This window comes from Nannobrachium achirus, assembly GCF_963921795.1.
Source record: "Nannobrachium achirus genome assembly, chromosome: 19".
Classification (NCBI taxonomy): domain Eukaryota; kingdom Metazoa; phylum Chordata; class Actinopteri; order Myctophiformes; family Myctophidae; genus Nannobrachium; species Nannobrachium achirus.
This window is the reverse complement of record NC_137826.1, coordinates 36,186,887-36,258,975: the sequence shown is the minus strand read 5'-3', so window position 1 is coordinate 36,258,975 and position 72,089 is coordinate 36,186,887. Positions and strand designations below refer to the sequence as shown.

At 41.5% G+C, this 72,089-nt stretch overlaps 5 protein-coding genes across 5 annotated transcripts; 2 read left to right on the top strand and 3 right to left on the bottom strand.

The window, feature by feature from the left end:
- Positions 1–1,879: 1,879 nt before the first annotated feature.
- On the bottom strand, positions 1,880–14,453 carry skp1 (S-phase kinase-associated protein 1). Its single transcript, XM_080748814.1, has 6 exons — positions 14,347–14,453; positions 12,638–12,737; positions 11,623–11,696; positions 8,648–8,791; positions 5,962–6,102; positions 1,880–2,676 (listed from the first exon to the last, which is right to left on the bottom strand). The coding sequence occupies exons 2-6, from the start codon at positions 12,732–12,734 to the stop codon at positions 2,641–2,643; spliced, it is 492 nt and encodes a 163-aa protein (XP_080604940.1). The 5' UTR covers positions 12,735–12,737; positions 14,347–14,453; the 3' UTR covers positions 1,880–2,640.
- A 2,181-nt stretch (positions 14,454–16,634) lies between these two features.
- Positions 16,635–33,505, bottom strand: ppp2cab (protein phosphatase 2 catalytic subunit alpha b). Its single transcript, XM_080748932.1, has 7 exons — positions 33,187–33,505; positions 21,026–21,235; positions 20,540–20,713; positions 19,382–19,471; positions 18,325–18,486; positions 17,238–17,356; positions 16,635–16,851 (listed from the first exon to the last, which is right to left on the bottom strand). Exons 1-7 carry the CDS (start codon positions 33,286–33,288, stop codon positions 16,779–16,781), a joined length of 930 nt encoding a protein of 309 aa, XP_080605058.1. The 5' UTR covers positions 33,289–33,505; the 3' UTR covers positions 16,635–16,778.
- Positions 33,506–42,618: 9,113 nt separating this feature from the next.
- Positions 42,619–42,939, top strand: LOC308304799 (E3 ubiquitin-protein ligase RBX1-like; the record flags this gene model as incomplete). The annotated part of the gene is made up of 1 exon (XM_080749429.1): positions 42,619–42,939. The coding sequence occupies one exon, from the start codon at positions 42,619–42,621 to the stop codon at positions 42,937–42,939; it is 321 nt and encodes a 106-aa protein (XP_080605555.1).
- A 3,412-nt stretch (positions 42,940–46,351) lies between these two features.
- Positions 46,352–60,331, top strand: ube2b (ubiquitin-conjugating enzyme E2B (RAD6 homolog)). The gene is made up of 6 exons (XM_080748409.1): positions 46,352–46,501; positions 54,928–55,008; positions 56,013–56,038; positions 57,132–57,221; positions 57,916–58,004; positions 58,558–60,331. Exons 1-6 carry the CDS (start codon positions 46,458–46,460, stop codon positions 58,684–58,686), a joined length of 459 nt encoding a protein of 152 aa, XP_080604535.1. The 5' UTR covers positions 46,352–46,457; the 3' UTR covers positions 58,687–60,331.
- A 1,155-nt stretch (positions 60,332–61,486) lies between these two features.
- cdkn2aipnl (CDKN2A interacting protein N-terminal like) lies at positions 61,487–63,212 on the bottom strand. Its single transcript, XM_080749672.1, has 3 exons — positions 62,957–63,212; positions 61,840–61,945; positions 61,487–61,723 (listed from the first exon to the last, which is right to left on the bottom strand). Exons 1-3 carry the CDS (start codon positions 63,166–63,168, stop codon positions 61,715–61,717), a joined length of 327 nt encoding a protein of 108 aa, XP_080605798.1. The 5' UTR covers positions 63,169–63,212; the 3' UTR covers positions 61,487–61,714.
- Positions 63,213–72,089: the final 8,877 nt, after the last annotated feature.

The window sequence follows — 72,089 nt, the reverse complement described above, 5'->3', positions numbered from 1 at the left end:
ATCACGTACGCCACGAGTCAATGGGCATAAATGGACACAGGCAAACAGATGGTCAAAACGGGTCCTATGACAACAGGTATAATGGGGTTTGCATTAAAGGGGAACCGGCACTGTGTCTGCAACACAGTCGGAGGCACAGGCAGATACAGACATCTCCATAATGGGCACAAAGGGACACAGACAGACAGATACAGATATCTCCATATATGAGCATAAATGGACACAGGCAAACAGATGGTCAATACGGGTCCTACAGAGATCTCCATATATGGGCATAAAATAGACGCAGACAGACAGATAACTCCATATGGGCATAAACGGACAGGCAAATGGTCAAAACGGGTCCTACAGAGATCTCCATATATGGGCATAAAATGGACGTAGACAGACAGATATCTCCATGTATGGGCATAAATGGACACACGCAAACAGATGGGCAAAACAGATCCTATGACAACAGGTATAATGGGGTTTGCATTAAAGGGCGGGGCATTCATTCCCTATTTACATTGTTCCCGAGTTGGCCAGGGCGCCGACTAGACGCTCGGCCGCCCGAAGGATATCTCCATATATGAGCATAAATGGACACAGGCAAACAGATGGTCAATACGGGTCCTACAGATATCTCCATATATGGGCATAAATGGACACACGCAAACAGATGGTCAAAACAGATCCTATGACAACAGGTATAATGGGGTTTGCATTAAAGGGTGGGGCATTCATTCCCTATTTACATTGTTCCCGAGTTGGCCAGGGCGCCGACTAGACGCTCGGCTGCCCGAAGGGCGGCCGAGCTTCTAGTTTCTGTTATAAAGGTAGAAATCATAGATATAAATGATATATAGCCTATGTAAATGCTAGGCTATCTATCTTTATTCTACATATATTATACCATAACTGTTAAGTAGCTTATGGGTCTTGACTTTCAACCAGCGATTCCTGACATCACAGTACTGACGTCATCAACTGGCCTTTAGGTAATTCATGTCTATTTCACCCACACAACTCTGAGTACCCTACTAGTCTCTCCATCTGTCTATCTATTGCACAGGAAATCCATAAGATAGGCCTAGATCTTATAGATTTCCATATGAAATCTGGGGGCACATGTTAATAGCAATCTCGTCATTCTCGTGCATGTTTGCTGATATCAGGTTGCCAGGCTTATACCCAATATTTCTTATCAGTACCGGAGTATGAGAGGAAATCGGAGGCCTGGTCTCTATCAAAGCACAATCTCTGTTTATTTTTCCTTCGCGTATCTCGAGGACCGTCCCACCGGTTGACTTTGCTGAGGACCAGAGGTAGTGTGATGCCAGTTGTGTTGTAATGGGCATCGCACTAGTCTCTCTATTATAAAAGGTCCCAACACGGGTATCGCAGGCACCGTTAGTATATCAAAAGAAGGCGCAAAACAAATTAAGCAATTACATAGCAAGTACATAGTAAAATAAAACGAGAAGACGCCATACTACCTTCATATAGAGGGCCCGTTTCAGAGTTATAGCACAATCATGCAGGTTTTAGAAATAGATAATGAATACTTTTTAGAAATAGATAATGAATACTTTTTGGTTACCACCACGCTCTGACTTGACTAGTGCGGTGTCCTTTTAGATCAACATGTATTCATAGGAGGATGGATCGCACAGTGGCAAGAGTTGCTTTTTCTTTTTTTTATAGATTTTTTGAGATACACTGAAGGCGGCTGATAGCCGAAACGTTTGTTTCTCATCTTGACATGTAATAAAAGAAAAAGTAACTCTTGCCACTGTGTGCGATCCATCCTCCTAGAAATAGATAACAGAAATGTTTAATGGGATTAATCATCTTCCTGGTCAACACACAGAACAGAACACAAAACATGACATGAAGGCACATTTTCATATCCTTTAATTACCTCTGTAACATAACATGGTTGGTCATTCTAAATGCCATCAGCGTTGATCTGAGAACAGTTTCCAATTCAATACAACATGAACAGAAAGCAGAATCACCCCAGTTTTCGTGACAGCAACTTAATTTTTACTTCCTCTGACAAGTACTTCCAGTCCACAGGACATAATGTACACACACACACACATTGTATTTTCCACCTCAAACTTCAGATTTCCTACAAACCGCCTGTCCTCTTTTAACATGACTTCAAGGATAGCACAGAACAAAATGCATATAGCGCAAAACAAAATAAAAACTCAACAATATTAAATCTTTCAGTTCAGTTCAGTTCTGGGGGGGAAAAAAAGCTTTTACTGCGTTTGTTCAAAAAGAAAGCAAACGACCAGTAAAAAACAGAACTGTAGGGCTTAAAAACTGGGAGTGTTGTATCATCTACTCTGGAGAGGGAGGGATAAAACCTGGACTATACACTTCCTGTCATATAAAGCCAGGAGAAAATGTGTGGAAACAGAAGAGCTTTTTTTCCAACTTTTTATTTAAATTATTTGCACCACACAAGCGGGCTAAAATGGACCATGCTGTCAGTACACAGAAAAGGGGGTTGAGTGGTGGTCGTTCTAAATATACTAAATGTGAATATTAACAAGTATGAACAGCGTGCCAGTGCAACCAGTTAATTGGGACGAGTCCTCTTCAGTGTGGTGTAGTGTTGGCAGGATCCTCCACCGACCCCCCCTCTTACTTCTCTTCACACCACTGGTTCTCTTTGCGTACCTGAAGGGGAAGCAAGCGCAGGTTGAAACACATTGTCAAGGAAGGTGTAAAAATAAATAATGCCAAAATGTTTGCTTTACCTTTGTACATGTACATAGTAGTTTTGACTACCATTATTTTATAGATTGAACAGAACACTTTAATCATTAATTGATCAAAGTAGTTGCCAGTCTCTATAATAAAGCTATGTGCGCCATGCTCGTGTTACTGTTGATTTCCACTTCTGTGGATCCTTGTGTTCAGTTGTACCTCCTAGGCCGGCTACAGACCTAAAGGCACAAAAACGAGTGCGTGTCGTGTGGGGGAGGCGGGGGGCAGGCACAGCGCAATGCATTCCGGATGGGAGTCGAGTGGTTTGAAGTCGAGTGCGAGTCGTGTGGTGTTGTGTGGTTGCGTCCAACTTGCTCACGACTCGCACTAGACTTCAAACCACTCGACTTCCATCCGCAATGCATTGTGCTGTCTCTGCCCCCCGCCTCCCCCACACAACTCTCACTCAACTTGTGCGTTCCAGTCTGATTGCAGCCCTAGAGCTAAGCACCACTGCCCAAATCAGTGGCAGCAATCAGAGGAAGCGCACCTGTTCTCGTCTCCTTATCTAGATTTCCAGTCAATGTTTTAACCATTTATTTACAATTTGCCCCCCGATGCTGTCACAGGGCGCAGAAAAGGGGGGGAAAGCAGTGTTGTATCATCTGTTCAAGTAAGCAAGGAAGTCTCCCAAATAAAACAAACCTCCCAAGCCTTCTTTGGTGGTTGGGAAACAAATACATTGTGCAGTACCAGTGCCACCACTGTGGGTCACCACACCGCCATCAACCAATAGACCAATTATTTGTTTACAAACATTGAGACTGAATGCACAGCTGACTGTATCATGTAATCAATTCCCAACAGATCCCCAAACCTGTTGTTTTGGGGAGCACTGGTTATTCAACCTCCTCTCGTGTGCTAGTGAGGTGCTCCCATGGGTGCGCCCTTATCGAGACATATATACTTCATTGCGCAACGGTGTTCCACGTCAACCGAGTAGCTGATATACAAACTCACATCGCGTCACCAATACAACCCTTCTGAGCTTGGAGGTCTGCGGCTCTGCGCGCGACACCGTCGCAGGACGGAGCATAATTAGGCTTCATGGATTGCAGCTGGGCGAGCAGTAGACGCTCTGGTGATCCAGTGGATCGGGTGGGTGATCAAGAGGAGCGCTCCCTCTGTTCTGATGACGGTGAATAGAGGTGGGGTTTGAAGGACAACTGTTTTGAATCGCTATTATTGTTTCCAATCAACAGAAACTAAGGATTATATATTTCAAGAGTGAGAATTTACAGTAAAAATCCTAAGCATTCTTCCTCCACACTGGGAGAAAAATGGCATCTGAAAGTTTGATGGAATGCATTTTTAAACACGAGTGCCATCCATTGCATCCTATGAACGGTGGGGTTCATTTGGTGCCGACCGGCGTGCGCATACTGGTTTATATCAATGTGACGTGGACCATTAAGGCATCTATGTCCTTATAGTTACTTCTAGTTTATTTATGATCACACCCATTTCTATGATGGATAGCTTCTAGTTCCATCTTTGCATTTATCCGGTTAAAAAGGCGAATACTGTAGCCTTGCATAGCCAGGCGACTGGAGAGCTCTGCCTACCAAAACGTCTGGAGAATTTATAAAAACATTTAGGGGCTGTGACGCCCGCTGGCCTACTGGTCCAGGCGCATACCACATAGGCTTTGTGTGGCCTGTAGCGGGTCGCTGCTTCGATTCCGAAGCCCGACCAGATTTGCTGTGTGTCCCCCCCCCCCATCTCTCTCCCCGTTTCCTGTCAGTCTACTGTCCTGTCAATAAAGGCATAAAAGCCCAAAAACATATCTTAACATTTAGGGGCTAAAGAGCCTAGACCTACAGTCCAATTCTTCAACAACCAATCCCGATATACCCTAAAGCAGGGGTGTCGAACTCATCTTGGGGTGAGGGCCGCATTGGATGAAAGGCGACTTGATGAGGGCCGAACCAGTCGCGGATCGGATGGCATGCACACTCGCGCACATGTTCGCTCTGTTATTCTTCCTGTCGTCTCAGCCACTGCTGTAGCTAGCAGTATAGCAGTATTTCATTTTTCAAATTGTGTTCATTATTAAGTAAAATAGCTACTTTCATTATTGGTATTACAGTTGCAGTTAGGTACGAGAGATGCTATTTTTTTTAAAGGAGTAGTTCATCCCCAAAATTACTTTTTTTTTCTTTGATTACTCACGCCATGGAGACTTGAGTTCAATAATATATTTTTATTTTATTTGTCGCAGTACTAAGACAAAAATGTGATAATAGTACACTTCCCCCCATTGATTCCGGATCCGGAATCAATAGGCATACATTTATTGTAATCAAATTTCTGTTTTAGGAATGAGTCTCCATTGGCTCCATTGCATTTTGGGGGTGAACTACTCCTTTAAGAAGTGCCAATAAGAATAAACCATTTGATAATAGAATAATTCAATTCCTGATAGTCTCTGCTATAATTTGTAAATGGCCAAATAAAATATTATTGATGCAGGACAATAATTATTTTTATTGTATTTTATAATAAAAAAAATAAAAGTAATGAACAATAATGGCATATTCAGAAAATATTGGAATAATAAAACTTTTACATTTTTATTATTATTATATTTTTTAAATAAGTTATTTTTTTTAACAACATTAATTTCCATGTCTAATATGTGTAATCTTTGAGTATAGTTCGAATATTGTAGGTATGTTCAGGTATTATTCATAGACTCCCCACCCTATTCCTAGCAATTCTGTCATCTTCAAAGAGAGAGAGAGCTGGTCACTTAACATTCCAATCAATCAACTCAATCACTGCCAGGTGGGAGAAACCTAGCCTGCAGTGAGCAGGCTTTAGTTAGGTTAATTCTTAAAACAATCATAACTTTTGACAGGAATGGGCTAGAGACTTACTTTTTTTTCCTAAGCCTGTGCCGGATTGAATCGGCCGTATGTTTGACATCCCTGCCCTAAAGCCTTTTAATTGATTCTGCAATTACGTTACTTTTTTTTGTTAACCTTTCCCCCGGTGGCCATCTAGGCAAAGAACCTGCAGCATAAGCCTGGAACATAAGATTCTAGATGACAGCCAGCCACTCCCTCCTGCTGACTCCTACCAACTCCTCACGAGGATTGCAACAGTTCTGAGCTCTTTTTGGCAAGCAACACTGTCACACTACAGAGCGTGTTAAACATTATAAGTCAGTATTAACAAGGATGGGTGGTGTACCTGGGCTTCCTCCTCCTCTGTGAAATCATTTTTTATATTAAACGTCTTCCTGATCTCCTCTGGGGTTTTGCCTTTGATCATGTTGGCCACCGTCTTGCAGGTGACATCTAACAAGCCTTTGATGTCCAAATAGTTGGCAGCCTAAAGAGCGAGAGAGAAGACACATTAGACTTTAGACAGCACACTGTAAACATCATCACGAGTGCATACTTTAGAAAAGGGGGCCCCAGTATAAATCAACCCCTGCACACTGACAATCAGTAGCAAGGCTACTAACCCATGTGGACACACAAATGATGACACCGGAATGTCCTGGTTCTCGTAGCTGGTACAAGTAAACATTTCAAGGAGACAGGGGCCCGGAGGGGGGGGGGTTCAATCTACTCAGATGACTGCAGCTCTGAGCTTTGGTGTCGTTTCACGAGGCCTCACAGATGCATGTCAATCTATTGCCTAATGTTGCAATTGGGACAGGCACAGCCAGTGCACAAGTACCTTAAAGAGGTGGTGCCATGATTTCCCCCCCCTCTAAAACATGATTATCAGGTATTATGATTATACTAAGAGGAAGATCTTTTACAAAAAAGTATACAGACAGAGTTAAAATTGGGTTTTTATGTGGCCACACCCCCAGTTCATTAAGTATGCATGGATGTCATGGTGGGTGGTGACCCAGCTGAAGTTAGCCACACCCCACAGTGTTGGGTGAATGGTAATTAGGGGAGGAGTTGATACTGTGACATACTTAGTATCTGTGTTTTTTAACTGACACTTTTGACCACAAGGTGGCAGCCTCCAAGAGAAAACAAACAAATACCGAGAATAAATAATTGCTCATAAAAAACACACCAGGGGGTCTAATGAAGTACTTTCAACCTCCTAGACACATGAAAAACAGAAAAAATACAAAACTATGGCACCACCTCTTTAAAGTAAAGCGGATGGCAGTGTTCACACAGTCAGACTATAATATAAAAAAAATACAATGGTATTCAACCCTCCCAACCCTGCTTCCCTCCCAGAATACAGCCAATTATACAACAGGTAGTTTCAATGAAGCAATCTTATTAGTTCAAATAGCTTTCTACCTGTGCGAATAATGAGCATTACCACACAGGTCTCATCAAAAAAAGAAATCAGTTGAGCTGGTCGCGAAAGAGCTGAGAGGTTCCCTCTCCCAAGACTATGCTAGCGGCTATTCTAGCAGTTTTCATGTGAAGTTCAGGCACATAGTAGCTAAATGTGGCCTAAAGAAAATACACGTTTCTATTGAATATCTTAATACAATGAAATTAAGTTGAAGTGTTTTTTTAGGGTAACTGTTATGTATAATGTATAATTGCAATATTACACTTGAGGATGTGTGTCATTCCACACCCTCTCATGTAATATTGCTTACTTGTGCATGCACCGTGTCCCTAGACTATATGGTGGTGGACAGGTTACTTTACCCCTCTGATTTACCATTTAATAACTCTTGTTGGCAAGATTTCACATGAAGCTAAATTTAGTGCTGTTGTGTTGCACCTTGGCCAGGCAGTTGTTGGCTGCCGTTGTCTCCAAGGACTTCCTTCTCTTCATGTAGGGCAGCTGCCCAAACCACAACTTTTCTCACGCAGTCACTAAGCAACTTATGTTTTGTCTGGCTCTGAACTGAGCTGTAAATGCTTGTTGCTTAGCCAGGGCACATACAAACCAATGGCGGCAAAACTGATCTGTGTGTGTGTGTGTGTGTGTGTGTGTGTGTGTGTGTGTGTGTGTCTGTCTCTAGGTCATGTGAGTGTGATTAGGTTAGATTAACATTGGAACATATAAATACATTTTGCTTTTCTGTATGGTTGTGTAAACAGAAATTGCACAGGGCAAATACAGTGTGACAATAAATAAAGAATGTTCTGTTAATGACCGTTATCAATGATAAAAAATAATGTACTATACAAATCATACTGAAAAACATTTTAACACTTCCGATGCCAAATGCTTCCAGGAACGTGATCAGAATTACAGCCCCGTTATCACGTCCAGGGACGTGTTACCTGGTTATCATGGTTAGCAGGTGCTGGTGAGCGAAAAAACTTCATATCCCATGATGCAACTCGGCCGCCATCATCAGGAAGCATGTAATCTCCATATATGCTCCTATTCATTGCTGCTAAGAAACAGCTTTATCTCGGAGTCTTTCTCCAAAAATGCTTCAATCGCCGAGAAACACTTTCACAGCGACACTGGGCTGCGACGGTCGGCCGCGGTTATAATTTTTCATTTCCGTGTGTAAGTAAACATCCCGGTCTAGAATCATTCTGTCTGATCCACATTTTTCTCCTTAGTGGGTTTATATATTGATCTGAACTTGCACATGGGCATTGACGATTGACATATGAAGACTGTGACAAAGCCAGTTTTTCCACTATTCCCAATTTTACGCTGCTTATTTACGTTTTTGTGAACGTTCCTCACTAGCAATGAGATCTGTAGTCATGGTTACAGTCCCATACCTCGGATGGACGGTGGGTGGAAATGGCAGGTAAAGACTTGGATAGTTGTATACCAATAACCATCTACAAGCGGCAGTACAGATGAATGGAAACAATTCTGACGATTATGATAAAATAATTGCAATTATCTAAAATAATTGCAATTATTTAATATTTGTGACAGGCCTAGGTGTGTGTGTGAGTGTGCCCACCAGAATGAGTTCAAACAAGGTGCCTTGGTCCACTTTGAGGAACTCCTGGTCCCACACAGGAATGTCATCTGTCCTCTTCTCCTTGTTCTCGTCATCCTCGGGGGGAGGGGGGTCGTCTTTGTGATGGGTGCACCACTGGATCACCTGAACGAACACACATGTCAATTTTAACAAGAAATTAGGCTTTTCTTTCCACTGGGCACGATAACTATCTTTCACCATACTATTTATTTTATAGTTGGTGTCAACACTGCCATCCACTTTTTTTATCCCCCATATCCACGGCTTTCCAACGCCCCATAGTACATTGCACAGACGTTGTACCGAGCTTCCGGCGCCGCAGCCGAGTGTGATTTACAAGCTCACAACGGGCTGCATCTGCAATGCGACGTGAGCTTGTATGTCTGCTGTTAAACCGGAAGTGTGGTCCAAATAATCTCCAGTAAACTCCCGCGGCAAGAGGTGGATATATATTTTTTTATAGTTATCAATCTAGTGCTCGGTGTGAATGGCCCTTTACCCTTTTTAAGTCGAACAAAACCCCAGCTAAAATGATAATCTAGGAGTGTAGTGTGGCCCAAGGGAGGGCGCATAGAGGGTGCAATGTGGGGTGAGTGAGGAGGAAAGAGGGGGGTAGTCTACAAGTTTAGTAGGCCTAGGGTCTATGAGAGGTGGCAGTAGACCCGAGGTCTGGTCTAGGAGTGTAGTGGTCTAAAGCCCCTTTTCCAATGGCCCAACACCACACCACTCCACACCACACCACGCACTTGTGCCAGGTTTTCCACTACAAGGACCTGGGTAGAGTGGTGTGAAAGTGGTACTTAATGTGGTACTAAAAGTATCCACTCCAGAGTAGGTCTGAGCTAGGCCAAACAGGGCCAAACACTTCATGATGACTGATCACTCACTGACTTTTCATTTAGACCACCAGGATATAGTTGTAATACATGATAATATATTCTATTGTGTTATAACTAGAGCCCGACCGATATATCGGTCAATTCGATATATCGGTCGTTTTGGAGGTATCGGTATCGGTGAATTATTCCACCGATACCGATATTTTTTTGATTTTTTTTTTTTGACCCCATTAAATCTTAGCCTGGCGGGGCCCGACGCTATATCTGTGTTCACTCCTTCCACAGTATAACGTCTGGACTTCCGTTGATTGGCAGCGAGTATACCGATTATTCTGTGATTTGGGCCAATCAGTGACTGCTTCCGCACTATGCTTCCGCACAACAAACGTAGTCTTCCTGACAACAAGTGAAAAGATTTCCCTGATTGGTCCATGTGTAGACAGTGACGTAGATGCATGCTGCAGGCTGCAGCATTTTCAAAACAACAATGGCTGCCCTCGCAATGCAAAAAGTGTAACAGTTAACGCTCTAACCATAAAACAAGCAATAAGTGCAGTTATTTCAGAGTTGGAATCAATTACAACAATTAAAAAGCAACACGGAGGATGCGCTAGTGGAGTTTATCGGCCGAAAAGACGTGTTTGTTTGCCGTTCTTCCGACTGGCTGAGAGATGGTGATTGGTTAGAGGAGTCTGTCTGTCAAGGCAAGTACTCCCGCCCACTTTTCAAGCTGCCAATAGGCAAAGGCCAGACGTTATACTGTGGAAGGAATGAGTGAATGAACGCAGTATGACGTCGGGCCCCGCCAGGCTAATTAAATCTAGTAGGTAAACATGATTTCAATCGCGATTTTGCATGTTCCACCCCCCATACAACCCCATCTTTCATACAGGGCAGCCATCTTTGCTTACATAACATGAAACGTAAAACATAATGGCTATTTTCTCAAGAATGCCTGAACGGATTTCCAATCTGATTTTTTTGTTTGAAAGCTGTGAACAGCCTGCACAAACATGGTGCATGCTCTGTGCATGGGCGTGCATGATCTGTGCACTATAAATTACATGGAAGTCTATGGAGATTTATGGCAGGGAGAACCCAAAGAAGGCATATTTAATTGGCAGTAACTGAGTTAATTGTCTGTAACGTGTCTGCGGATAGAGCATGAAACCCTGAGTTATATAGGCCTATGTGTGGGCAATACCAGAATTATCCAGCAGAGTGCAGTATAATAGTCCAAGATGCAAGCCAACACTACTGGAGCTGCTGCCTCTCGTGTGTCGTTCACTCACCACATGCACTGTCTAACTCTGATTTTTCATGTTGCGGTGGAGGAAGGTGTGTAGGCCTATGTGAAAATCCACAGAGAAATATAGATGTCTGACTATAGACTATAGAACTTGTGTTGTTTAATTGCTTGGCAATGCATTTACGTTTGGATAAAAGACACATATTAATTCATAAACGAGACAAAACACAGCAGAACCCCCAAATTAAAAGAGTATTATTATCCAACAAGCAATAGAAATTGATAACTGCGACCAAACTTAAAGTTTGACATGAAAAGCACAAAAAAAACAATAATCTGACCATTTATCCGAGGGGTGAGCTGTCAATTAAATGATCTTAAATGAATAATTTTTTTTTTTTACAAAACATCGGTATCGTATCGGTATCGGTGCTCTAGCACTCTCCAACATCGGATATCGGTATCGGTCGGAAAAAATGGTATCGGTCGGGCTCTAGTTATAACCACTATTATAATATATTATGAGTATTATAATTATCAAAGTAATACAATAATACCTTATATTGTGTTATAATCACAGTTATAATCCATTATAGTGTATTATAATTTAGGATAGTTGTAATACAAATTTATATTGTATTATAATCACAGTTAAAAGGGTCAATTTGTTTCTTACCAATAGGGGTACTTTTGTGTAATGGAAAATGTAGATATTTTTATGTAGTGCGGTGTGGTGTGGTGTGGTGCTATAGCTGCAGTAGAAAAGGGGCTTAAGGTGCTACTTATGGAGGTAGGTCAGTGGTAACCTACACTACTCAGTAGAGGTGACTATATAGTTCATGTGTTGTCTGTGTGTGTTCCTTTACCTTCTTGAGGATGGCAGCGTTTACATTAGGGAGCGGGACTGGATCATCATCTCCTTCATCATCCATTCCCAAATCTAGACAATATGCAAATACAAAGACAATTGTTATTGTACTCCAGGACCATCACCCTGTATTCACTTTCCTTGCAAATTTGTAGATTGACATTGATGCTCACGTGCATGCAACGGAAATTCCAAGAATAGACAACTTTAAGGGGCACAAAACCCCTTTTGTTTTCATGTAGAGGTTAAAAGCTACTAAAACATGTCATGGTAACCTTGACCTTATAGTACACTATTATGATGTAAACGAAGAAAATGCAGCTAATAAAATAATGGGTATGTTAAAGACTTTGGTGTGTCTGCAACTTTTAACAATCCGTACATAAAGTTGATAACTGTTCTTTACGGTTTGGCTCAACACCAAGACGGGGGGGAATGTGCTTTAAATTGATCAAACCACATTTGATTTAGGTGTACCAATGTGCAAGCATTGACAAAACTGTTGACTACTGCCAGTGATTTGCACACTGGCACACCTAAAACCAACAGCCCTTATTAAAGCTGCAGTCCACAACATTTATGCCCTACCCATGATCTAAACACGGGTCTCCCACCCTGCATGAGACCAAAGTTCTACAACTCTAAAGCAGCTTCAATTTTATGAATTGCAAATACATATTTATTACACATAGCATATCCATACTGCAAGGATGGATTGCTATGTGTAAATATGTAGATATGACTTTTTTCTCTCTCTCTCTTTCTGGAAACGATGGAGCTTGCACAAAAACGAATTCCACCCACTGTTTTACACCTGTCCTGGCTGTAAACCTGTGAGCTGATTCCATCCCAGTGCACTATAAGATCAGCAAGCCATTTTTCATCTGCCTGTTTTGTAACCGGACAGGACAACAAACTACAAAATTAGCCTAGGGTTTAACTGTAAGCGAGTAGCCAACACTGTATGTTGCTACTAGCCACATAAACAATGATCAATGAGAACAACACTGTACCTTCTAACATAGTCTTGATGGTGACAGATTGTTTGGCTATTTCAACATCCACCTCGAAGATCTCTCCATCCGAACTTTGTAACTTTATTGTGGGCATAATCTGGAACAAAAGAACACTTTAGTTATCATCCAGTTATGAGCAAAACAACTGATGTGTCAAGCTTTTTCAGTCACTTCCATTAAACAGTAGACATAAGGTATCCAGTGATGTTACTAGGTTTTCAATGTAATGGGTCCCGGGACCCACAGGTGGTCATTCAAATGGGTCCCAGTAAAGTTTTATGAGTCCTCAATATAAAGTTTACACGCGCAAAATGGTGTCGGACGTCGGTGGAATCAAAACATTGATGTTTCTATCGCCTGTTTAAGACTTTCTACGTGGATTTTATTTGTGTTAACGTAGGGTAAAGTAGGATGCTTTCACCCATGTACAATGGTGGTGTCTGTGGAATTTCATTTTTTTTCCTTTTACCGCGACGCAGTAAATTATTTTAACATGGACTCCAATGGAGGCGCATCCCCGGGACCCCAGGACCATGACATGAATGAGTCCCTGGGTGACTTGAATGAGTTTTAGATGCGGGATGCGCACGTAATGACATCACTGGGTATCTAATCTCAACTCGAGTTATTGTTGGTTGACATGCAAGCAACTGACAATTTGTAATGACTATACACTATAGTAAACTAAAACTCATACAAAAAGGAACCAAATGGACCTGACTAAAACATTTGTAAATCCTAAATTCAACCAAAATGGACCCTAACCCATTTGTAACCAAGAATTGTGCTACTTTGTGAAGTAACAATGACACAAAGGGAACAAACATATTCGGCTACAGTACTGTGCTGCCTTTAGCCAAATAAGTCTAATTCCATAATATAATCACAACAGGTCTTTAATATTGTCATTTCCTAATTATAAATCAGACCCAGGCCTTCAGTTAGCTACTGGGCTAAACAACAGTGATGTACAATTTTGAGGTATTTGTACATTACTTGAGTATTTCCAATACTTTTACTTCTACACCAAAATAGCCGATCTACAAGCTCACAATGCACTGTGAGCTTGTAGATCTGCTATTTTCAAAAGATCTTTATACATTTGAAAACGTGTGAAACAGGACAGTCTGCATGATGAATACTTTCTACTTTTGGTACTTTTAAGTACATTTTGATACCAATACCTTTGTACTTTTACTCAAAGTAATGTTTTGATTCCGGACTTTTACTTCAGAGCATTCCTACATTCCAGTATTACTATTGATACTTTTACTCAAGTAAAACATGTAAGTCCAACACTGCTAAACGAGTTAAAGCTGCCTCGAGTGCTTAGCGACCGGGAAACAGCCAGGGAAGCTAGCTCGTTAGCTTTAGCTAGCCGTCACTGACTTTGTCGTTAAGTTTAAGCTTCACGACACGTAATGTGTATTTAATGGGCTTCTTGTTTATATAAACCAATGTCCAGTGTGCCAATTAATGTGCTAATAATTAGCGAGCTAACCCAGCTAACGCCAACTAAGTAGGCATGACACTACTAGCTAGCATCTGAGCTAATGTTAGCACTCTGCGTTGTCAGCGAGGCCTGGTAGCATCCACCTCCAGGCTCAGTATTAGGAGGTAAATACAGGTAAGAAATGTGCTCTAACTTCTACATTGAACCGTTTTATAAAATGAATATTGCGTAAACAGTGCGAGCTGTTACTTACTGTGAATGTTTAACGTCAACGCGGCGCTCAAAAGTCAATAATAGCAGGAGAAACAAGACGGCCAGCCAGCAAGCAATAAACAACAACTACTGAACTCACTGCTGGAGTCTACATACCATGGGCCGGGGGGACGGGCTGTCGCGTTTCTGATTGGATGGTTTGTTGTCAGGGCAACACGGCTATTTTCGTTTTGCTTCCCCATGCAGTGGTGGAAAAAGTACTCATTTTCACTTGTTTTACTTGATATATTTTCCTCTGAGATTAAGTAGAAAATGGAAATACTCAAGTAAAGCACACACCCCTCAAAAGCAAAACTGTAATTAGGTACAGTACTCAAGTAAATGTACTCAGTTACTTTACACCACTAGCCAATAACAGTGTATGTAGTGCCTCCCGGCCATGGGATCTTTTAACCTACCTTTCGCTTTGTCACATTGATGAGAGGAAAATATAAGGTGGCGGCTGGAGCAACACTGCTGCTGCCTTATCTAATAAAATTTAATTTGACTATGTAATGATTTGTACACGGACTTCTATCCTATTGTATAATTTATTTTCATGCATTTATGACATATGTATGTGTGTGTGTGTGTGTGTGTGTGTGTGTGTGTGTGTGTGTGCGCGTGTGTGCGCGCGCGCACGCAGACGCAGTGTGTATTTTGTTTGTGAAAACATTCAACTGAATTAAAATACAAGCCCTAAAGACAAAACATGAATGCCTTATTTACTATTTAGTTGTCATTATATTTAGTAATAATGTGTTGCATAGCATTATCCAAACTAATGTGTTAATTCTACCACAAGATGGCGATGTCTACTCATTTTGGAGTTTGACCTAAAGAGGAATATTCCATCAGATTCCAGATAAACCACCTACAGTATTAAGTAGTAAGCCTTTCAAAGAAAAATCAAGAAATCTTGCAAATTAGGGAATGTTTCATGTAAACAGATATTACTGACTGATGGTAACAATCTTACGCAAAAATACATACAAATTAAACATGCCTGCAAGCTAGATCAACTATTGAGCCGTCTCATCCACACTTCTTATCTTCATCATACTGAGATAAAGGAAACCAGGATCAAGGACAAACTTTCAACTTTATTATTCAAATGGTTGGTTAATACAGCCTCTAGTTCAGGAGGAGCCAGTGAAGGTTACATGTGTGAACATCCATCATCTCTCTGATATTACACATAGCTGGCTGGCTTGTCTCGCGTAGCCCGACGATCCACCATCTCCACCAATTTATAAGAAATAAACAAACAAGAGCCCTGAAATGTATTACAAGGGGTTCTGGATGTGTGTCCATACGCTACCCCTATGGCTCAGATATGGTTGTCAGAACCTAAGTTGAGCTCTGTTTAGGGAACCTCAGAAGCTATACTGATGTATTCCCCCACTTCAGGGGTGGTTTTGGTAAAAAAAAAAAAGAACTAAAAATGTTTCAGATAATGGAAGGCTCTGGGTTTACCCTTCAGAGTCAAAAAGACACAATAAAAACTGCTTTGAAAATAAATAGATTCTGCAATGCAGTTTGCTTTTCTTTTTCTGAATGGTTTCCACCCAGTTCTTAGAACATTGAATTTATAGATGTCACCCGACAGGGAGGCGGAGATCTCTGATCATCTGGCCTGAAATGTACTAGAGAAAAAATAACCACACATAAAAACAACTTGAACCTTGAACTTAAAAAGGTTATATATCTTGGGAAATGAAAAAGAAAATAATTCAAATCAAGATCAATAAAATGATAGAAAAAACATTCCGTAGTGTGAAACATCTTCATCAACCTCTTTGAACCATGAATCTTGAACAATTGAGGTGATTTTATACATTTCTTTAGATTTACAAAAGTGCAAACAAGTCATGTTTCAATATCTTACAAAAAGAATGAAGGGATCCACATAATAAAACCATGGCATGTGGGATTCACACAGCTGGGATTTGAAGGAGCAAAGTACGGTATCAATACTGCTTTCATCTTGTGTTGCAGTCAGCCAAGCTAGAAAAGGTACAGGATTGAATAATCATCACATTGCCAGTGTTGCAAAAATAGTTGCGTTGATGAAATGGGGTCGTCAGCAATGAATATTGTAATGAATATGGCAAACACCTTTTCTTTTTTTTTTGGTCCATCCATAGACCCAGATACATATTTGTTTTTGAATGCGTAAATAGATCTTTGTGTTGAATATACAATGTGCACTGCTGTGGTATGCTTAATTTATATACCGTCGTATAATTCAGGCTTTACCCCCCCCCCCCCCCCCATTCATTTCCCTGTCATTTTATCTGTTGAAGGTACTGTAGTTTCATATTATGTTATTTATCTGTTGAAGATACTGTAGAAGTTTCATATCAAGGCAATACTGGACCGAACTGAACTTGACTGGACTGAACTGAACTTGAACTGTACAGGGGTCAGGGTTTACAGGAAGTAGTCTGGGGTGCGGCGAGTGACATGGGGCTCCCCTCTGCGTGGCGCGGGGTCAAACTGCAGGCTAGGAAGAAAAAAAAGAAGAAATGTTTGTTTAACAAAATGTTTTCCTACCACTGGAATAATCTCTGCCGAGGTACACAGAAATAAAAGCAGAATACACCATCAAATCCGGAGTGTTAATTTAATTCTGGACACAGGCTTTATTCTGGCATTGTCTTTCAGTGAGTGTAGCAACCCTAATGTCGTTGTGGTCGGGGATATTTCAATTCATTATTAATACATATTTTTTCGTAAATGGATGCGCTACTTTATCGTACAAGAGTGTCGTGAAAACTAGTGAAAATAGCCGATCTACAACGTCTTGGATGTAACATTCTTTTACAAACTGTAAACTATTTGACCATTTTAAAGGAGACAGTGGCCCAGATTTTCTTTGGTCATACTTACAAGGAGTATTTAAGGGTGTCGTCTAGTTCCATGATAGCTGCCTGGTTCCCACAACGGTAGCAGTAGTTTGGAGCACTGAATATCGTCACCACGTTTCTCTCATGACACCAGTTGTAACCCTGAGGGAAACGGAAGCATTATTAATCATGAAAAAAAGCTACTAATATAGTGCAAATCTAGTAGTACTAAAATATTCAAACGTGGTCTTGAAATTAGAAATAAGCCAAAGGCAACTGTGTAACCAACTGTGTAATTCCTAACAAGGACCATACCAGTGGTCTGGAATGGTATACATGTTACTGCAGACCATTTGATTTATAAGGAAGCCATTTGATTCCAATCATTTTAGTAAAGTACAAAAATAAACCTGCAAATAAACCTTCTTGATAGATATTAGATAATCCAACCCAAATGGACCCAAGGCTTTCTTGGGTTTAAAATCCTCTTGGCAAATTACAGTACTTTCCTGTAATGTCTGCTGCAAACTGCTAATAAAGTATTCAATCAATCAACATGGAAATGTTCACTATGAGAAATAATTCAAACAATATTTTTAAATGATGTTTAGGCAACATTGACTCAATTATTCAGGTAGATTTGTTGCCAAATTTTGGATAAAATGTACAATGTAATCTCTGAAAATAAAGGCGATATAGACCTTTAACCCATTAAGACATGAAAAATACCAAAAAAATGATTCTAAATCCTAATGGTCTGAAAAACGTTTTTAATTTCAAGAACCCCTATAATTGTATGTATTTGATCGTGAACCAAAAACCCCCATCTCAAAGTATTTTGTTCCAGGGACCCCCCAGAAGCAAAGATTTGAAAAACGTTCACTTTAAAAAAATATATATTCAAAGATTTGCACAAATGTCCCCTTTTTTCAAAAATAGCTGATCTACAAGTTTATAGCTATGAGCTTGAATATCTGCTATTCTTGAATAGACAAAGTATAAAAAATAATGGTTAAGCATACATTTTAGAATCCCAAAATGTTTTAATAATAATTTCCAATCTCGTACACAATCACAGTCCTTGGTATCTTAGACTGAGACACACACAAACATCCTTGGAACTGTGTTACCTCCATGACCAGCTGGTGGGCGCGGGACACCAGCGTGAGGCGGTTGGCGTGGTTGAAGGTCTCAGAGATGTCCTGGCCAAATGTGTAGCCGGCACCGCGAGGAGAGATGCCCCAACCTCCACGGTCATCTGGATCTGACCACAGCAAGTCGCACATAGGACCCTATTGGCAGAGAGCCAAGGAGACAACATTTCAGGTGAACAGACTGGTACACATACGTATTATCGGAGTGCTAGGCTTTCTATTATGATGGGACAATTACAAGGACTCATTTGATCAATGATGACTTCTACTCGGCAACACATTTGTTCTGGTATTATTATTTTGCATTAGTTGCCATTCATTTGTAGTCATTATTTGTAAAATTAATTCTTTCTGACTAGCCTACTCAAAACATGATGCAAAGCTCGGGCCGGTCAGTCAAGCAGACGGGGTTGTGTTCTCTAAGGGGGCAGACCTCCATTCAGAAACACCCCCACTTAGAAACATCCCCATTCAGAAATACCCCCACTGAGGTTAGGGTTAGGGTTTAGATTAGGTTTAGTTGACACCTCCATTTAGAATAATGGAAGTCAATCTTCTGAATGGCAATGTTTCTAAATGGAGATGTGTAATAATGGAGATGTGTAATGGAGAAGCCAGTGCCCACACTCCTCTAAACAAACACTAGGGTTTCGGTGTGCCCTCCGCAGACTCACGGACACAGATATTCAGTTTTTCAGTTCTCGGAAACCATTGGTCCAATTGAACTACCACTCAGCATTACACACCCCAGGGTCATATGGGACAGACACGCCAAGTTTGAGGCTGCTCGCCCGAGTCATAGATTAATTAATTCATGTTGACGATTTTTATTTTTTGATTTTCTTCAAACATGGTCTCTGGAATAGGCAAACATTCTGCGAAAATAACAGGTTTACAAGCTCGCAATGCAACACACTACAGTGAGCTTACAGATCGGCTATTTTCGGCAGGAAGAAAGGAAGGGACCAAGTATAGACCCTGGCTGGGACATCCTCCTCGTAAAACCAAGTATGGGGTTTAAGTGGTGAATTACCTCATGTGGAACTTCTTGAAGACGGTCCAGTGCCCTGATGTGATCCAACGTGTCTATGGATGGCGACAGGCCTCCGTGAAGACAGAAGATCTAGCATGAGGAGGCAGAAGATTAGAGTTTAGTTAGTAACAGCAATAGGTCATCAAAATCAGTTGAACCACTTTGACCTTAATTATACTTTGGATATTGAATAATGGCTGACCTACAAGCTCACAACACGTGTGATGAGTTGTGAACTTATAGTTCGGCTATATCCCACTCAGGAGAGAGAACTCCATAAAGGCAATTTATCAGCTTCAATTTTATAGTGTTCCAGTTCCAATTCCGTTAACACTCATTTGGACAGAAAATATCACTCACGGCCCACTTAAGCCATGTGCAAGAAAGACTGAAATCCAATTAAACAAAATCCCTGCTCCATGTCGAACCAACCCTGAAATAAATTCCTCTCTCCCTTCCTCCCACATCTCAATCTAATATTCATCTCCGCTCTGCTCTCATGAAACCCTCCTAAACCACCTCAAAGACAAAGGCCCTCAATACCTGCTTTACTACAACTGAAGAGGGCTGGGTGATATGATTTTCGTAGCACTTGCCCCAGCCTCGACGTCCTTGCAGGCCTACCCAAAGGCAAAAATGTCATTTAGATAGTATGTTATGTAGCTAGATGCCAGATCATTGTTGACCTGGCACCCTATAGTGGGTATATAGTTTAAATGTACAGATTATTATTATTCTTTTTTGGATATTCTACTGTTAGACTGATGATAGGCTCTTGGTTTACTTCCTAGATTAGTAGATAGGTTTGATCCTAGATTACTCTTGCGATGCATTTCATGTTGTAACTTGTGTTGTCCTTGCTTACTGTCAATCGCTCTGGATTAAGAGCATCTGCTAAATGCCTAAATTATAATTCTAATTACAAACTTTTGCCTCGATTACGAACATTTTGTTTTTTATATTGTTAAATGTAAAAAAGGTTCAAAGAAAAGAAAACAAGGGGATTTGAATTGGGCCTGTAAATTATGCTAAATATCAGTTTAGATACATTTTCTGTTAACTTCCCAGCCCTATTGTAGACTAAAGACCTGCTTGAACTGAACACAGTGCATGCGTGTGAAACTGGTTCTCATGGAGGTGAAAAGCGCGCCATCTCACCTGTGAGTCTACCAAGGCAGTGAGGGGGAGATAGTCGAACAGGTCTGTGAAGTATTTCCATACGGTGGCATTGCCGTATTTCCTTAGGCACTCGTCATAGAAGCCGTACACTTGTGTGATCTGTCTACTTTCATGGTTCCCTCGAAGGATTGTGATGCGCTCTCTGTACCGTACCTGAAAAGGAGGCATCCAGGGAAAGCAAAGAATTATTAAACACCTTAATTTATTTTATTTGCATGAGTCAGCCATACACAAGGAACAAAGGAACATAATTATTCACAACCTATCTGGAGGAATTGGTCACACACGCTCTTACAAAAGAAATATACTAACAGAATTGTCCTTTAATGTAATGTACCGTAAGTACATAAATGCACTTGAGCAATTCTGTTTCAAATGTTGTCTTCTGTGTAATGTCTAATCTAGCGGCAGTGAAGTCAGACTTCGGCCTATACTCTATAATACAGAGATAGAGCATGTACATACCTTAAGTGCTACTAGTAACGAGACTGTTTCCACAGAGTAGTAGCCTCTGTCCACATAGTCGCCCATGAACAGATAGTTTGTGTCTGGTGACTTGCCGCCGATCTTGAACAGCTCCATGAGGTCATGGAACTGACCGTGAACGTCCCCGCACACCGTCACCGGACATCTCACCTCCTGGACGTTCGATTCTTTGGTCAGAATCTCCTTAGCCTGAAAAGAAAAGAAAACAAGAAGGGAAAATGTAAGCTCAATGCATCATTTATCCTGCACAATATTACATGGTATGTAATCTGGATTATAACGTGTATCTTGACCTGTAGGACCGTCATTACAAACTACACAAATTCCTTTGCAATAATGAGCCCCCCCATCCCTAGTCTAGCAGACTCTACAGTGGTCATGACTCCCCAGGCCTCCATCGCCAACAGTCAACTCTCTCCCAGGAAATAAGCCTCCACTGTGAGTGTAGTGTACAGTACATAACTAAATGCCATTTGCTGTAGGCTCCTCGCAATAGCTGGCAAGCTGGCACAAGACGCAGTGTTCCTCGAAGCAAGTGTGTTCCTTCCCCATTAACATGGTACCGAGAATAGCACAGCTTCCACTATAGTTGGAGGGAACAGTCAAGCCGCTGTCTGTTTGTTCATACAATGAACACAGAGAGCACAGAGCAACTTGTTCTGACGGGGAGGAAAAAAGATGCAGTCGAAAATAGAAGCAGTTGAGTCTTTTTTTTTCTTCTCCCTCTTCCCTCCTCCGGTGCAAAAAGCTCTTTGTTTTGCATCATAGCGTTTTGGTATACACGGCCCAACGGTGCTAGTTTCTCCTGTCTCTCTGCTTTTTTTCTCTCAACTAAGACATTATGCCAATTTCCAATTTCCCAACCCCCACACGGGTAGTGTAGTGCCTGTCACTGCTGACCCCTACAGTTGGGTCATGTTGGAGGTTGTAGATGAGCACCTTTCTATAACCCTAACCCTTCCATAGTAGGGCTGGGATATACTGTATAATCCATATGGCAATATATGGTGATATCTTATTTCCTAATACTGTATCGATACTTCACGCCGTACTATCGCGATCCTTTTGGAGGGGGGAAAACCCTCTGTTCCCATGCATAGAAACCAATTGTAGAAGTCCAGTCCTGACACTCCGCTGCTGTTCAATAAATGAAAATGGAATGTTTTAATGACATCGAAATGGATTTGACTCAATTAGTCTATTGAGTCATCAATATAATGTGATGTACTGTCATGCATATTATTAGACAGCAAACAGAACACGCCATTCCTCCCAGTTCAGTTCCTCTCCCCCTGCTTAACAGGCGCCCAGCCAACCTGTGGTCAAGAGACTCGAGACACAGGTCGTTCTCGCCACCTGGCCCGCAGTAATGATTACTTGGTAAGAACATTTTCAGAGCCCAGACATCTTCCGGTTTCTTTGATGAGGCAGCATGTTTTCTCAGCTGTGCCCGTTTTCGATTACCAAGTCTTCCTTATTCCCATCAGCATTCTCTAAATAAGTGGAACACCCCAAGTATGCAATACACTTAAATTACAGCTGTACAGCACAGCATGTTCATTGGATAGACAGCAGGTCAATGACTAGACAGAAGTAGAAATGGAACGGGTTATTTTATAAACTGTGTTGACATCAAGATGAGCTCTTTTTTGCGATTTATTTTTACACACTCACAATGAGTCTGTGAATCGACTTTTTATAAATATAGTATAAAATAGGGCTTAAGTGGTTTACTCTGTGCGTAAATATGAACATGTGAGTATTTTTGCAGTGTATGGCACAACAGCCTGTGGCACACACATAGTAAAATCCTCGGTGTTCATTTAAGCCATGGAACCAAATGGACCCTTAACACTGAGGCGTTGCTGTACAGTAAGAGGTCTGGGTGACTGGGTTTAGCGGCTTTAAGGAGCTTTAGACGGTATAAATCCTAAGAGATCTGCACTGAGACTCAATGACCAAAGAACTATCTGTCTGACGACTGTCTGGCTGCAGAGGGTCAAAGATAGTGCTGACCTGTAAGATGAAGTGACAACTGAAGACAAAAAAGTGTGTGTGTGTCTCTAAGGCCTACATTAGTTTGTACTTGGACTGTGTTGCTCTACTCATCATAAGCGTTAGTATACTGTAGGCCAGATTCTCAACCTTTTCCATTTCAAGGAGCCCCAATATGATATGCATTAGGCCACAGAACACATTTCATACATATTCCTCTGGTGGCCCCACCAAGTGACCCACCCACCTGACCACTTAACTAATTTCCTGCGATCCCCGTCGAAACCGGAGATTTCCCGCTGTACCACTCTGCGATGCCCGAGGAGCCCGAAGATTTAATTAGCTTTAATCATTATGAAACGATTAAAAGTATGATCGCTGTATATAGCCGCTTCGGAGACTTTAGGCCCGCCTCCTAACTGTATCGGGTCGTATTTCCGGTTTAGACCGGATCTAGGTTTCCATATCCGGTCTGAGAGCCAATCATAGCTCCGGGCCCATAGGTTTCCATGTAAACAAGGAAGCATCCTGCTCGGTCATATCATCGTCTTTTTTCACGCGTTTTTTATTTTTATTTGATAGCTGTTTGATTCTTGTGCCCGACTGGCATTTGATCCGTGCACATATCGTTACAATTCTGTCCATATCGTGACATAACTCGGTTACGATTTACAATTCTGTCCATATCGTGACATAACTAGGTTACGGCGCCGAGTCGGCTCATGCGACCGTCACAACGCTCGACATGGCGACCCGCTCGCTACTGCTTGCTCGGCGCGGTCTCACGTGGCTCATGGTTGCCTGAGACGGCGCGCCTCCGTCGTCATCACCGAAAACAAGCACTCCTTTCCCTTGCAGCCCCCCGCGCCCCCACCGTCGTACTTAGGTTTGTTGGCAAAAATGCGCACGCGCCTGGGCTACGGCACCAACCCTTTTCCAGAATGTCAAGTGGGCCGGCCCCTGATCCAGAAAAAAAGGTTGAGAACACTTATGTAGGCTAACTTGGGGAGAGAGAGAGAGACACAAGAAGTCAGCCTGTCAACCTGACAGCGGCAGATGGGACGCAGAGGGACAGTGACACAGTCAGAGTGTGTGACACAGAATGTCAGTGTTGCACACTCACAGCACTGCTGCTGACCTATATATCGCACACATTCCACGTGCCTCTACAGCCATGTGACATCAGGCCTTTCAATGACTAGGCTGGCTGTCTGACTCCAAAGCCATTTGGTCGCTATAAGCAAAAGTAAAAGAGAACATTCTAGGTGCGCGTGATCAAAATGGATCTGGGTGGGATTTATTTAGATCCCCCGTGAATTCAAAATGGAAATTCAGACACTCAGATGAGGAAAACAATTGCGCATGCATGCAAGCAAAGCGTTGTAAATGGGGCAGGTCAGTCAATTTGACTTTGACTGTAGCCAGTGGAAAAGTAAACCATTTACTAACAGCATGCTTAAATACAAGGATGCGTCCATTGAATAAATATTGAACTACTCCGCCAACGCATTAACCTTGCGATGTGGGAAATGTGTGACTGTAATACTAAATTACTAGACACGAAAATATTTACAGTTGCAACAATACTGCTGCTGCTGCAGAGACTCCGTCAGTCCGTCTAATCTGCTGCACAACTGATGATATTTCTAATGTGATTCATCCGTACGGCTAGGTGTGCTGTCATGCTCATTACAGCGCGACTGGAGAGCCTATTTCAACCAATTGCTTGGTCAGACGAACTACCTGTAGTATAATATATTTCACTCGACTCTTTTTTTCTTCTTTTTTGGGAGACTCCTCTCCACAGGTTGAGAACCACTGAGGTGGAGGTAGTAAATTATATTTTGCATGACAAATCGCAAATAATTGTCAATAGAATAATCGCTAAGAAGACAATCGATAGTTAAGATAGCAGCCCTAAAAGAAAGTGGGCACACATAACCCCAAGTTAAGGCAAAGGTGTGAACCTTGCTGATGATGCAATATTTGTAAAGCAGGCTAATGAGTAACCCCCCCCCCCACACACACACACACACACACACACACACACACACACACACACACACACACACACACACACACACACACACACACACACACACACACACACACACACACACACACACACACACACACACACGTTTTATTTGAATGAGACAGAGGTCAAACAGAGCCCTTTAAAATGGGACAGGGCCCTTTAAAGTGGGACAGGGCAGTAGGTCTTACTTTATTTCGTAGCCAACTCTGACTCCTCAGGAGGTCATGAATGATCCAGGCCAACAGTTACAAAACCATTTTTGTTTGGGGACACAAATTCACTGAGGGCTGCTCGTCGTTCTAACACTTGCAGCCTCGGACTGATTTTGTGGGGTACTGTGTGTAGACTAAACAAACACAACAATGAGGGCTTGGACTGCTAACGTAGCCTACTAGCCTACTTTGACCAAAGTCAAGGTGATTTCCGCTGTTTCCTTTTTTTGAGCGGTGGTCACAACGCTCCTATACGTGGCCGTGTGTGTGGGTCTGTCTGTCTGTCTGTCTGTCTGTCTGTCTGTCTGTATGCGTGTCTGTCTGTATGTAGCCTGTATGTAGTACCTTTTGTGACCACACATGTTAAGGGAGGGGCGCTGTTGTTCAGGCCAGGCCAGGCCAGACACCCACCCACCCACCCCCACACACACACACACACACACACACAATATATATATATTTGTTTTGCTGTTGCGCAGCCTCCACGACCACCGCTCAGTTCACACGGGTGTGATTTTTAAAGGTAGTGTAAGTGATATTGTTTTGGTTAAAGCTCTATTTTGTTGATTGCAATAGACAGTATGAGTGTTTGTTCAGTAAGAGGAGTTTCATGTCAATTCCGCAGGAAGAAAAACTGAAAAAACATTTCAGGTGGGTTGCCAATGTCATCCAATAAGAAGAAAATACCCATTTTGATTTATCAGCTTCAATTTTATAGTGTTCCTGTCACCTGATTATCCATTGTATGGGTTCTCTCCCCTGATAGGATAAAAGTGGTATCCTGACCCTATGCTCACTGTCCTTTTTTTGAGCGGTGGTCACAACGCTCCTATACGTGGCCGTGTGTGTGGGTCTGTCTGTCTGTCTGTCTGTCTGTCTGTCTGTCTGTATGCGTGTCTGTCTGTATGTAGCCTGTATGTAGTACCTTTTGTGACCACACATGTTAAGGGAGGGGCGCTGTTGTTCAGGCCAGGCCAGGCCAGACACCCACCCACCCACCCCCACACACACACACACACACACACACACACACACAATATATATATATTTGTTTTGCTGTTGCGCAGCCTCCACGACCACCGCTCAGTTCACACGGGTGTGATTTTTAAAGGTAGTGTAAGTGATATTGTTTTGGTTAAAGCTCTATTTTGTTGATTGCAATAGACAGTATGAGTGTTTGTTCAGTAAGAGGAGTTTCATGTCAATTCCGCAGGAAGAAAAACTGAAAAAACATTTCAGGTGGGTTGCCAATGTCATCCAATAAGAAGAAAATACCCATTTTGATTTATCAGCTTCAATTTTATAGTGTTCCTGTCACCTGATTATCCATTGTATGGGTTCTCTCCCCTGATAGGATAAAAGTGGTATCCTGACCCTATGCTCACTGACCGAATTCACGTTACGCACTTCCTGGTGCTGACGTCACGGTTGAAGGAGAAAACCCTACTAAAAGCCCTTAGACTCAATAGGCTTTCTGTGTTAACTCTATAGTATAGAGTTAACACAGAAATCGCAAATGTAATTCAATTTCCGAATAGTGAAGTATAAAATACAGCTAGCATGATCAAGAAGTTAAGATAGTAAAAGGCACAAAGCGCTATAATTTACTTTACCGTTCGAAATAATGATTTGTTGGCTTTAAGTCCAGCAATTTCTGTATTAATTTACCCTTCAAAGCTGACGTCAGCACCAGGAAGTTGCTGAGAAATTTGCTGAGTGCGCGTGCAGGCCGTGAATAGGGTCTATAGCTGGAGAGATGAGGAGACCGTTACTGAACAGCAACGCAATACCGATTAATATCAGAATATAAGAGCTATTTAACACTTATTTCAACAAAAGTAAATTACTTACTCCATCTTTAAGTCTACCTTATGTCGCAGGCAACACAACACAGAAGCAAAGCTAACGGTGAAATAGAGTAAAACCTCCAGTCGAAACCTCCAGCCAAGGCCGTGGCAGAGTGTGTGTGTTTGTCCTGATTCATACAGTACAGTATGTGACCCGAGGTGTCTCTCTTCTTCTCCATGTTTAGTGATCTGTGTCCATGTCTTGGATCTGTGCAACCTTACCCTGGCTGCATTGTATGAGCAAACACAGTGAATGACATCGGGTTGCACTTGTCTTTGTGTAACCACACCTGAATGCTTAACTATTAATATCATAACTTGTTGGAATATGGCCCTCAGCGTTGACCTTAGTCTCACCTATGTCTCTGGTAAATGACATCATCTGTTAAATTACATCAAGGTTTCCAACCTTTTGTCCTTGGAGCCCCCCCACACCTTCTTACATCTGACAAAAGCTGAGACACCACACACATGCACACGCATGCCCACACAGTGTTTTTCAGACATGTTAACTACTTAGAGAAGTATAAATAGCCTTATATATTTATCGTGAGGTATAGCGAAGTGATCTATAAGCTCACAACGTGTTGGATCGCGACGAGCTTGTAGATCACTATTTTAATCATTTCTGAAACTTTTTGGAGAAACGTTTTCTGTATGACAAGCTTGACTGAGATCACATTGAGACAAGCATACAGGCAGACAGCGGATCAAAGCAAGATGTTGGGTAACACAATATATTTATAATCTTGACTACCTCCAAACATGCATGGCCCCCTGTGATCTTTAAGGGGACCCCCGGACCACAGAATGGGAAACACTGATAGATCATACAGTAGCAATGCTGTTGAAACAGTGAGTTACTAAACTCTTCGATGTGAATGAATTCTAATGGAGCCAGATCATTAATAGGGCTGTTAAGCAGCATCTTCTAGAATGGGACAGAGATCACGGGGGCTTACATTTAGGCGAGGTGTCTACCCTTAATAATAATGAATTACTTATCCTTTTCCTAGGCTCTTATCTCTTTGACTACAGAAACTGGGCAGAACCACCAATGCAAGCTGCCAATTTTAGCATCAGAAGAAAGATTACTTTTTTTCCGATAAATGGTGCCTTAATCTTGGATTTGGTTATAATCTCATATTTGGCTCCTCTTTCGTATGGCGAGGTCCCAAATCTCTTGTTGCAGCACAGACAGATCCCAGTCCCAGCTGTGAATAGAAGGCTGACGCCACAGGTTTACGCAAGTGCCTCCTGCCTTGCCCACCACCTACCAGCCACACCTTCCCCAGGCATGCATCAGCCTCTGCTGGGAAAAGCTTAGAGTCACGGTCGGGACGCCAGACACCACCACCACGCAATCAACAAACTGCTTAGTCAGGGGCAGGGCATCGAGAAGTCAAGTCAGCAGTTTCACCGGCTCCCACAACAACATAATCCTATTGAAATGTGTTTTAAGCGGTCAAATGTCCGCTCGCAAACTAGGCAAAACCGAGCGTGATTACCTAGCTCCAAACAATTGCCGTCATGACAAAATGAGGCCACTCTTGAAAAGAGGGTAGTTAACGTGTCAGTGGTTTTTCCAAAACATCAACATTATAGGTCCATTAAATTCCATTTAAGATGACCAAAGGTCATCTTCTTTCTGGGAGATAACTGTGGTCAAGTGGTGTTCATGGATAAACTATGATGACGCACCACTTGAGTTTACTATGGTCAATATTATGTCAGCATCTTCTAAACCGCTGAGCCGTTATCACGCTGAAAAACCTTGAAAAGTGAGCAGTCAGAGATGTGAGTTAATGCTTAGCTGTGCATGGTCAGGTAGTTTACTTTAATGGTTCTGTTGTTTTGTAATGTACCACTGTTTTAACCCTAGCACTGTACTTACAGAAGTTGATCGGGGTGCTACAGGGGTCTTAATCCCCACCTTTTTTTCCCCTCTACACCAAAAATAGGCCATCTACAAGCCCTAAATGTGACCCTTTGAGAGCTTGTAGATCTGCAACATTTGCCAAGGTTTTCCTCAAAATAGAGAGACACTAGGGTGTGTGCGGTCAATGGATCATGTACAGTATTGACCCTATTATGCATTAAGTTGCCCATAAGTTCAGTTAGAGGGTCTGCTCTGAGTCTGCAAGTGTCAAATTATTTTTTCTCGTCCTGATTACCAAGTTTTGTCTTCTCAACTCAGGCAACATAACTTAAACTACAACAACCTCTTCCAATAATGATATTCTGATCATCTTTTGACAATGTCATAGACATTTCATTATTTTGAGAAAAAGGCTTATGTAACAGGTTTTTCTTTCCTCTAGCAAGCAGGATGATCTCAATTTCAACACAGGGTCAGGTTGTTACTGAGATCCAGTAGAAACAAATATACGCACTATCAAAGACGTGTGCATCCTTGGACATGATTCAGCAACTGCTTGCTTGCTTACAGTGGGAAGAGGCATGTGATAAGCATCAAACCAAGTTAAATTTGCCTTAAGTTACACAGTCAGATGATGGTTTTGTTTCACAGTTTCTGATCACCTACAGTAAAGTAAAAGTGACCAGGGACTGCAAATGAGCTGGTAGCTATATCTGCCTCTGGTACTACAAACAAAGTGTCTTTTCTAAGTTTTGTACATGTCGGCTGATACACAAAATAATCTAATACAGTAACACTATCTCATCGAAGGATGTCGCTTCAAGTAAAAAGCGTGTCATCATCTGCTCCAACAAGTTCGTACCGCTGGGCATGAGTTGGCTGCGAGGCAGCCGTCAATTCAATACATTATTCAACCTCCTCTGAAGAAAATGCTGGAATGTGGAAATGAAAAGGCCGGGTCGGGGATTACACAGCACTACCCCTCCACACCCCTGTGCATTCCAAAATGGGATCGCTCTCCATCCCTCCATTATGAGTCAGTCTGAGCAACGCTAACCTCAGATCCTGCCTTCAAAACAAACAATGGGCTTGTTGGTGATCTGTGATGCAATTTTAAATCAAAGACACATGTCCTTGGCTATTTTTAATCAGGAGCTGCTGGCTGGTGGCGGAGGTGTATTGCATTCCACTGAATACATTAGCACAAACGCACAAGGGTGGCTGGGGGGCTACGAGCAGTACAGTATTTTTGGGTGTGCTCTGATGGGAGGTCTGCCACCAATAAACGATACAGTATGTGAACGATTATTACACGACATTCTCTGCTCTACTCGACAGCACACAGCGGTGGTTGCAAGTGAGAGAACGCAGGATAGTCTGGGGGAGAGGGACAGAGAGAGGAGAGAGACAGGGACAGAGTGAGAATCAATAGAGTATGTGTGACAGCAGTTGTCAACTGGATAGGCTAACAACAGGAGCACATGGCACGATCGCCATGACACCGAAAATAGGTATCTGACAGCATCCACACAGACAAAATGTCTATGTTCAGACTGGCAGCCCAAATCTCTTTTTTTGGCCTATCCAGATTGGAATCAGTTTGGTTTGGTCAGAAAAACAGATTTTTGCTTATCAGATTTGAACAACATTCCTAGGTGGTTTGAAATGTGATTCAAATCTGATTTCTAAAGATGTCTCAAAGTCTCTGTCTGGACACTCGTACAGCTAATTAAAAGCTGATTTATACTTTATCGTTATTATGACCCCTTCGTAAGACAGAGTAAATAAGTTAAACATTACTCACGCTTATGTGATTATCGTTACCACAGCAAACAATGCAGATAGGTTGACGACGTCTGAAGTTAATACACAAATCCGATCTGATCACAATAGTGTGGACAGTCAGTCAGTCCGAAGGATCGCATTTTAGAAGCCAGTTACTTACTGAAGTGCACAAATAAAAGTGCACTTTGAAAATAGCAAGGGCTGATTGTATAGATAATTTCATTCACATTTGACTTCATACACCAGTATCCTACAAAAGCCGTTCAAATGCAACAGACTTTTTTCTTGTTCACAGATTGAAGCCATTCTTCCTGTACCGTCGTTATGACGCTAGTGTCATATGTGTATTATACAGTGTGGTTTTGTCCTGTGTATTGCGTTTCTTCCCTCATTGTGTGTGTGATTGAGTAGTGCCGAGAGGCTGATTGACTAACAGAGGGTATGAGTGGTGACTGAGCGATTTCATCACTTGACCACCGACCGCTCTGGTGCTTTATCCAATTTTTAGGCTGTCAAGTGCTAGGAGATCAAAAACACACAAATAGATTAATGAGACCACAATATTAAGACCTGCATTATTCCATACATGGATACTTGGATAGTCAATGACAAGGTTGCCTCATATACCAACAGCTCCCAACACAAATTTAAAGATTACTTTCCATCAAGAACCGATAATCAAGAGGGGTTTATTTGTCACTCACTCATACAGGTAGACAGTGAAATGTTGGCTGTCTTTGCACGTTCTGCAAAGACTGTGCAAACACACCGATACAATAACAACAAGGTGACAAACTATAAAGTATAATACAGTATGCACCATGCAACCGTTTGTAGATCGGTTCTCAGAATGTTAGCCTATATAGCCTACATGCCCAGTAATAGGGACGACGGACGTAGTTCTAAATGTTTCAGCCAGTGGCCCCCCGAATGAGAAAGTCTTGGGAAAACAGGCTAGGGTGCAATACTGCAACCAGGGTTGGGGATGTCAATCCATGGTTGAAGAAATCTGGGAGGAGGAGAATGGACTTAAAACCTTGGGGTCGGACTGTCTATCAGTCTAGGAAAGAACATGTATGCTGGCCTGGGATAAACAAACCACTGGAGAGAATAGGCCTGCAGTCCCATAACCTTGAGCTAGCTGCACTCCAAAGATGGTAGTCACATCTGCTATTTTTATGATCCTTTCGGTGCTGGGAGGGAAAGGCTGTGTGAAAATCAAATGATTAGCATGCTGTAATGACCAAATATACTAGACTTTTCAAATCAAGTCAGACTGTCTGCACTTTAAAATGCATTAAAACGCAATGATGATGTTACCTTGACCAAGATTGTAAGCAGGAAAATGTGTCATATTTTAGAAATCAATACAACATCATCAGAGGAGTTAGCTACTGTAATCGAAGTGCCTGATGATCCAATATTGGTGCACCACACTCAAATAGACTTGGCTATTGGCTTTTGCTTGTCGCCATGATATAAAACATGACACTAAAGATGCAGCATCACCGCTGATATTTAAGCCTACACATGCATTCATTCAGAGCTCAAGTTCAGTAGCCTGTGTAAGGGAAAAGGGTCTTTAGGAGAGGCCGGGTTTCCAGTAAGTTCTTGATGTTATTTATGTCTAACGCTTTCCATTTGCAAACAGAATGTATTTTGCAACAAACAAATATATAACCTTTTATCATATTGACTGATTGAAGTTTGTTAAGCACCCACATTTATGTACAACTCTCAGAATCACTCATACCCCCAATTGTGTATGCGTTAGATCCCCATTTCATCATATTTTATTCATTTTAGACAACTGTGGTTTTGTAGTCCCAGTTTAACTCTGATCAAAACAGTCATTGTTGTACTTTCTTTCTATACAGTTGCATTTACTTGAACAGATATAAATCATTTAGCTGAGGAGTGGGGGACCCCACGCTGAGAATCCCCTGACTTACAATGTTGTCTTTTAATGTCAACCATGAATGAGACGTTACAGCAGGTCATAAAAGGTGGAATGTGGGTGGCAGGGATTATTATTAGTACGTATAGCCTAGAGCTCTAGTGGACTGTAGCTGTAACTGTCTTGCCATATAACAAGCAAGTCGCATCATTTGAATATTGCCAGTAAGCATTACTTCAACTATTTCCAGGAAATCCTCCTTATTACAAAACATGTTGCTTCAAGAAGACGAATATGGTCAGAGAGACTATGAAATGTAACGTTACACTATAGACGCCATTTTAAGAATGTCTGTCTGGAAGGCAGGGGAGAGAGAGAGGGAGAGGGGACTCAGGGGAGACATTATTATTTATTACAAGACACATTTTGACATACCCGGGTAAACTTATCATCTTTTTAACGAGAATAAACAGAACAAGAAACTCACCTTCTCGCAGAGGGTTTTGACCTGGTTCTCTGTCAACTGTTTGCATTCGTTCAGTTGTTCGATCCACACGTCGATTTCTTTCGTGAACAGTTTCTCGTCCATTTCTGTAGTGTGCGTGTGTGTTTATGAGATTCGGATTGCTGCTTTATTAGTACTTCAGCCGCACACACTCAAGTGTGGACTCGTACAATCAATTAATCGAATATTGTCGTATTTAACGGTAGCCCCGTGTGTATGTACGTACGTACGACGTATAATGAATGTATGAATATCCCCAACAACACGTCTGTACTAACAGCCTCAGACACACGCGCTCTCTCCCCACCTGCCAGATAAGATTGAAGTATGAAACTGTGTGAGGGGAAAAGACGTGACGTCTGCGTCATCCCCCCCGCCCCTGGCTGTAACGTCAGCCGATGACTGTCCTGTCCCATCCATGGTCCCGTCCCACCAAGGATAGAGGACCGCCCGGCGCATAGGGTATGATGTTGCCTTGTTGTCACCTGGGCGGACCCCCAGTTTGACAATGCATTTATTAGGCCAATACTGTGGTTCTCAAAACACGGTGTCAAGGACCCCCATATGTAGTCAACCTTTTTCATCAGCATTTGATTTAGTCAAAATATTAAAATGTAGCAGATCTACTGTAACCTGACTGCGCCAGATAATGGCAGCAGTGCGTATGCCTGCCACCATCTGGCGCAAGTCAGGTTAGATCTACTGCAGATGTCAGCTATTTATTTATTTTTACATAAAAAAAATATATTAAGAAGAGTCTAAAGTAAACTGTTTCATATTTTTCTGTGGATCCATTGGAACCCCCAGAGCCCAGACCCCACTTTGAGGACCAGTGAATATCATTTTAATCTTTGGGAGCCCAACATTGAAAAAATCATCAATTTCCATAATAATTGAACTCTGACAGTGTGCAGATGGAATGAAATGGACCCGTATCATTGTTTACTATCAACCTTTTAAGCGTCCCCAGTTTGATATGCTTTAGGGCAGACATGTTCCTGTCTTAGAAATGTTGTTTAGTGTGGTTTTTGTCACATTCTCAGTCTGTCACAGTGAGCAGTGCATCATAATAAAACAATGAATAACAAAAGAGCATAAAAGAATAATCAAGAAAATTGTCCATAGGCCTATGCCTACCACATGCCTATTATTTATATCTATAAATGGTTACATTCAACCTGGAATAACCTGTGCGGTCAGTCCCATTGCAGATGATCAGGCCAGACGGTATGTCTTCTATTTTATATAGCAGATAATATTACAATTAATGATTATGATAAAAATACTTTTACATGTATGGTGGAATGTGTCATTGATCGTATTGAGAGGGTTTGTATTAAAAACATAATTTCAGGGCACAAAAGTACCCTGTGTCCACAGCAGACACAAATAGAAGCGCGCTTTGGCCCCTGCTCCATTGTTATTGGCTCTCATTGCAGATAGACCTGCTGTTTTATTGGCTTAGACTTTATTACCATGATAAGTTACCACGGTAGCACACATGAAAAGAATACTTAACAACATCATTGTTTTTCCCTTGATTTACAGAACGTAATGGAACTGTCATTTGCATAAGGGGGGAACAAATATGTTGGTATTGTGAATAAAATAAAATCTTATAGACACAGATTCATAATTAAATGTTAAAATGAGTTTTATTGCGCATGGTGACCTCACTGAAGTTGTAATCAGATTTTCAAGTGTAGTAATTCGTCTGTGCACTGAATGGCGCCAAGGCGAAAGAAAGGACAGCATGCCATTTTGTTTATGCATACTAGACTACATCATTGTTTGGGGCGATAGGCCTACTCAGCCTTGGCTGTAATGAAGGTGATGGTAAACAGACTAGAGCAGTGGTTCTCAAAGTGGGGCCCAGGGACCCCCAGGGCCCCGGGAGGGGGTTACAGGGGGTCCCCAGCGAAATCAGTTAATCTAGCATCAAAATCAGTTCAGCCACTTTAAGCATGTATAGCCTACATTATACTGTATAATGTACACAAATCCTGTAAGCCTATGTAGGTCCCTGGCACAAAATATTTTCAACTGGGGGTCCATTGCTAAATACAATCTTTTGGGTGGTCTTTGACATAAAAGGTTGCATGTTGTATGAAGCTCTCTTATCCTGTTAATGGTAAATGTGATTTAAATAGAAGTTTTGTTTTTATTTCTTCAGTCCTGCATCTCCAGGTTATAATTTGATAGATGTCAGTTTGAGGGACATAGAGGAATTCTTCTAGTAAAGCACCCAACCTGCAAGTTACAGTAATCTACCCTTCCGGGAGAGTCTGACTTTTTGGACTCAGTGAATGTTTGGTGTTTTAAGTACTGTTTTAAGATTGGAAACTAGACTGCACTCTGTCGAGGTGCCAACGTGCACCTTGTTGGCTGGCCCCATAGCCAAATGTGTCTGGTAATTTACGTCACCTTCAGAAGAAAACGACAAGTGCGACCCCAAATATGGTGTGAATATGAACGTCATATTCACCCCATATTTGGGTAGGTGGGTATGTATGGCCACGTACATGTGGATACCCACAGACAGCTATTATCAACCTACTTGCACTCTCTGCTGTAATTATAGGCTACAGGAAATATTATGTGTGCGTGCAACGCTCATGTGTGTTTGCACTCTCATGACTCAAACCCAGATGGTCTCTCATATAAAGGGTGAACCTTGGCCCCATGCAGCCAACCACCAGACAGGCCACCACATCCCTCCTATTATACTGACATCAAAAACAGACTGCGTCAGCTGCTCCTAAATGGACAAGCTAATGAACAAGTACCTTGTTAATTAGTAATCATCAAATCCCAAAGTATCCCTTTTTACCTAGCTTTGTAATTATAATAATGAAAAGATGGCCAAGATTAAAGCAGAATGAAGAGAGCAAGAGGCTTGTGCTCAGATTTATGGGAACGGTGGAATAACATGGTATTATTTGGGCAAACCCTGTTTTTCACCCCAGCTGGAAGCGGGGGTGTTTTAAACTGGCAGCTTTTATAGATTATTATAGTTGTACGTTAATTTTAGATGATCTACTTAAAATACTATACATAGAATGTAATGGTAAGCTAAACTACTAATATTGTAATAATCTGTCATCAATCCCTTCAAAACAAATTAAAATAACAGTTATTCCCCAGCCCTGGCATCAACAAGAACAAGGGCTGTCCTGTCTCTACTCTGTCCTCAAATTCTAAGGAATTCTGCTGTTTAAAAGAACAGCTCTGTATTGAGGGATACCAACTCCATTTTCCCTCTGCTTTTCCACTTCCGCGGCAATCAAGCAATCCCAGGCATAGACTGTGTGTGTGTGTGTGTGTGTGTGTGTGTGTGTGTGTGTGTGTGTGTGTGTGTGTGCGTGCGTGCGTGCGTGCGTGCGTGCGTGCGTGCGTGCGTGTGTGTGCGACACGTGCGGTGGTGATGCACTCAGCAAGTTGTTTGGAGACAACAACAACAAATCTGCCTGGCTGAACCAGACGCCCTTTGTTGCTATTTTCTGTTTGCCTGATGGAGTCTCTTCATCCTCAGTTACTGGAACACTTTCCTCATAAGTGAACATCTCTGTCATGTTGTGCTGTAAAACAGATGCATGGACCATGTTCTTCTTTGTCATAACAATAGCTGTCTAAAAACATAAAGGCTATTAAATGTATAGTCTGTTTTCAATTGTGCTAAGTGTATGTGACCTATTTGGAGACAACGATAAGTATTCTCTGGGATATGTTTTGGATCATTGCTTTACAAAGTTACCATGTTTCCTGTGTTGGATCATGACAACGTGTTCCTTGGATCATGGTTTGGCCCGTTCTTTTCAGCATTAACATTTCAACCGTCCCTTAGGGAACAGATATTTCCATGGCTTTCTGATTGTGCAGTTATTCCCCCAGCCAGTGGACTGGGCAGGCCACCAATCTGGCACGCACAACCACATGGTGTCCCCTCGGCCTCATGTGACCCACATGCCTTGCCATTCAAGGCTTGGCCTTTAGTTGGTTTATCATTCTGTGGTTTTCAGCTTAGCCACTTAAACCTCAATATACATAGTCGAATGGAGCCACCCAGGGGTCTATACTGGGTCTGCTCCGTTTCCCCCTCTACAACAAATCTACAAACTTACAATGTGTTGTGCTGTAATGCACTGTGAGTGAACAGAGAGGAAGAGAGATGGAATGACATGCAGCAGGGGTTGACACTAAAGTCTAAAAGAGGCCTTGGGCAAGTACAGGTCATGCCCAGTTGCCCGAAAAGTAAATCCCCCATTATAAAATGATAGGTAATGTAAAATCCAATTGCTGAGTGGCGACAGTGATTTTGGAAAACATTATGCAACTGCAAGTTGTAAGAAGGTAGCATCGTTCTTGATGAATAGACAATATTCTGGGAAGTGGAGTTTGCTTTCAGGTTGCAACCTGAAAGCAAACTCCATTTGCCCCAACGTTTTATTCACTTGCTACGGGCAGTCGGGCAACCATTAGTGTCCTTGTGCAGTATGGATTGGAAGATTGGAAGATTTGAAGCTGGGCCAGCTGTAGGAAACGACTAGCATTATTTATATGGTATGCAGTATACACTAGTACTTACGTAATTGGTGAGTCACCAGATTTCCCTGTACTAAACATCACCCATTGTGCACTGAGCTACACATGACATTAAGAAGCCAACTGAGGTCTATCTTCTAATCTAAGAACCTAAACGCCATGTGTCAAAAGGAGGCATTCATGGCTGCTGGTGATACAGTATCCTCCATGTTTTATCTGTAACTTAGTAACCGTATACATCACCTATTGAAAAGTATTGACTTAGTTTGCAGTGTGATAATGTTCCCTGTAGTATAGTTACGTAAATTAAATACAACTCAGGTTTTACTCAAGTAACATTTATGGTCACAGTGAAAGGTCCGATGTGCCGGGCTGATTGGACCCACCCTTCACACAATGTTGAAGGGTGGGATAAATCATGGTCACCTTGAAACAATGGTTCTCATTACAATCGCTTACATCATGTTACATCAGCAGTATCCTGGCTACATGGTAAAGTCACATGATGGCAAAGTCATGTGATATGATGAGTACCGTTGAGATAAATAAACAGAGAGGAAAAAACAAGCAGGGAAGACACGGTGTGTGTGTGTGTGTGTGTGTGTGTGTGTGTGTGCGTGCGTGCGTGCGTGCGTGCGTGCGTGCGTGTGTCTGAGTGTGTGTCTGAGTGTGTGTCTGAGAGTGCTGTGTCTGTGCGAGAGAACTGAATTGAGAGAGACATAAATGACAGAGATGATGTTTACATGCTTTGGCTATGTTTTCTCATGCCATGATGCCATTAAAGCTAATTTGAATTGAATTGAAATTGACATAGAGAGATTGTGAAAGAGAGAGAAAGATAAAAGGAAAGAAAGGTAAAGAGACAGAGAGAGAGAAAGAGAGAAGGGGGACCTGAAGGGGTTTGATGTGTCTCTAGGATACAGGGAAACCATGACAACACTAGGCTACTACAGTAAATTACCTCCTGTGATCTTGAGCTCCATCTCCTGTCTGCAAACAGCAAGTGCAGGTAAAAGGACGTCAACAGGCAGCTTAGCACCACCTGCTGGCCATTGCAGTCATTCTGGGATGACAACAACATTAAACAACATAATATACAGAATTCCCACAATGCTTTTTGGCAATAACCTTTATACCACTTTGTGTGTCGTGGACACATTTCTATGGGTCCCTTAATCTTTTGTTTCCTACATTTTGTTTTTAAATATTATTATTTATTTTCTTTTCAAGTAATTTCAAGAATAAATAAATTCCATAAATTAGAAAATATATATTTAAGAAGTTGTGAAAATAGCTCATCTAGACAGTCCAAGGCCTTCTAGGCTCTGTCTCCTCTCGAAGGATCCCACTCTGACCTCAGGCAGGGTACCTGGTTACGGTCTACAGTGCACTCACTGTACTGTTCTATACTAATTCTATATAATATATAGAACATTAGTACAGAATAAAATATTGCCAGGAAGCTATATAAGATATATTCGGCCCTTGGATGTTTTAATATTTTCTATGTTGTTTGTTGTACTATTTGTCTGTGTCACTGTGGTTTTTGGACTGATGTGTCATGCCAGTCAGTTGAGATGACAGAGATGCCACAACATAACTCTGGGGTGAGTCAGACAGTGCCCCGGCCTTTTCATCAGTGGAAACAAAATGAGCATAATATTGTCAAGGGTAGAGAGCCTAATGTCCTATTGCCATCCCACTCACACACATCATGAAACACCCCTGAAACTAGGACACGGCTCTGTCTCACAGTTAAAGGGATCCCTGGCTAATACGACAAATATGCCTTAATACATTATAATTGTCCTCTATAACTACATTGTAAAATTAAAAACACCTTAATAATTTTATTTCTTCTAGAAATAGCTACTCTTTCACTCAATAGGGGAAATGCCCATCGCGGGTTGATGATGTCATAAAACCATGTGTGAACTATCCCTATGGAATTTATGGCATGCATGTGCAAAATAAACAAAACTTAATATTTCCTATGGTTAATATGAGCATCAAATCAATATTTCAAATGTGTTTGTGTTTTTTCTTTTTCTTTTTTTGCACATGCCATAAATTCCATTGGGATAGATCACACCTGGTTTTATGACATCATCAACTTGCGACAGGCAAGTTGATGATCACCCTATTGAGTGAAAGATCATAGCTATTTCTAGAAGAAATAAAATATTTAAGGTGTTTTTAATTTTACACTGTAGTTATAGAGGACAATTATATTGTATTAAGGCATATTTGTCGTATTATGCAGGGATCCTTTTAAAGAGGTGGTGCCATAGTTTTGTACTTTTTTCTGTTTTGTATGTGTACATGGAGTTAGCATTACTCAAGCCCCCAGGTTATAATACACCAATACCAATATGTCTTCCCTGTGTATTCTCTTGTTTTAAAGATTTGTTTTTGGGCTTTTATGCCTTTATTGATAGGGCAGTAGACTGACAGGAAATGGGGGGAGAGATGGGGAGTGACATGGGGCAAAGGTCGCATGGATTGGGAATCGAACCAGCGACGCCACCAGGCATCCGTGTCTATGTGGCAATCGTGGCAATGCCTAAGTGGTATGCGCCTGGACCAGTAGGCCCCTCCCTTTGTATTTTTTGGTTACTTCCTAAAGGTTAAAGCCTCCGAGTCAAAAGGCCCAATTGAAATATGCTGATATAATGACATCATAATATCATCCCCTCCCCTTTTTACCATTCAACAACACTGTGGTTGTGGCTAACTTCAGCTGGGTCACCACCCACCTGACAACCAGGCATACTTATTAATGAGCAGGTGGGTGTGGTATGGCCACATAAAAACATAATCTGAACACTTTCTGTACACTTTTTTGAAAAGGATCTTCCTCCAAGTATAATCATAATACATGGTGATCATGTTTTTTGGGTGGAAAAATCACGGCACAATGTCTATACTTCAGAAGGTGTATGGTAGCCTACTCATTCAAGCCTGGTATAGTCTCAAATAGCCGAAGTATAAATAGTAAATCTGCAAATTAAATCATAGCTACAGTTTTCAAATAATTGTAGTAGTTTAAAGTATGAAGTATAAAAAGTATATAGGTAAGTATATAAAAGTACCTCAAAATTGTACAGTACACTACTTGAATAAATGTACTTAGTTACTTTCCACCCATTTTTGTTTGGCTCATAAAAATGGAGATCTGCATGTATTACGTGTTCTGTTGCTATGCAACTATCCACTATCTGAGTTATTTAGGAGCAATGTTGAATAAGAGTTGCATCATTATTATTGCATTGCATATTGCATTATTATTAAGCTTAAGCGTAAAATGGAAAAGTTTGAAACCTGATTTTAGACATTTTCACTAATCACAAATCAAACCAAATCTTTTTTTTACTTTTATATAGCCTACAGCATTTCTTAATAAATAGCCTACACACACACACACACACCCCCACACACACACACACACACACACACACACACACACACACACACACACACACACACACACACACACACACACACACACACACACACACACACACACACACACACACACACACACACACACACACACACAGAGAGAGAGAGAGAGAGAGAGAGAGAGAGAGAGAGAGAGAGAGAGAGAGAGAGAGAGAGAGACCGAATAGATGGTTCCTTCTGCAAAGCCACGACATAAACCATGTGAAAGACCAAATATCTACATAACATCTACATCACTACATAAACATTTTGTTAGGGATAATGCAAACCAAGCAATGAAGAATGAAACGAGGTAAACAACTCCTCTCTGCATTGGAAACCATTCCATTTGTTTTTCAGACAAGTTTAGAGAGTGATATGTAAAGCCTTGAATGCAATATTGACAGTGGCTATCAGAGACCAGTTGTTGTCGGGTGGGTAGGCTTTAAATTCCGAAATCTCTCTCGCTCTCTCTCCTCCCCCCACCTCACCCCCCCCCCAAATTTGAGTCTACCCACTTTTCATGGAAATTAACGGATCTGTGCAAGCAAGCAAAAACAGCTTGACCTGGTCCCTGCACCAATCAGTAGTCAGACCTGACAAATAACAGTCACAGTTTAGGTGTCTGCTTCAGAATGTTAAATGAGTAAAAGAACAAAAGCATTGGCATCAACAGTACAAAAAGTACAAATATATTTTGAATGTGTCACACATTTTGGGAAATGCCATCTATGCACCAGAGATGATTTGCCAGTTAGTTTACCCCAGACTCTATATTTAGGGTCCCCTGGAACAAATTCATTTAGAATGTAAACAATTGACTTGTGAATTAGGTGATGTGTGTGTGTGTGTGTGTGTGTGTGTGTGTGTGTGTGTGTGTGTGTGTGTGTGTGTGTGTGTGTGTGTGTGTGCACGTGCTTGTGCACGCGCGTGTGTCCTGCAGGGTCACATGGCAGGAGGCCGTCTGTCTTCCTGTGTCCCTTTTATGCCCATATATGGAGTATCGTGTCCGGTTATGGAGTCTAGGCCAGTCTATGAGGTCATATTGATCACATCCTTATATGGGGATAGGGGATTTGCAGTTCTATCGATATATTCAATGTTTGAAGTCTGTCTGCCCTATATCTGGGCTTGCCAGGATGAAGCCCCACTATGACGGACAAGCGTTGTGTGATCCATGGTAAGATTGAGTCCAGCTTGTTATGGTTACCACTGTTACCAGAATACTTCATGGACTCCATATTTTGGTCATGGAACTCCATAATTGGGCATGACTCACACATCACGGCACTGATGACACACAAGATCAAACACTGCCAGACGATATTTAAGCCAGCACATGCCCAAAGTAGTCACCACAGTTCACAGTTTGCAATTCTAACTGTTCTAATCTGATCAATCAACACTGGCAGCAAGTCAATAATTGTCAAAATGGCAACAGCTATGGAAGTTGATCAACCAAAGGGAAAGCAAGGCAGCAAGAAAAATATTGAAGTGAAGAAATGGAATGCTGTGGCAATGTGGTCCTGGGATATTGTCGTGGACAACTGTGCTATCTGCCGCAATCAGATCATGGATTTATGCATCGAGTGCCAGGCCAGCCAGGCCAGCCAAGTAGCTGAGGAGTGCAAAATCGCCTGGGGCGTCTGCAACCACGCGTACCACTTCCACTGCATCTCACGCTGGTTAAAGACCAGGCAGGTGTGCCCTCTGGACAATACGGAATGGGAGTATCAGAAGTATGGTATCTGAGCCTAGCCCTAAACAAGGGTCATCGAACATCTACAGAAGGGGTTCCCAAACCTATTCAGATCATCTCAAAAGAGAAATTCGATGTCTCAACGCACAATAATCAATGAATAAATCACTTGTCCTATTTGAAAAGATAGCCGATATACTAGCTCACAACACAATTGTGATGTGTTAACTTGTGAGCTTGTAGACCTGCTATTTTCACAAATACAAATATAAGTGTAGGTCAAAGGTCAAACAAAAAAACTGGAGAATTCAGAATTTCAGATTCTCTGAGTGAAAAATCTAGACGAAGCTAGAAAAGCTTTTCTAAACGAACATGACTCAAGTTAATCAGCACGAACTGCAGAACAGTGGCTATGAAATGAACTGGGAGAGTTCAACAAGGAATGCCCGGATATAGGGCCTGATTATCTGGAAGATCGGAAGTTCCTCAGTCACCTGACTGCCGATTCTTGCAGCCAAGCCCCCTGTGAAGAAGTGGGAGGAGGGGGTTCCTGGCTGGCAGACACCAGTGTGTGTATTGCTCTGCAGGACATGGTGAAGAAGGAAGAGCTGTTTAAAGAACTTATTTAAACAGCTTATTACTGATGATAACCTGCACCCCAATCCAATGTTACTAGCATCCCAAAGGAATTCCCAAGAAAATGATTTTGTCAACTTGGGACGAATCCAAAACAGATTCCAGAAAATACTGTGTTGGACAAAGAAAATTCAGGCAAATCTTCTGCACAGCCTGGGTGACATTTCTTTTTTCCCCTCTTTTTTTTTTAAGGAAAGCCTTGACAAATCTATGACCTTGATAGCTTTGTCCAGACGCGCTGTAATAAGATTGTAAATATCTAACAACCATGCATGCCCGTTTTAACTACGAGCATGTAATAGGTAATAATAGGTGCATATGGGCTACTCATTTTGAAATTCTGTGGCTACGTGCTTGATCACAATCAACAGGAAGGAACAACACACCGATGTTACCGGCGACCGAGTGACCGACACTGCACGACGGTTCCTCTCGTGAACAGCTGCCGGGGGGAGAGGCAGGTGGGTTGACTTCCAGACCCATGAGAGCGGCTGCGGAGGGCGCTTCGCCGCTTTGTCACCGGACGACAGTGCGAACAGGAATTGTTAAAATGTGAACAGCTAATCTCCGGCACTGTTGGCTTGATTGCAGCGAAACTTCCCAATGTTTAAGCGGTGGAAGACCGCTCCTCTGAATGGCTATGTCAGTGGCTGGCTATGCGGTGCGCAGCCTCCACCGCTCAGTTCACACGGGTGTGATTCTTTTCATATGGGTCTGATTCGCATATTATAGCACCACCAGGAGGCAGATTTTTGCACCAAAAAAAAAAAGTTATATTACTGCAACAAGTTTTGTCACGCAAATCTGTACATATTATCTCTATAGTCAAGTGATCAAGACGATTTTTGAGTTGAGCTAACTGCTCCTACGTCTGACTTTGTGTGTCCCTATGTCTGTAGTATGAAATTGTGTGTCCCTATGTCCGTAATACGAGACTGACGTCACACGAGACTAACGTCATAGAAAGTACAGTAGGCCTATACAGAAACCGACATCACCACAGCTGATGTCACTGACAGAACTGCCCATACAAGGAGATGTGTGTGTCGCGTTTGATACCTTCGCACAGGTGCGATTTTTCATATTCAATCCTGATTGGCGAATTCCCAACATTGCTGATCCACAATAACATCTGACCAGGCGGACACATGTGCTCCGAGGAGCACTTTGCATGGGAGGTTTGCGGCAATACAGTATAGTAGATTAAAAAAATGTAATCATTATCGAATATCTTAAATGCAATATAACAAGCCACAAAAATGACAACGTTTTGTTTCTCTGTGTTCAGTCTGATAAAAGTTGCCTAGTGAGTGAACAGGTTCTGTCTGTCTGTCAGAACAGCCTACACTTTAGTTTTATTCATCCATTGAGCTTGAAAAACTTTATAATATAACATTCCCTATAAACAGTAACATGTGTGTTCAACATGTCGATATCACACATTTCAGCACGCTACAACTGGTCATATGATGCAAAATGCTTCATATGACCAGTTGTAACATGCTGTAATACTAGCCGCAAATTGCAACACTAGATTTTTTTATAATCGGATGAATCTAGGGTTGCAATACCTCCCATAGGCAGCCGATGCATGAAAACAGTTTTTTGCTAACTGATTGTATTAAACGACTTCAAACTCACCAATATTGTAGCTCTATGGAAAGCTTGGAATTTACTCTTGCTAACTGCAAAGTGTTTGTTTCTGAAAAATCCACCGTAGAATTGCTATGATTTCTTTTCTGTCAAGAAATCCGAGCAGACATGGTTTATTTTCTAAGTGCTGAACTTCGGAAGCGCTCGGTCTTCCATTAGGCAGCGTCCCGTTGCCTCCAGCATTATGTGACATTTAGAACCAGCTGGTACACAGGACCGCTGATTGACTTCCCACAAGCGCTTCCAAACTCCAGGACTTAGAAAAAATAATCACCTGAAGCCAATTTCTTGATAGAAAGTAGCTCCTAACATTTCTACGGTGGATTTTTCAGAAACAAACACTTTGCAGTTAGCAAGAGTAAATTCCAAGCTTTCCATAGAGCTACAATATTGGTGAGTTTGAAGTCGTTTAATACAATCAGTTAGCAAAAAACTGTTTTCATGCATCGGCTGCCTATGGGAGGTATTGCAACCCTAGATTCATCCGATTATAAAAAAAATCAAACCTTGGTTCGAAGTGGAGCCGTGAAATTGAGCACTTCCAGATCTATGTTTTTGATTCTATGTGTTCCCCCCTGTGTGTGTGTGTGTGCGTGTGTGTGCCTGGCCTGAAAACAGCGCCCCTCCCTTAACATGTGTGGTCATAAAAGGTACTGTTCGAACTCAACGGGACAGTTCTCACTGGTGAGACAGGACACACATTGCCACTCAGAGGGAGCCCATGTGCTCTGCACACGGCTCCAAAAATCTAGTGTTGCAATTTGCGGCTACTGTAATACTAAAATATCTAAAAACACAGATTGAACACAAAAAATAACTCAGGATTGTGTTGATCGTGGGTGGTGTCCCAAACAACAATAAAATAAGACCTGGTTGTCCCAAAGGTGAACTTGAAGTAGTCTACAAGTTTTGCATAGGAAAAGGTACAGTTTCATGACAGTAGGCCTAACAGTTCACTGATACAAGGTCAACTAAAAGGAAACTCGGGTATTAAGGCAAGCTTATTTCCTTTGAGATTGTAACAGAGTATTTCTACATTGCAGTATTGATAGTAGCCTACTTACTTGTTCCACTTCCACCACTGTTCTTCTCATGTATGTTTTGGTTCTTGTGGGGGGGCAGTGAAGGCTCGTGACGTCACCAGTAACTACCAGCCAGGCAGTTGTTTTGGAAGAAGAAGAAAAGAGGGTTCAAACGGAAGAAAGAAATAACCTTTTAGTTTAGGATTTATAATAAGCTTTTTATCGTTGAGCATTTCCACCCTTTTTTAACATTTCCAATCATGTCGACCCCGGCTAGAAGACGACTTATGCGGGATTTTAAACGGTATGTAATGCATGCATCTTCCTGTCTTGTTGTTTGGCTCTCAGTGAAGCTGCCGTTAGCATGTTAGCATGTTAGCTCAGTGGTTTTCATCCTTTTTATCTCATATCAAGGTCCATTATTTATTCGGCATTTGAGCCACGGACCACCATTTGACGAGATTTAGCCTCCCCAGACCCAATAAAACTATAGAATATGTTGTTGTTGGATACGATTTTGTCCACAATTCCATATGCTGGGTTGATGCTGCTACCATAGTAGAGATAACAGGTCAATCAAACATAACAATCCTTCTGCATTCTCTAATTTGTGTAGACTTACTGTAAATGAAGTAATGCACATGTTTAACAATAATGTTACTAATGAGAGTATTAAATGATTCCAAATGTACCTGTATGGCAGTGATCTAGACCATTTTAATTTCAAGGACCCCCAGTTGACATTTAATGCCATTTCTATCTCGGGGATCCAAATTTATATCGTAAAATCAGTGTTAATTTAACTCTTGAGTTACATACCCAATATGGGTCCATTTGGTTCCTAACTATCATTTAGCTGGGGACCCCTGGAACTCCCTCGAAGACCCCTGGTGGTCCCCGGACCCCACTTTTAGAAGAACCAATGGTTTACGTTGTATCCAAATTTTCTGCTATTATTTTTGTATTGGCTGAATACATGATGAAGCATGCTTGTGTTGTTCCTCAGATAATGGCCTGCTGTTTTCTCATGTTCCTGATCTTTTCCCACCTTGTGTAAACTCTGATGAATATTATTTCTTTGAAATGTCACTCATCATCACTCAGGGCGCCTGCTGTAATGGAGGAATATATCTTAATGGCTCGGAGTCTTAAATGTTTGCATCTGACTGTCTGGGGAAAAATGGAAAGTAAACACTAAAACAGACGACTAACAGGACGGTTTGAATTAAACGTGTCCCTGGGGGCAGGTGTATGCGTGCGCGTGCGTGCGTGTGTGTGTGTGTCATTGTATCTTGACTTTATGAAACACTGGCTCTACCTGTCCGGTGTAAAATGAATTTGTTCTATCAAGTTGTGTTGCTGTAATGGAATGTTTATTCTACTTTTATATATTAAACAATTTCTTGGAGAAATCAACTTCTCCGAGATAGGCTGATTGTGTAGTACTAGTAATAGGTGTTGCTGTGCTGTCTTGCCCCAAAGGGACTGTAAATGGTAAATTGTGCACACATTTACTGTATATGGCACCAACCTGCTCATCAGGAGCAGTTAGGGGGTCAGTATCTTGCTCAAGGACTTTTCTCGCCTCTACCTGCTGAGCCACTGCCGCCCACTGTGTGTGTGTGTGTGTGTGTGTGTGTGTGTGTGTGTGTGTGTGTGTGTGTGTGTGTGTGTGTGTGTGTGTGTGTGTGTGTGTGTGTGTGTGTGTGTGTGTGTGTGTGTGTGTGTGTGTGTGTGTGTGTGTGTGTGTGTGTGTGTGTGTGTGTGTGTGAGTGAGTGAGTGAGTGAGAAAGAAACTTAAGAGACACTACACACCTGTTAACAGAGACTGAGGATGAAGCTTAACTTTGCATGTAATACTAGACTCACTGCCAGTTTCCACTTTCCAGGTGCTTGTGTGTGTGTGTGTGTGTGTGTGTGTGTGTGTGTGTGTGTGTGTGTGTGTGTTGTGTTTGAAGGAGAAAACAATGGGGCTTTCCTTTCCTTGGCTGGAGATAATGGGGTCAGCCTCTGTGACCAAGCGAAGCCTTCATGTTGTTTGTTTATCACTTCAGTTAAAATAGCCCAGGCCCTGCTTGTTTGGCCTTTAATCCGTCATTGTATATCTTGTGTGCCCTGCACATTTACATTAGCCACTTAAAAGGGGCATGGCACCCAAGGCTGAATGATTTCTGTAGTTTGTTTTCCAGCCCATGTTAAAAACTACAGTAGATTAACCAATTTCAATTCATAGGAGCTTTATCTGCATCGGTTATCATTTGCCAAAGCAAGTGTCAAAATATAATAAAAATAGTTGAAAATGGGGAACATAATAGTTGGAGGGGATTCAGCATTGTGTAAACAGAGCTATGTCACATTGTGTCATTATACAGGGTATAAAGCTTTTGGAACAAATTTCAGCATTTCTTTTTTCTCAGCACGATTTTAATAGTATACAAAAAAGATTTAAAATGCGTTTAAAGGTAGCAGGCAGCTCTGTTTATACTGTATGTATGTGCAGTAGGTCTAGATGTGAATCTAGGTCTAACAAACATGGCATAGTGAAGCAGGCATAGACAGTTGTAGTCAGTATTTTCAAGTGCACATTTACACCCAAATCTAAAGCCTTTCTAGTGGTCTTGTTTTGCCTGTGCATACTATTAGGCCTGGGAGAGAATATACAATCTACAATGTGGACAAAGTCCCGTCGACTTCAGCCATTTTCTTTTCAGCTGTATGAAAGGAAAATAATATATTTTGTACATGTTTGCACTTGCTTGGCACATTTGGATTATATTCAGCAAAAAAGCTTTTTTTCTTTTTTTAAGTCAGCAGCATTCCAATAAGGGCTTCTTAACCACTTGAACCTTGCATTCCTTTTCTGGGCATGCCTTAATAGGCGAACATTCGGTATTTACTGTAGAGGGACTATCGAGTGCACCTTAGGGTGGATCTTAAATTACCTTTTTTAGATTTTCTTGAGTCTCACCCCCCAATTATGTTCCAATGTACAAAAAAATGCTTTGGTTAAAATTTGGTTGAATTTCAAGCATATTTAGAGGTAGCTCAATCAAGTCAAAGATTGTACATTTTATTGGTCAAAACGAATTGCACTGCAGGCACATTTAAGTTATACATTACACATTATTCTTATACTAAGCACAGAAATTATATTTTTTAAGCTTACAAATCTAAACACAAATCTGATTACATGTTTGTCATAATATGTCAAACCAGAAGTAATGTATGCTAGGAAATAGCAAAGCAAAGAATGACAAATTGCTATTTTTCATTTAACATGCACAATGACATGTCTTTATTGCACACTCTTCATAACCCTAACCCTAACCCAATCATACTCACAACACACAACAAGCACACAGCCCCACTTCCTTGTTTACCCCCAAAACCCCCGAAAGTCTCTGCAGTATAGTAATTCAGTAGTTACTGATCAATTAAAGTTTGTTTACGGCTATCGGGATACTTGTGCCGATGGTTCTGCACAATTTGAAGCAAGTATTGGAGTTGGGACTCATCTTTAGTAATGAGACCACAATATTCTTGTAGTAGGGCAACCCCCACGCTCTGCATGATCATTGACAACATTCATTGCCTTCGCTACAGCCAGAACTTCTTGGTAGCCCACCCTGGGCTCCCACTCATCGGGATCAACGTCAAGGAAGTCATCTGGGAGATCCATCATTTTGAAAAGCACCTTGGATTTGGGAGACACAAAATCTTCAGTGTTCTTCCTTGCAATTGTTCCAAGGTCAACAGTAATTCTCTTCATATGCCCCTGTTCACCATAAGTGATTGGAAAACTTTTGAGAAGCAGCTTTAGACACCTCAGCATTTATTGATGAATAAAGAGCTCCAGGAGCTACCCATCATGCCCGTTGGATGGCAAAGGTTATTTATTGTTTGAAGATCTGGATGTTTCATGGCCAATTCAAACTGACCCTCAGGGAAGAAAAAGCATGCATGGATTTGTGCATTTTGCATTTATGTGAAGGCATGGATGATGGCAACTGTTGCAGTCAGCGCTCCACTAAATGACTTGGCAGCTGTTAAAATCGTTGCTGGAATATTCATCAATAAATGCTGAGGTGTCTAAAGCTGCTTCTCAAAAGTTTTCCAATCATTTGGCTCCAGAGATCGTCGGACTTGCATTGTTTGACAGTCAAGTGAGCACGCAAACGAAGAGGCTGATGGTGAGAGCCATGAAAGATGGCAATGAAGATGATGAACAGGGGCATATGAAGAGAATTACTGTTGACCTTGGAACAATTGCAAGGAAGAACATTGAAGATTTTGTGTTTCCCAAATCCAAGGTGCTTTTCAAAATGATGGATCTCCCAGATGACTTCCTTGACATTGATCCCAATGAGTGGGAGCCCAGGGTGGACTACCAAGAAGTTCTGGCTGTAGCGAAGGCGATGAATGTTGTCAATGATCATGCAGAGCGTGGGGGTTGCCCTACTACAAGAATATTGTGGTCTCATTACTAAAGATGAGTCCCAACTCCAATACTTGCTGCAAATTGTGCAGAACCATCGGCACAAGTATCCCGATAGCCGTAAACAAACTTTAATTGATCAGTAACTACTGAATTACTATACTGCAGTGACTTTTAGGGGTTTTGGGGGTAAACAAGGAAGTGGGGCTGTGTGCTTGTTGTGTGTTGTGAGTATGATTGAAGAGTGTGCAATAAAGACATGTCATTGTGCACGTTAAATTAAAAATAGCAATTTGTCATTCTTTGCTTTGCTATTTCCTACAATACATTAATTCTGGTTTGACATATGACAAACATGTAATCAGATTTGTGTTTAGATTGTGGAAGCTTAAAAAATATAATTTCTGTGCTTAGTATAAGAATAATGTGTAATGTATAACTTAAATGTGCCTGCAGTGCAATTCGATTTTGACCAATAAAATGTACAATCTTTGACTTGATTGAGCTACCTCTAAATATGCTTGAAATTCAACCAAATTTTAACCAAAGCATTTTTTTGTACATTGGAACATAATTGGGGGGTGAGACTCAAGAAAATCTAAAAAAGGTAATTTAAGATCCACCCTAGTGCACCTACTGTATGATAGTCTCCTGGGGGACCCTGGTCAACTGAATCATCTAGGTTTTAACCGCTTAACCCTTGACCCTGAGACAGATTCTAAAAACGCCTTCTAAATCCTTACCTAAGTTTTTCTGAAAAACTGGGGGGAAAAACTAACAGAAAAAGAACTGTAAATAGTAAATACCTGTAGCAACAACAACTCCAAGAGGGGTTCCCGGTTTGAAAGGTATAGTTACGTATGGGTGAAACGCTATCCACCCCGTGCGAATTTACTGTAGCATTATCTGTGGGACACTTCCGGAGAACAGCAGACATACAAGCTCGCGTTGCAGATGCAACAAACCTTTGTGAGCTTGTAGATCACACTCGGCTGTGGCGCCGGAAGCTGCCGCACACCTTCTGCGCAAAGCACGATGGGGCGTTGGAAAATTGTGAATATGGTTTACCGAAGTCCCTCAGGGCTCTATACAAATTTTCTGTTTTCGCTCTACATTAAATATCTATCTTCTATCATCTTATCGATCATCGGAGCTTGTTGATCAGCTATTTTCTGCGAATGTCTTCCCCACAACCAGGATGGGGTTTAAGGGTTTAAGAAGTGGTTAGAGTCTGAAACTGAATAAACATCACCTGGCTCTTGACCACCTGACTGTTAATCGTTGTGTTGTCTTTACAGCCGTTAAGGTGGTTGCACACTGCTGCGTTTTTCGTTGCGAAATGCGTTTTTCAGGACAAGGAGAGAGAGGGAGATAGAGAGAGCAAGGGACTGAGTGGTGCGCGAAACGGGCGGCAGTGTGCAAACGTGACTGACACAACGTGAGGTTGATTTTTTTTATTTGCGTGCTCCGAAATTCACTCCAATATTTGGCCCGAAAAACGCAGCAGTGTGCAACCAGCTTTAGTGTGGGATTTTGAGCTCTGCTGAAATTTTACCCAGGACTGACTACGACTACTGTAGTAGTCGGAATAATCTGTTCATAATAGACTAGTATAATCTCCAGTTTAGCTCCAGGGATAATAATGCATGAAGTAGTAAAATGAGGTATCTGCCTGTGTTTCTAGTGGGCCATGAGTTCAATATCCCTTCACCTACAGAGAGCTGCTGTATCAGATTAATTGTAAATGAGGTTAATTGCAGTGGGACTGTCTGAAGCCATGGGACATAACAGATGAACGTAAATTGTAAATGGACTCCGCTGTATTTGTATAGCCTTTCTCCTGAGCACGTTGTATTTCACATTCACCCATTTCAAACACACACCGACTGACCGACGGTGGAGGAAACCATGTAAGGCAGTGGTACTCAATCTTTTAGACTGCGCCCCCCAAAACTTTTTATCATATTTGAACTCAGGAGTCGGGGACCCCCCACTCCGATAAGCACTTCGAATTGTATCAGTTGAGGCATTTGTTAGACTCAGTTCCACAAGCTCGCAACGCCTCGCAATGCGAGGCTTTGTGGGCTTGTAGATCGTCTATTTTCTAAATGTTTGCCTCTTTCTTATGATTTGTCCAATGTTTGACCAGCCAGCTTTTATAGTATATAGTCATTTTGTTGATTACTTTTTGATGCATAATGCTTTTTTCTTTCCTTTTTATTTTCAGTATTAGAATTGTCTTAAACATTCTTAAATTGTCACTTCACTGTCATCTGGGGACCCTGACAGAAATCACGGGGAGCGTGTCGCTGTTACTTCATGTCATCTTTTCGACACCCGACTCTAACCCTCACCCTAACCCCCGTGGAGTGAGTCGCTAAACCCACCGGTCGAAATGATGGTCGTTCGAAAGAGCGCGATTTTCCCGAAATCACGTGAGGACCCCCAGTCCCCACAGGTTGAACTTGAGAACCACTGATGCAAGGCACCAACCTGCTCATGGGGAGCAATTAGGAGGTTCAGGGAGTGCCAGAAAAGCACATAAATAACTTCTTCATCCGGACAGATTAAAACATTCTACTACTGTAGTACTGTGCTCAGAAGCAGGCTTGTAACCCATTTTCAACCACAAGTCGTTTCAACCTGAGGGCTATTAAAGTAACTCTCCTTTAAGGCTACTGCCTGGTTTGCTTGCTGCTAGGTCGGGTGGTGTTTTGTATTCCAATCATGAATAGTTCCTTCCTTTTTAGGAAGGCTATGTTGTGTTGCAGCAGTCCCGTTCACAACAAGCCACAGCAGAACAGAAGCACCGTGCGGCGTGCGCCTGCATGCATATTTCCCCACTGACCGACTAGAAGGGTTTCAGAGCATCACCAGCACGTCTCCCAGACTCTGGGCATGTTTGCAGTGCATAATGCATGTTGTTTGTTTGAAGTCAAAGGTAGTCTCATATCAAACACACACAGTCTTATATACTGTGTGCGTGTGGCAGCAAAGCAACAACAACTGTTGAAGGGATAGGTTACCCAAAAGAACGTATTTTCTATCGATTGCTCACCCCATGGAGACTTGAATTCATAGATACTTTTTAGTTTTTCTCATTCCTAAGCCAATAATTTGATGACCGACAACAGCCATTCCCTCAGGGGTCGGCAACCCAAAATGTTGAAAGAGCCATATTGGACCAAAGAAACTAAAAACAAATCTGTCTGGAGCCACAAAAAATTATAAAAGCCTTATATTATACTGTATATCGTCGTTGTCGGGTAGAAACCTTGTATGTCCAAAACTTCGTTTAGTATTTATCATTTACAAAATTAACTAAACTAGTGAAAACAGCCGATCTACAAGCACACAACGCCTCGCACCGCGAGGTGTGCTTGTAGATCTGCTGTTTTCACTACTTTTGTGCGTCAGTCTTGTATGATGAAGCAGGGCTTTACTTTGCGAAAAAAAAAACATACAAATTTGAAACTTGGAGATACAAGGTTTCTGCCCGACAGTGACAATATATTAAAAGTCTATATTACCTATATTAGCCTACTGTCAAAATGGCTAAAAATACATAATGAGGATAATTACATTTAATATTTATTCTACACATTTTTACAGCATTGGAAAGTGTTAAGAATGTTTGTGTCATGTTTGTCCTCCAACAGAAACCATATTAAAACATTTTTTTTCTTAATACATTTTTGAAAAAGCTCCAGGGAGCCACTAGGGTGGCGCTAAAGAGCCGCGGGTTGCTGACCCCCGCCCTATGGAGACACAAAGGAGTTTCTTTGTGTCTCCATAGGGAACTGCCGTTGGTAGTTAGTTGCGTGCCGCGGTGTCGTGCTCAGTAAATGGCAGATCGACAAGCGTGTCACATTGGTTGTGAGCTTGTATATCTGCTATTTACAGCATGCAACACCAGACAGTGCAGTGTTGCAAATCAAGCTTTTAACCTGCCTCTAACTAAAGCTTAAGCCGGGGGACATTGCAGCTAGGAAAGCATCTGATCTCACTTTATCAGTGCTTCTACTAGGCTGTTTTTTAGGATCATGTATTCTTCTCTGACTCAAATGTTCATCTTCAACAAGGCACTTATAAAAAACATTACACACACACACACACACACACACACACACACACACACATTCATACGCACATATTTCACAAATGGGTGTGTTTGTGTTTGCTTCTTCCACGTTGGTGAAATAAATGGCTGACCGCACGTCATAACCATAACTCTAGTCAAAACCCTGTTTTCTCTGTCTCACATCCACATTGTGTGTGTGTGTGTTACTACGCAGACTTCAAGAAGACCCCCCTACGGGCGTGAGCGGAGCACCGTCGGAAAACAACATCATGCTTTGGAACGCGGTTATTTTTGGGTGAGTCATTCTCTAGTATAAATCCTACTCCACCCCTCTGCCTCTCTCTCTCTATCTCTACTTCTCCCCTCCCTCTTTCTATCTTGCAGTGCCAGCGCAATCAGCATGCAGAGAAGTGTTTTTTTTTTTTTTTTTTTTTTAAGGAAGAACAAAGCAACAAACCGGGGGGGGGGGGGAGATCAGCAGCATTTGCTTTGCTTTTCTGCAAACGCATCACTGCAATGTTCTTTTTGTTTTGCTTTGTGCCAGCATTGTTTTATTTATGTAATTATTTAGTGTCTGGCCTTATTGGGTGATAGATGGTATTATTGCCAAATGTTTTGCCTATTTTTGTCCAACGTTCCCCGTTTTATCACATGCCCAGAATAAGGACGATAGGGTACCTGTGGTCAGTGTGAAAAATAAGCCCCCTTCTGCCCTCTCTCCCCAATGAAAAGTCAGCATAACCACTTTTATATGGCTATTATAAACATTATTTTGAAGATTTTTAACAACACAAATCTTGTAAGGAGGTCCCTGGCACAAGATATTTTATGATGGGGTCCAAAATCAATTTTCTTGACATGAAAAGGTTTGAGAAACACTGAGGTAGAAATCAGGGTGGTAGCGAAGCGGGGATTAAATAAAAGAGGAGCAGGAGTTAAAGGTACGGTAGATAACGGAGGAATTCATTGATAAACGGTGACGCAGTGCTTGTTGGACTGTGAAGGGCTCACTGCTCATTAGCCGTAGTCCAGTTCCTGCACTAATTGTCAGTCAGGGAAAAGAAGCGATGTGAGAGTCAAGAACCTCAAGCCTCATGACCCTTCTGTTCTGAAATTGGACTTTTCACATCCTGCACAAGAGTTTATTACAGACTTGTCATGGTCATGTACAGTATGTTTTCCAGTAGGAAGCACTTTTAATTGGTAGCCACAGGGGGCCTTGTCTGCCTCTCTAGAGCTCTCTGTCTAACTTTGTTTCTCCCTACCTCCCACTCTCTCTCTCTCTTTCTTCCTTTGCAGACCCGTGGCGACACCATTTGAAGATGGTAAGTTGTGCAGTTTATCATAATTCATGAAGCACACATTCACAGGGTGGGGTCGTGTTATTGAATCAGCTACTGGAAACAAGGCTGAAGTAGCCCAGAAGCATTTCAGTTTTTATCACCGTCGTGTTGCTGTCAGGCAGAAACCGACTTATCTCCAAATGTTTGTGTTTTTCGTAAATGAGTGCCCTATGAATGGCCTACTTCACACAGCATCTCCTCAAAAGTAGCAGTTCCGCAAGCTCGAAGTGCAGGGGAAACGACACGGTTTGAGCTTGTACAATACACAATAATATACAGTCTTCTCTCTCTTTCTGTGTCCGCCCCAAGTCCCCAGCCACATTGATGTGCCATATACCTGCGTGTAGGGCTGTCACGATATGACATTTTACATGACGATTAATTGTCACTCAAATAATTGCCGATTAACGATTTAATTGTGTTTTTGTCGTTGATAATTACATTTCTGTTTGGCTTTTAGGCTTTGAAGTTGCACATGGTAGATATGAGACATAACCTAAATATACAAAGAAATTACTGACATATTTGACAACTTACTACTTAAAAAATAACTTTGATAGTGGAAATAGCCGATCTACAAGCTCACAACACGTCGCATCACTATTTCGGAAGTTTTTCAACATTCACGATTATGACGATTATGACAAAATAATTGCGATAATGTCAAATAATCACGATTAGACGATTATGTAATAATTGTGACAGCCCTACCTGCGTGCATGCAGACAAACATACTGTACTGTACACCCTGCTACTGCCCCTGTGTTTCCTTCTGTTCTTCTGGCATCAGGAATGCTGAATCGGGATTTCATGTTTTAGTCTTTTTTTCCTTCTTTTTTTTTTTTTTTGCCCTGTCAGATAATCTCCGGTCTCATTAGCCTGCAGAGCTCACATTTCAGACTCCTTGAAACGATTAGCTCTTCTATAACTAGAGCAAGTGGTATTTATATGGAAACGTATAATTCTCTATTATTTGTATTATGTACCACTATCTAAACCACACATTGTCATCCTCCCCCTCCCCACTTCCTTTCTGTTCCTCATTCCCTCTCTTTCCCCCCTGGATCCTTTTCAGGAACATTTAAGCTTGTGATAGAGTTTTCAGAAGAGTACCCCAACAAGCCTCCCACAGTTCGCTTTGTCTCCAGAATGTTTCACCCAAATGGTAAGCTGAGCCCACCCCTCAACAGAAAAGGCACTGCCGTTTCTTACACCCTATGTCATGTTTAAAGCCTCACCCATGTATCTGTATTTAGGAGATCGTCGGTTGACCTTTTTGAAGTCATTGGTATATAGAAATGATGCAGCCGAATTCTTTGCCACTTTCAACCTGGCATTCCTATTTTGGGCATAGGTGAAAAATAAAAGAGCAGATCTGCCCGGCAACAACATTTTGCTTGTAAAACTGTAATTAAAATATCAATAAATAGTGGTATATAATGCTATGATAACCCCCCATTTCGAGAATATAAAATCACAAGTAAGAAATGGAGTGAAAGAGTTTCAATTCATGTAAATAACTTCAATACATTCAAACAACTGTAAAACACATCCCAGTTGCCTGGTACCAGGGAATTTGGGTTAACAACTCAGGCTCATATAAAGTTTCTCCATTTGTCATCATTAAACATAACAGTGATCAATATTAGCATGATTTATACTTCTGTTCTTCTTTTTTGGCGTTTTATTTCTTGATCATTTTCAGAGCTTTCGGACTCCACTGACTGTATGACGGAAGCATTTGAGAATTGTGGGAGGCAACAGTCTGGCTCGCAAGACTACCTAGAGATTTTGTTGACTCTTGTGGATTTGATCAGCTGTTTTCTCCGATGTTAACTTTTCTGCATGTTCTCCTCTAGTTTATGCAGATGGCAGTATATGTTTAGACATCCTTCAGAATCGTTGGAGCCCGACGTATGATGTCTCATCCATACTCACCTCCATCCAGGTTGGTTAGCCCTTACACCGTTAGTGTGTTTGTGTGTGCCTTACATTTGTTCGCTTCCTTAAACACTTGACCCTAGCGTCCCTGTTCTGTGCTGAACATTCTGTGAAAATAGCTGATCTACGAGCTCACAACACAACGTCTGAGCTTGTGGCTCTGCAATTTTTGCCGAAGGGATTGGGTGTCAAGGAAATACTTTATGATATTGTATTATAGAGCCCTGCTGGATCTTGGTCAAAAAGGGCAGTGGTTGTCATTTTCCACTGTTTATTTACCTTCTAAAATAAATGATAGAGTAGACCTGTACCCGCTAGGGTACTGTCTGTCACAATCCTGACATTTTAATTTGACGATTAATTGTTATACATATAATTTAGATGAACATTGTGATTGTGACATAAATAAAACCTTGTAAACAAAATGTACACAGGGCAGATATGCATATTTTTCTCATTTTTTTCTCAAATATTTGTTAATTGAGTTTTACATTTTTTACACAAAGACAGCTCAATATGCAGGGTTTAACGTGGTTAATATTTGATTTTCTTCTCCCCAGTCACTACTGGACGAGCCCAACCCCAACAGCCCTGCCAACAGCCAGGCAGCGCAGCTTTATCAGGAAAACAAGCGGGAGTATGAGAAGAGGGTGTCCGCCATCGTGGAGCAGAGCTGGGTGGACATCTGAACTTCTACCTTTTAAATTCATGCTCCGCCGCGCGACAGCGTAGTGCACGGCGGAAATGGCCGACCTGCGAGCTCACGACGCGTAGCGGACGCAGCGCTTGCAGGCCGGCTGTTTTCGACGTGCGGCGCCGTCCCGCGACGAAGTGTGAACCAGGCAGAGGATCTCCTCTTTCACTCTCTTTTCTTCCTCTCTATCATCCCAGCAATTCAATCTTTTCATTTTACCTCGTTGAAAAAAACACGACAGAACTCAAGTGCCACCTCGATAGAAGAAGAATTATAACACAAAGAGAAAGAGCCAGTGTGGACTTTTTACTTGCTTGCCAACTCATAGAAGAAAAAAGGAGAGCGGGAGGAAAAAAAGAAATCTAATATTTGTGTTTCTTGTCCTTTAATTTCTTTTCTTTTTTTTGCATGATGTGAAATAAGTTATTGCTAACAGAATTTGTAATATATCTTTTTTCTTCTATTTTTTTTCTTTGCTGGATTGATGCTGTTAATGTTTAGTTTTACAGAATTTAAAAGAGAGAGAAAGTGATTTTGTAAAGTCTGGGTGTGACTGAACACAACCGGGCTGTTCTGGAAAGGGTTGGTTGACGAGCATATTGATTTAACGAGTCCCGCGATTTCAAGGTCATCAGAGGTGGAATACACTTGTTTCTCCATGTACACTCCAAGTGCTGACTAGAAGATAAAACAAAAAAAAAACTTCTCGTTAATTTCAGAACTACTTTGATCATTTTGAAGAGTTGACACTGGCAGGTGTCACGGGCCACGGCTATACTGTGACCCAGTGATCATGCATGACACATGTCACACATATATATTGGTGCTCTGAACTTTTAGTTGGCGGTAAGGTCTCGCAAGGCAAGTAGATAGGCTATTTTCGCAATATTTATTTATCTGTTGAACAGAGTCAAACAAAATGGTGAACAAGGATGCCAGTGCCACAAGGAAAAGGGTGGTTATTTGGTGTGAGAATTCATATTAAATCAGTGTGTTGTGCTATAGTTTTTGATCATAAAACATTTCACATAAATTGCCTTATAAGCTACCTAATTAGTTGTAGTAGCTCAAATAAATCTTAGCTACTTCATTGCAGCTCGCCAAATGTTTTCACCTCCTTGCCTCACTTGCTCATTTCATCATGCTTCCATGGCATGTTGTGTCAGACCTCCACAGGAAAATGAGTGGCTTTGTGGGTTGCCTTGTTGCCTCTGACACCTGCCATTGTGAGTTGTAATTATGCTCATACAATTCTATAGCCAATACATCAGCACACAGCATTGTGTTTGTACACACTCTCCAGGAACGGAGAAACAAACAGATTACTGATCAAAGTTAGACCAAGTTGCACGTTGTACAAATCGGACCCTTGGGCAACTTTTCCCTTGGTCCTAGTTTGTTGTGGTGCCTACTTGTCAAATTAATGTGGCACCCAATTAAAAGGTCCTAGTTTGTTGTGGTGCCTACTTGTCAAATTAATGTGGCACCCAATTAAAAAGAAATCTTGAGACAAGCGTAAAATGTCCATGGAAATCACTTGCATAAATTCAGACTTCATTTTGAGACAGACATTATTGGTCATGTTGTGACTAGTGACTTCATTTCACCTTATTTAAGAGAAGGGATATGTTATATAAAGTTTTGTGAGTTTACTTAAAAAAACAATGTATACTTAACAATATGCTGTATAAACATAATAAAACACATTTTTCAGACTTTGAGATTTGTTTTCTTTTACTGGATTGTTCCACGTTCGGGTTTATTCAACAAACTTTGCAAGGCATTATTGGAATATATAACTTATCAGTATTGTTTGCCGTTAAGAATTGGAAGGTTGACATTTTATAGACAACCAATCCAATGGTTTAAATTGCAACTTTATTTTTTTTAACTTGGACAAGAACTTTGCATCGATCATAACTTAGAGATCTGAGATCAAGTAGCACAAAAAAGGTTGTTCATTCTGGGAACCCAGTATACAAACTGGGTCCAAAACCACTGACTGATGTATCATTATATACATGAGCTCTTTATCAGTGAGGCAAAATAAATATAATTTGATGAAAATTCAAATCATGCATACAGTATTGCATACATACATATTATTGTAGTGGTCCTTAAAGTGAGGTCCAGGGACCCTCTAGGTTGCTTGAAAAGGTTCCAAATGGACCCTAATTTGAGTGTACAAATTATGGTGGTCCTTGAAATTCAAAATGTTGGAGAACTACTGGCATTGTAATTGAATAGCATATGTGACGTCCACACAGTGGTGTGTTCTACCGTGATATGCAATATACGTAGTGTAACCTGCAGACATTTTTCGTAGCCGAGCGTAGCCATTCAAAAAACTCTGAGAAAGTGCATCCGATACACAGGAGGAGATGCTGCATGGGTCAGCAAGAATGTGGACTTCAGCCCAGTCTGAGGTGAAGATACGTGGCTAGTCTTAAGGTGATAATGGCAGCTGACGAAGGAATTCACACATTAAACAATAGACCTGCCGCACTTCATAGTATTCAAACTTAATTCGGTGACCGCGTGCATGTGCGCGTGCCGTGCGTGTCGGAGAGAATAATTATAGATGCCGTCCATCTATAGAATCCACCACTGCGTCCACATACCAGCTCTGACAGTGAGAGAAACTGTTCCAGATCACAACCCTGACTGTGGGCAACACTGTACTCTTGCAAAATACATGTGTATGCTCCTGTTTGTGAGTATTTAATGCTCCTGTTTGTGAGTATTCAATAACTGGTATGCATAGCTAAGGAACGATTCCAAAATCAGCACAAATAAACTCTCGAAACCATGACTTTAATAATGAAGAGTTAATGCCAAAAAACTTATTTAAAAACAGACACGTGACAGTGCCTCCATCATTGAAGAGAGAACAGGAGAAAAAAAGAAAAATTACACATCTAAAAACTTAACACTTTTACACATTCAACATCACTTATAAAATATAAAAATGTGTGATTAACAGAACTATGGTCCTCAGCCGTGTTCAATCTGTTTCTGCTCGGTCACCGACCCTGTGAAGTATAAGAGAGGTATTGATTAGACCTGATCTCATCTGTTTCACCGTATCCGTGTCAATCAAACATGTATGACAAATAAGAAAAGTATTTAAAAAAAAAAAACATTTTACCTGTTGTTTCTTCATGATCTCATCTCTGGTTTTGAAGATTGGTGCGTCGACCACCACAATACCCTCGGCCATCTCCGTCACTTTCTCCAGCAGCTCAGAGCTGTAACTGCATGAAAACATAGGACAAGAAACAGTCAACATTACCTGTAAACATAATGCAAATGCTTGGTCTCGTCAGTGAATTGCTATCTCCTTACAGTTGTTCAAGCTGCAATACAGGACCTAATCCAGTGAATAAGTATTAAGCCCTAACCCCCTGTTCAATGCACAGTAGACCCTTGGAAGATGGATTGCTGCTGAGGTGGAGAGCAACACCTACTGTACCATCAACACCCAGTACTTAACTTACCGCACACAATTTAGTTACCAAATGTGTGCTACATACAGTTGGTGTATGAGTAATACATGAAGTGTTGTTTCAACCAATCTGTATGGTCGGTGTGTTAATACAATATATCTGTACGCATGATCTGCAGTGGTTGGATGTGTCTCCCAAGTCCCAACTCCTCCATTGAGACATTCCCTTTTTCATATCAAGGAGCCTAATTTAATAGAATGTGACCCCCAAGGGCCACTCGAATGAGATTTAGACCTCCATGACCCAAATATGATTGTATTGTTGGATTGTGATTTTGTCCATGCCAGATAACAGACAAACTATTAACAATGGTTCTACATGTTCTAATTGTGTAAGCTTAACTTACTGTAAAATATATTAACACTGATGTTTAACAAGTCAGGTACCTCAAGGACCCCTGCGCTTCCCTGCCTACGGTGACAATTGATGTTAATATACTGGTATTTCTTTCTTTCTTTCCATTCTATGGTGTACTGTGTAAACCCTATACCTCTGGTGTAAACACAGTTTTTTATTGTAGTTCGGACATTACCTCTCTCCATCGGCAGAGGGAGACAAAGTACAGCATAAGGATCAGTAGCAGTGTGTGCTTGCAAAAAAGATCTACAAGCGACGTAGCGTGTGCTTTGTAGGACTTTTTTTTATGTGTTCCTTTTAGACTACTAGTGTTTTTTGACTGTACTTGTGCTGCGCCACACTTTTGTCTAATACAATAATCAATCAATGAATTATCAATCAAAGCGTTCTTGTTTTACTCACCGACAGCCCAGAAACACGTTGTTGGCCCACACCATGGACAGAGCCAGTAAATGATCTACGTGCGGGTCTTCATAGTCGTTTATGTTCCGCAGAATAAACTCCCTCCTGGCGTCCCAGTGCTTCTCGCTCTCTGAAACACCTCGGTACGTTTCTACCTGGTCGGCCAGCGCTCTGTTCTGCTGGATGAACTCCTGGATGTCCAAGTCACCCATGTTTGTTTTGTTCACTCGTGGAATAAAAACACCGCCGTGCGGAAACCGTGATGAAAAGGAATGAGAGACGAGTCGAGGAAAACGTCTTCCTGTCGGACGAAAAAGTGAGACAGGAACCTGATATTTCAGACGTGTGTTTTACCACACTGCCACCCCGTGGTCAATCTGAGGAACTGCTCATCAGGCCATACATTACATACAGTACACGCGCGCACACACACACACACACACACACACACACACACACACACACACACACACACACACACACACACACACACACACACACACACACTCTCACACACACACACACACACACACACACACACACACACACACACACACACACACACACACACACACACACACACACACACACACACACACACACACTCACATACAATTCAATTCAATTCAAAGGGCTTTATTGGCATGAGAAAACATACGTTTACATTGCCAAAGCAGAAGTGTACACAATACAAGTGTACACATACACTCACATACTGTTACGGCTACATACATGCATGCATACATACATACGTACGTACGTACATACATACATACATACATACATACATACATACATACATACTACATACACACATGCATGCGCGCGCGCACACACACACACACACACACACACACACACACACACACACACACACACACACACACACACACACACACACACATAATATTGTGTTTAATGCGCTAGATTTTCAGGCTGAAACCAGTCCTATATATTGCGCTTTGATTGATTGAATACTTTGTTAGCAGTTTGCCCAAAAAGAAAGCACAGGAAAGTACAGTTCAATACAAGGTCTGCCAAGAAAGCCTATGGCTTGTTTCAATTGGGGTCCTTTGTACTCAATTCATAGAAATAATTGATTGAACTGATCAGAGCAATGCATGCATGGTAACCAAGTTATGGCTATTTGAAGTGTTAAACCCTGCTGCAATTTAGGTTTTAAGTCCCTGACATGGCCCCGGGTACAACTATTCCCATGGCAGACACCTGACCTGAACAGTGTTTGTGTCATGTTTTGAGCAGATTGGAGCATGTGCCTGTTAATATAGAAGATTAACGTGAAATATCAATAACACATGCAAGGGATATTAGCTATGTAATGAATATCTTATTAATAAAGTTACCGCCGAGGATATGATGAGTTTCTCGACAACCACCAGTACAAGTGCCTATTCTAGTGCTTATCTATCTATCTATCTATAAATGCGACAAATCTCTGTCTGTTTGTTTGTAATCCGCGTATCTCGAGAACCGTTCGTCCCACCGGCTTCAGATTCGGCACGCGCGTTCCCCGCCGCCGCGCGGAGTGCAGTGCCGGGCCTCGACCCGACCCGACTCGCGGTTTTCCGAAACCGGCGCGAAACGTTCGGAATCTCCTTATGCGGAGCTGATTGTTGACATCAGGCTGTTCCGGAGGAAGCGCTGACTCATTGTGACATCACTTCATAAAAGGCTCTGACATCACGTACGCCACATGAGTCAACAAAAAATCTCTGTGAATGTGTATGTATGTATGTAATCCGAGTATCTCTAAACCATTCTTCCCACGTTCTCCATATATGGGCATAAAATGAATGCCCGTATGCGGAACTGATGTCTGACATCAGAGTTTTCCGCAACCGGTACTGTGTGTGCAGAGATCTCCATATATGGGCATAAGGGGACAATGGCAAACAGATGGTCAAAACGGGTCCTATGACAACAGGTATATTGGGGTTTGCATTAAAGGGTGGGGACAAAGGCTAACAGATGGTCAAAACGGGTCCTATGACAACAGGTATATTGGGGTTTGCATTAAAGGGTGGGGCAGGCATAAAATGGACGCAAATAGACAGATATCTCCATATATGGGCATATGGGCATAAAATGGACCCAGAACTATATCTGCAGTGATAAACCGGCGCGAAACGTTCGGAATCTCCTTATGCGGAGCTGATTGTTGACATCAGGCTGTTCCGGAGGAAGCGCTGACTCATTGTGACATCACTTCATAAAAGGCTCTGACATCACGTACGCCACATGAGTCAACAAAAAATCTCTGTGAATGTGTATGTATGTATGTAATCCGAGTATCTCTAAACCATTCTTCCCACGTTCTCCATATATGGGCATAAAATGAATGCCCGTATGCGGAACTGATGTCTGACATCAGAGTTTTCCGCAACCGGTACTGTGTGTGCAGAGATCTCCATATATGGGCATAAGGGGACAATGGCAAACAGATGGTCAAAACGGGTCCTATGACAACAGGTATATTGGGGTTTGCATTAAAGGGTGGGGACAAAGGCTAACAGATGGTCAAAACGGGTCCTATGACAACAGGTATATTGGGGTTTGCATTAAAGGGTGGGGCAGGCATAAAATGGACGCAAATAGACAGATATCTCCATATATGGGCATATGGGCATAAAATGGACCCAGAACTATATCTGCAGTGATCTCCATATATGGACATAAAATGGACGCCGACAGACAGACAGATACAGATATCTCCATATATGGGCATAAATGGACACAGGCAAACAGATGGTCAAAACGGGTCCTATGACAACAGGTATAATGGGGTTTGCATTAAAGGGCGGGGCATTCATTCTCTATTTACATCGTTCCCGAGTTGGCCAGGTCGCCGACTAGACGCTGGGCCGCCCGAAGGGCGGCCCAGCTTCTAGTAGCCTAAATGCGACAAATCTCTGTCTGTCTGCGTGTCTGTCTGTTTGTAATCCGCGTATCTCGAGAACCGTTCGTCCCACCGGCTTCAGATTCGGCACGCGCGTTCCCCGCCGCCGCGTGGAGTGCAGTGCCGGGCCTCGACCCGACCCGACTCGCGGTTTTCCCAAACCGGCGCAAAACGTTCGGAATCTCCTTATGCGGAGCTGATTGTTGACATCAGGCTGTTCCGGAGGAAATCGGCGCAAGCGCTGACTCATTGTGACATCACTTCATAAAAGGCTCTGAGATCACGTACACCACATGAGTCAACAAAAAATGCCATGGTTACGTATTCTGATGTTCCTCTATGGGCATAAAAGGACACAGGCAAACATATGGTCAAAACGGCTCTTATGACAACAGGTATAATGGGGTTTGCATTAAAGAGTGGGGCATTCATTCCCTATTTCAAATTAGGCACGCGTGTTCCCCGCCATGGGCATAAAATGGATGCAAACAGACAGATACGGATATCTCCACATATGAGCATAAATGGACACAGGCAAACAGATGGTCAAAGATCTCCATATATGGGCATAAAATGGACACAAAAAGACAGATACAGATATCTCCATATATGGGCATAAATGGACACAGGCAAACAGATGGTCAAAACGGGTCCTATGACAACAGGTATAATGGGGTTTGCATTAAAGGGGGAACCAGCACTGTGTCTGCAACACAGTCGGAGGCACAGACAGATACAGAGATCTCCATAATGGGCATAAAGGGACACAGACAAACAGATACAGAGATCTCCATATATGGGCATGAAATGGATGCTGACAGACAGATACAGATATCTCCATATATGAGCATAAATGGACACAGGCAAACAGATGGTCAATACAGGTCCTACAGGGTTCTCCATATATGGGCATAAAATGGACGCAGACAGACAGATAACTCCATGTATGGGCATAAATGGACACAGGCAAACAGATATAAACACAAGAATAACAAGAAATACAGCAACATTAATTGATAATATATATACCAATGAAATTGGAAAGAACTTGGAGAGTGGATTACTAGTGATAGACATTACAGACCATCTGCCAGTGTTTGTAATATATAAGTGTGATTTTGATAACAAAAAGACAGCTGTTGTATAAGAGATTAATAACCGAAGAGTCCATAGAGGCACTTAAGCAGGATCTGTTGGCTCATAACTGGAATATAAATATATAGAGAAAATGACACAAATAAAGCATATGATACCTTTCTTAGCATATTTATGCAGTACTACGACAAAAACTGCCCCATTCGTAAATGTAAAAATAAGAAAACAGAAATAAAGAAACCATGGATCTCGCCAAAACTAAGAAATGCTTGTAAGAAAAAGAACACTTTATATAAGGACTTTATAAGACACAGAACAATAGAAACAGAAAGTAAATATAAATTATATAAGAATAAATTAACCCACATGATCAGAATGAGTAAAAAAGAATATTATAATAATTTATTAGAAAGTCATAAAAATAATGCAAAGGGACTATGGAGTGTTCTAAATAAAATCATAAAGAAGGGATCATTGTCTGCAAACTATCCACAATATTTTAAAGACAATGACAAAAATATAACCAACTTGAATGATATTGCAACCGGATTCAATAACTTCTTTGTTAACATAGGACCCACTCTGGCAAATGAAATAATAACTCCATTGGAGGAAAGCAGGCCTGCTGATGAGTGGGGTTTCAGTAACCAACATTCTATGTTTCTAAAAGCAGTGGAGGAACAAGAGGTCATGGACATCGTCAATAACTGCAATAATAAAACATCCACTGACCACAATGACGTGAGCATGCTTCTAATTAAAAAAATAATAGATGCCATTATAAAACCTCTTACTTGCATATACAACTCATCATTTAGAAATGGTGTATTTCCAAACAATATGAAAACAGCAAAAGTAATCCCAATCCACAAAGCCAGGGATAAACAACAGTTTACAAACTATAGACCAATATCACTACTATCGCAGTTCTCAAAAATATTAGAAAATCACACCCGTGTGAACTGAGCGGTGGTCGGTGTGTGTGTGTGTGTGTGTGTGTGTGTGTGTGTGTGTGTGTGTGTGTGTGTGTGTGTCTCTGGCCTGAACAACAGCGCCCTCCCTTAACATGTGTGGTCAGAAAAGGTACTGCAGGCTCTGCAGGCTACATACAGACACGGACACACGCACACACACACGCACGCACGCATACACACACGGCCACGTATAGGAGACGGTGTAACCACCGCTCAAAAATTATTTGGGGAGAGACTGGACCACTTTGTGGAAAAAAATAACCTCTTAACAGAGAACCAATATGGTTTCAGAGCCAACAGATCGCCTGCAATGGCATTGATTGAATTAACAGAGGAAATCCTAAATAATATCCATAATGGGATGTATACAATAGGTGTTTTTGTGGACTTGCGGAAGGCTTTTGACACTATCAATCATGATATTCTTCTCAGTAAATTGGAAAAATATGGGTTCAGAGGGGTTGTGTCAAACTGGTTAAAAACCTACATAAGAGACAGAGAACAATTTGTCCAAATTGGTGACTGCAAATCAGGCCGCAGAACTATTACATGTGGTGTCCCTCAAGGGTCGGTGCTAGGCCCAAAACTTTTTAACTTGTATATCAATGATCTATGCCTTGTGTCAAATGTATTCAAATGTGTACTGTTTGCCGACGACACTAACATATTCTGTAGTGGGGAAGACATCCAGCAGCTTATAGAAGTGGTAACAGTAGAAATGGGTAAATTAAAACTTTGGTTCAACAAGAATAAGTTATCTCTAAATTTAAATAAAACCAGGTGCATGGTTTTTGGAAACCGCCCAATAAATATAGACATCAATTTGATGATAGATAACGTTATTATTGAACGCGTATATCTATACTATAATTTTGCGAATGTCTGACTGAGTGAGTGAGTGAGTGAGTGTCTGTCTGTCCCAGCGTTTCTCCTCGGTGGCTGGAGCAATTGATCTGAAATCGCATCACTATCAGCATATGAACACACCTGACATAACTGTGAAGGCCGTTTGTCACTTTCACAAATCGTATGCTGTATATTCGCATTTTTATGGTGTATCTATATCTATTTAGCCTACAGTACCTTTTGTGACCACACATGTTAAGGGAGGGGCGCTGTTGTTCAGGCCATGCACAATCACACACAAACCCACACACACACACACACGCGCACACACGGGGGGGGGGGGGGGGGGGGGGGGGGGGGGGGTGTGGTGTGTGCAGGCGGGCGGGCGGGCGGGCGGGCGGTGGGGAGGGGCTTCTGGCCCTGTTACAGATGTTGTCCAAAATCATGCAGATCGGTACACAGTATCTCTGTAGCCGTTAAATGGAACGGGTATTTCTTACATTGATGCTCCTACATATTAGCATGCAAGCACCAGTTAAAGTTACTTTCCATCCCTCATATACTGTGTGCACAGTGCACATCCCATAATCCACACACTGCACATCATTTCGGAGCTCATATCTTTGAACGGGTAAGGGCTAGTGAATACAAATTTCTAGGGGTAATTGTGGACCACAGACTGTGCTGGAAGCCCCAAGTAGAATGTGTGAGGGCCAAGATGGCAAAGAGCATCTCAGTGATAGGTCGAGCGAGAGACATCCTAAATCCAAAGTCATTGCACACTCTATACTGTGCAATGATATTGCCATATATGTACTACTGCTCTGAAGTGTGGGGTAATGCATATAATACAACTCTAAATACACTGGTTATACTCCAAAAAAGAGCTATAAGATTGATAAACCATGTAGGCTATCGAGACCATACACACAGACTGTTTTTTGAATCACAGGTTTTGAAGTTCAAGGACATAGTTAACTACAAAATACTGCAGGTAATGTACAAAGCAAGACATAACCAACTGCCCGTAAATGTAAAAAATAAATTCCTGGATAAGGAGGGAGGGTACGACCTCAGAAGACCACTTGACTTCAAGAAACCTGTGATGCGAACCAATCTGAAAACAATGTGCATCTCCTCCTGTGGGGTAACATTATGGAATGGCCTAGAGGAGGAGATGCAGTACAGTAAGAACATCAAACAATTTAAATATAAATTAAAGAAATCGATTTTTGAAAGGTACAGATTGGAGGAGTCTTTAGATAATCTATGATTACTGTTGTTATTATTATTATTATGTTATTATATGGTGGTGATAATGGTGATAATAATCTAGGTCATATATCATTTTTATAATATAACAAAACTAAATATATAGCACTGTATGGATGGATTATTGCCACTATTATCACTATTGTTATCATAATTACTATTGTTGTCTACTTTTTATTTCATTGTGACAAAAAAGAAGAAAAAAGAAAAAGAAAAAGAAGTGTCATAAAAAAAATAAACAAATGTAAAAACATTACCAGGGGTAGGGCCCGACAAGCCTTGTGGCTTCTCTCTACCCCTTTTTCAGGGACTTGGACAAATACTGTGAAATGTATGTACAGACATTTTCGTATGCATATTTATACTGTTGATTATATTTTTCTATTTTTTTTTCAATAATAACTTGTATAATGCCCAAAGAACTGAAAATAAACTGAACTGAACTGAAGATATGTCCAAAACGGGTCCTAAAGAGATCTCCATATATGGACATAAAATGGACGTAGACAGATAGATATCCCCATATATGGGCATAAATGGACACACGCAAACAGATGGTCAAAACAGATCCTATGACAACAGGTATAATGGGGTTTGCATTAAAGGGCGGGGCATTCATCCCCTATACATTGTTCGGGCGGCCGAGCTTCTAGTTCTACATAAATTATTAAAAAGGAAACTATAAATAAACAGTAAAAACTATTAAATTAAATTAATGATTCCCAATATTCTTTGGCATTTTTGTTACATAACGATGCCTATTTAGTCTCAGTTTTAGTCATAATAGCTTAGTTTTTATTTCGTTTTCATTAGAGAACAAAGGTAGTCGACGAACACTTTTCGTCATAGTTCAGTTATATGTACAAAATCAACACTGCTCTAGGTGCATAATATGAACATCAGCAAGAAGACTGACAGCCAGGCTGAGCACATCTGCAAGATGAGCGATAAAAATAAAGAATAAACTGTTTCATGTTTTAAACAATACACACTCAGTTTCTCCATCTCTTCATCTAAGGACAAGAAAGAGCTCTTGTTATCCGTAAGAAAAGAAAGAGCACTACTGTGTGCCTCCAGATAAAATATTCTTTTTCACTTTTTAATGAACTAAACGTCCTCTAAGTGAAACGTTGAAGGATGTGCCCTGCACAAAACGATTACACAAGCATTTCTATCGGCACCTGTAAAATTTGATACACATGCAGTGAACCCACACACACGCACGCACGCACGCACGCACGCACGCACGCACGCACGCACGCACGCACGCACGCACACACGCACACACACACACACACACACACACACACACACACACAGCATACAAGGACATACAAGAAAGACAAAGCAGACAATAAAGCTAGTCAGTAATAAGGCAGTAGAGAGTCACTAATAAGGCAGCATATGACAGTAGAGCATTAATAAGGCAATTGTATGGCAGTATAGAGTAGTGGTTCTAGTGGTCCGGGGACCACCAGTGGACCGTGAGGGGGTTTCAGGCTGGAACCCCCTCAAGGTGGTCCCATGCAGCTGAATGATGGAGACCGGAGAGTTGGTTGGTAACCAAATGGACCCTTATAAAGAAATAAACTTCAGTATCACCCGTATTGCTTCCAAGATCATCGGACTTCCCACACCCCCACTTGCTGATATGAACAATATAGGCCATCACACGCTTAGCAGTTAGCACTCTCGATAACAAATGACACTGATCATCCTCTGTATCGCTACTTCGATCTCTTGTAGAAGATACAGAACCTTGAATTGGCACAATATTCGGTTTTGCAGGACTTTTGTCCCCTAAGCACCCCCGTCGCTAAGAGGGTTTTTCTGTGTATAGTGGGGTACTGATGATCTGTCTTTGTGATATGTTTGTGTTGTTATATGGTTATGTGTTGTTTCTTTGTTTAAACAGACTGTGAAGACAAATTTCCCTTCGGGGACAATAAAGATTATTATTATTTAGATATTTAACTCTAGAGAGCGTAAAATTAAACCAAATGTACCCTTAGGAGTCCATATGTCCATA

Coding starts and splice junctions, on each gene's coding strand:
- skp1 (XM_080748814.1), bottom strand. CDS start 12,734: ATGCCCACAATAAAGTTACAAAGTTCGGATGGAGAGATCTTCGAGGTG. Junction 6,103..8,647: donor CCTTGTTTGAACTCATTCTG/GTGGGCACACTC, acceptor CTCGCTCTTTAG/GCTGCCAACTATTTGGACAT. Junction 2,677..5,961: donor CAGAGGAGGAGGAAGCCCAG/GTACACCACCCA, acceptor CTTCCCCTTCAG/GTACGCAAAGAGAACCAGTG.
- ppp2cab (XM_080748932.1), bottom strand. CDS start 33,288: ATGGACGAGAAACTGTTCACGAAAGAAATCGACGTGTGGATCGAACAA. Junction 21,236..33,186: donor TCAAAACCCTCTGCGAGAAG/GTGAGTTTCTTG, acceptor TTTTCTTTTCAG/GCTAAGGAGATTCTGACCAA. Junction 17,357..18,324: donor CCCACCAGCTGGTCATGGAG/GTAACACAGTTC, acceptor CGTTTCCCTCAG/GGTTACAACTGGTGTCATGA.
- ube2b (XM_080748409.1), top strand. CDS start 46,458: ATGTCGACCCCGGCTAGAAGACGACTTATGCGGGATTTTAAACG. Junction 57,222..57,915: donor CAGAATGTTTCACCCAAATG/GTAAGCTGAGCC, acceptor GTTCTCCTCTAG/TTTATGCAGATGGCAGTATA. Junction 58,005..58,557: donor CCATACTCACCTCCATCCAG/GTTGGTTAGCCC, acceptor TCTTCTCCCCAG/TCACTACTGGACGAGCCCAA.
- cdkn2aipnl (XM_080749672.1), bottom strand. CDS start 63,168: ATGGGTGACTTGGACATCCAGGAGTTCATCCAGCAGAACAGAGCGCTG. Junction 61,946..62,956: donor AACGTGTTTCTGGGCTGTCG/GTGAGTAAAACA, acceptor GTTTTCATGCAG/TTACAGCTCTGAGCTGCTGG.